At 42.4% G+C, this 72,089-nt stretch overlaps 1 protein-coding gene across 1 annotated transcript; it reads left to right on the top strand.

Moving 5' to 3' along the window:
• Positions 1-24,882: 24,882 nt before the first annotated feature.
• On the top strand, positions 24,883-49,731 carry KPNA7 (karyopherin subunit alpha 7). The gene is made up of 11 exons (XM_069210018.1): positions 24,883-24,953; positions 29,815-29,951; positions 33,248-33,391; positions 34,513-34,598; positions 34,949-35,217; positions 35,938-36,020; positions 38,765-39,028; positions 40,620-40,853; positions 42,777-42,959; positions 44,143-44,292; positions 49,480-49,731. The coding sequence occupies exons 2-11, from the start codon at positions 29,886-29,888 to the stop codon at positions 49,573-49,575; spliced, it is 1,575 nt and encodes a 524-aa protein (XP_069066119.1). The 5' UTR covers positions 24,883-24,953; positions 29,815-29,885; the 3' UTR covers positions 49,576-49,731.
• Positions 49,732-72,089: the final 22,358 nt, after the last annotated feature.

The following is a 72,089-nucleotide window of genomic DNA, read 5'->3' as shown; positions in this document are numbered from 1 at the left end:
AAACATAATCATTGGACCAGTCAGCCGATCTCAGAATGTCCTCGAGTCTGGAACCTATCCAAAATGCTTTGGAGGCCATGGCACCCCTGGAGGAGTGAGCGCCAAATACCGATGTGTCTATACCTGCTAAGGTCATGACCCAACGTACCCATCTGGCTAGAGTATCGGATGATACGGGATTGTGGGGTTTGCGGAAAGAAATGAGGAGTTGGGATGAGGACGTTCTGAGGTTGGCTGTGCGATCTTCGTAAACTCTGAGACACTGTCCTACACATAATTTGGGTTGACTGGGGAAATCAGGGTAGAACACTGAACGTATATTAGTTTTGGTACATTTGTTAATAGTAAATAAAACGCCTGTGGGGGAAAATTGTCTGGATGAAATATCTAGTGCTTTAACATCTGAAATACGTTTAATGGAGACTAAACAAAGTAACATTGTTAATTTGGCTGAAAGCATTTTCAGAGAAAGATCTGCATTGTCTTGCCAGGAAATAAATTATTTTAAGACAACATTGACATCCCATAACTTGGAATACTTGGGTAACGGAGGAAAAGAAAATTTTACTCCCTTAAGAAGGCGGCATACCAAAAGATGTTCTCCAATCGGTTTTCCATTAATGTGAGAGTGTTGAAGGGAAATAGCTGATCTATAAAGGTTAATTGTCATGTAAGATTTACCTGTGCCAGCTTGTGCAGCAAGGAAATTTATGATATAATTTACATCGGTTGAAAGGGGATTGATATTCCTTCCCAGACACCAGCTTGACCAAAGAGAACAAGCGGATTTGTATGCCTTTCTGGTGCCGGGAGCCCATGCGTTGTTAATGAAGTCTGCAGCTTCTGTCGAAATTGGAATGGGAGGTTGGGGATACCTGAAACCTTCCAGGCCGATAGGGAAAGGGTATTGTTGAGGATGAGAGGATGAGGGAAGCCGGTGGGATTCCGGAGGAGGGAAGGAAAAACTGGAAGGAGAACTGGGAAATCGATAGTTAGTTCGAGGAGAGGGGGAAACCACACTTGTGATTGCCAAAATGGAGCTATTAGGATGAGGGAGGCTTTTTGGCGCCTGACCTGGGCGAGCACTCTGGTAATCATTAGGAATGGGGGAAAGGCGTAATTGAGCGTGGATGACCAGTCCTGGAGGAAAGCATCGGAAGCGAGGGCTGAAGGATCCGGACGCCAACTGAAAAACAGAGGGAGTTGTGTATTTAGGCGGGACGCAAATAGGTCTATTTTGAAGGGACCCCATTTGTGAAGGAGAGATTGGAAGACTGAGGGATGGAGTTTCCAGTCGCTGGCATCTCTGAGATAACGAGAGTGCCAGTCTGCGACATCGTTGAGAGAACCGGGGAGGTATTCTGCTAACAGGGAAATTTTGTTGTGGAGACAATATTCCCAGAGACTTTTTGCCAGATCTGCTAGGGTTTTTGATCTGGTGCCCCCTAAGTGGTTTATGTAGCGGACAGCTGACACATTGTCCATACGGAGGAGGATGGTACACTGGACTCTGTTTTTTGCGAGGCTTTTGATTGCAAAGGAGCCCGCAAGCATCTCTAAATAATTGATATGCAATTTGGACTCCTCTGAAGACCAGAAACCTCCAGTCGAGATTGCGCCACATCGTGCGCCCCAGCCCATCAGACTTGCATCTGATTCTAGCACAAGATCTGGGGCTGATGGAAATATAGTCTTGCCGTTCCAGGCATCTAAATGGTCTATCCACCATTGAAGCTCTAGATGGGACTCATGGTCGAGATTGATGGACTCTGAGTAGGAGAGACCTCTTCTGAGGTGTCGGATTTTTAGTCTTTGGAGTGCCCGGTAATGAAGGGGTCTGGGAAAGATGGCTTGTATTGAGGAGGCGAGGAGGCCTACAACTCTTGCTAGGGATCTGAGGGAGACTTGGGAACTCCGGAGGAGTTTCAGAATTTCTGATTTTGTGGATTTTACCTTTTGTTGTGGAAGCTGGAGGACGGCTGCGGAGGAATCGATTATGAAACCCAGAAACTCTATCCTTTTTAAAGGAATAGATATGGATTTTTCTTTGTTGACTAGGAAGCCCAATTGGGATAAGAGGGAGCAAGTTATCTGTAGGTGACGTTGCAGGGAGAGACGATCCTGATGCATTAACAGGATGTCGTCTAGGTAAATGAGCAATCTGACTCCCAGAGACCTGAGGTGGGTTGTGATCGGTTTCATTATTTTTGTAAAGCACCAAGGTGCAGAAGAGAGGCCAAACGGGAGGGAGGAGAAATGGTAAGTTTGTCCCTGCCATTGGAATTGGAGAAATTTTCTGTGAGATATGTGTACAGGAACGGATAAATATGCGTCTTGGAGATCTAAACGGACCATGTAGTCTTGTGGGAGAAGAATATCTCTTAAATGAATGATGGTTTCCATTTTGAAATGTCTGTATACGACAAATCGATTGAAATTTCGTAAGTTGATGACTGGTTTCGGTTTTTTGTTTTTCTTCTGGACTAGGAAGAGGGTACTGAAGAAACCGGAAGGATCCGGGTGGGAAATCTGAATGGCTTGTTTGCGGAGAAGTGATTGGATTTCTGATGAGATTAGGGACGACATTTCTGAAGAGAAGAAGAGGGGGGGAGGAAGGGACCGTTGGTGTGGAACTGCATAGAGTTCTATGGTGTAACCTTGAACTGTGTTGAGTATCCATGGATCTGAGGTGATACCTTTCCATCTTTCTATGAAATGACGAAGGCGGCCGCCTACAGGAGGAAGGCCATAATTGGGGCTTACCTTGTTGGTAATTGAATCTGGCGCCGCGATGTCCACGACCTCGGTAGCCTCTGCCGCGTTGGGGATAGAATTGAGGTTTGTAGGATTGTGAATCATAAGTGGAATTGTAGGTGTTGTAGGCGTTGAAGGAGCCTCTAGACCCTTGTGATTGGGCGGAACGGCCGGTAAAGCGGCTCCGGCCTGTACCGGCCTTGCCAAAAACCCATTGCTGGAACACTTTTTTGATTGATTGTTGTGCCTTGTCTATAGAGGCGAAAGAGGAAACAAACTTTCCAAGGTCTTTTAAGAATGAATCCCCGAAGAGGAGACCATCCGCCTTGACACCTGGGTCGATGAAAGCTAGGTTGGCTAATTTAGGGTCTAATTTGAGTAGGAGACCTTTCCGTCTTTCATGGATAATGGCCGAATTGGCGTTGCCTAAGAGGCAGAAGGCTCTTTGGATCCAGAGGGATAATTCTGCCGGGTCAATGTCCGTATTTTCTGATTTGGCTGATTCTACCATGTCAAAGATTCTGGCCAAAGGACTGACCAGGTCCAAGAGTTTGTCTTGGCAGTTACACCAGGCCTTATCGACGCCTTTACGGGGGTCTTTGCCAAATTTAGAAAAGAAGGTAAGGAGGGATTGGTCAATAGACGGGGTAGAGGTAATGTTAGAAGAAAGTGAAGGTCTAGGGCATTCTGATCTTAGTTTGGACCTAGTGGATTTATCTAGGGGAAGTCTCAGTCTGGAGGAAATATATTCAGACACATGAGAGGAGGGTAACCATTCGGTAGAGTTGGGGTGGTGAAGGAAAGAAGGATTAAACATGGGATTACCGTCTGGGTCCAGAATTTGTTTGGCTGTGAAGGTATTTGTGTTTGAATCAAATTTTGTTCTCTTGGGGGGGGGGAGGATTGAGACTGGGAGCCCCAGATATCTGGGTCGTCATCTGGGTCGTCTAAATCACCCATGTCGTCATCAGTGTCTGAAATATGGGAAATGGTAATTTTTTGTGGCGTAGCAGAGATATGTTTAATCTTTTCAAAGCATTTTAGTTTAGGATTCCCCTCCTTGGAAGGAGGCCTTGGAGGAGACTTGTCCTCAATCTGGGGTGAAGAAGTTTCACCAGTCAAGCTAGCGCCATCTGTTTTTTGTGAAGACAAATCCTTAATTTTTCTCTTTCTGCATTCCCCCGCAGAATGGGCCAGTAAGGATTTGGAAACCATATCCTGTATAGAGGATTGAAGGTTTTTTGTTATTTTTCCCATTGAATTCTTAATGGCTTTAGCCACAGAATCACTAATAAAATTATCAAGGTCTTGGTTAAAAGACTCATCTTCATTAATAGAATTATCAGTCATATTGTGAAACTGGGAATGAAAGGGTTAATGAGAAAAAATCTGGAAGGCAGGCCTGGGAGAACACGCCCACAGGGGCGTTACCGGTGTAGAAGGAACAGACGGGAGCTTGAAGTTGAGCAGAGAGGCTGGATTCAGGTCATCTGGGAGAAACGAGGTATTTCAGCCTACGCCCGCGTCGCCTTAAGAGGCAGAAGCTCTTGTGAAGTAAAAAGACGGCCGTTGGAACGTTCGCGTTTCTTGAAAGGCCGGCGCGAGGTGGGGGGGGGAGGACAGATAAAAACACCACGGAGCGAGTCTTTTCAATAAAACAGTACAGTCGCGCTGCAGCGGAACAGAATTAAAGTAAAGGTTCATGCAAATAGGTACATTTCAGAAAAAGCGCGCAGATCAGAAAAGGTGAAGAAATTTTGGAACACTTATCTTGACTGCGAGCAGGAAGAAAGAGGGCTGGTCGCAGTCAAGTGTAATGCTTATACCTTGTTCAAGTGTTGCTATTGGTTCCAACGCCGATACGTTTTTCTTTCCCATTGGCTGCCTATTACTTCAGCCTCATGGGAAACGTAGTTTCTTGACTGCTGCTATTTAAAATAAAGCAAGATCGAGAAGCATAATAAGAGCCTCCGGTCTTGCCATAAAATTAACATGTCAAGATGCCTACAGTAATTAACTTCCTGCTAGGGAGAGAGCGGGACTTTTGTCTAGTAGCAGCTTTGACTTGCCATAAAGATGTGTAGAGGGTTAATAAGCCTGCTGCAAAGAACAGAACTAAGGGCCAGATGTATGAAAATGTTTTGCACTTGCAAACGGTGCCAATCGCAAAATTCGGTTGTTTGCGAGTGTAAAACAGTGGTCTACAATACATGAAAGGCATTCGCAGACCACAAAGCAGAAATCGCTAAAATAGCGATTTCTTGCATTGCGACCTGGGTGGCAATGTTGCTAAAAATCGCAAATTGCGATGTTTCGCAGAATGGCATTTTGCACATGCAAAATACCATGGACTGCAACCAGGTGGTAACCTGGTGCAAAATTTAAAAATGCATTTAAAATGCATTTTTAAATTGAATATGTAAAACACACATGCCCTTTTGGCATGTGTGCACCTAACATGTCCCCCAAAACATTTTTGGGGTGCAGCAGAGGGGGCCATAGGCCCCCAGCACGCTGGGGATTTGCATTTCCAAAATTGCAATTTCTGGATCAGAAATCGCAATTTTGGAAATGCAAAAAATTTGCAGCTATGGGCCAACAGGCCCATAGCTGCGAATGGGGCCGGTATCGCAATTTGCGATTCAGTAATAGCATTTGGGATTTTTAAGAAATCGCTATTACCGATTCGCAAATGTGATACATGGCACTTTGCGAGTCGGTAATAGCGATTTCTTAAAAATCGCTATTACTGAATCGCAAAGGGCCCTGATGATACATCTGGCCCTATATTTTATGTGGATAGCTAATGGGATTAGTAATGCCAGCCTTAACAAGTGCTTTAAAACAAACGAATGTATGTGATAGGGGGGCTATGGAGAGATGAGGGGCACATTTGCAGGGTGGTAGTGATAGAGTCCGAGGAGGTGGTTATGGGGTGGGGGCACCTAAAAAGACTGTTGCACAGTACACCACCAGCGGTAAAGCTAGCCCTGCCTCAAAGCTCTCAGGGGTAAATAAAAATGCTGATAAACATGCATTCAATTTACAGAACCACAGTTCACCTCAGTGCTTTTTATTGCTTGATATGAGTTGACCTCCAAGCCTTTATGCAAACACAATATTTTAAAGAACCTCGATTTCTGATCATCAAATGTGTTATGGTTGATGTCGGTCACCCATGCTCCAAAATCACTCGCTTTTAGTGGATTATTTAACTGAAAATCAAAGTGTACTATCTACAAAAACAACTTGAGTACGCCTTTTTTAAAGAAAAAGAACCACCTGTTGATGTCTTTGATTAGGGTCGAGAACAAAAACCATAGAGGGTCCCTGGTAAAATGACGTAGCTCATCCAGGGAAATATACTTGAGGCTACAAATTACTGGAATAGAGCTACTAGCTAATACACATAATAAGGATTTATATAACACCACCAATAAGATATACACATTGAACATTAATATAATGTATGTCAAAATCTCATGATACATTAGTCACATCTGACATGGAACAGGACTGGATCATAATAATATCCCTATCATCATATTGAACCAAACAAAATTGATACGATTCAAAAATATTTAATTAGAGAAATATAAGTAAACAAATACATACAGTAAGAGAAATACAAAAAAAAAAGAAAGTATAAAGAAAAAACAATCACAGAACAACACCCATCCTTCTTACAACAAGACAAAATTTACAATAAAAATATACACAAAAATTAATAAATCATATTATATTCAACAAATCTAATACAATAAAACAACAACATCCTATGTTGATCAAATTGGTAATACGAAGTTGTACATGGGGCTGTAGGAACCAATGCCTACGCGTGTTTCGGTACTCCTCTCATTAGGGGGCCACCTTCATCAGGGCGGTTCCACATCCAAAATTTTAAGCAGGAAGACCAGTTCCACCGATTAGACAGGCGCACGGAGCCTTACTCCATATTTTTTTGGGATACCATATCATCAAAATCAAGGATATCCTCGAATTAATAGTAGCCCAATTCTGAAGTGGAACGAGGAACTATTCCATCCAACTCAGGGAATCTAGTCTCCAAGACTACTCTGGGCACAGTCACGTATAAATGTGTCCATATGTCTTCCAATATATCGATATTGCTGTCAATAGGTTTCTTCAGGGGAATGACTCCAAAATGTGGCAGTGAACAATCATAATGGGGATACCTCTATCTGCTACTGCTTTTCTCCTCCATTCTGCATATAGGCATGATATCCAAACTTTGATTAGGGTCGAGCCTGCGAGTGCATGCACTAGTAATTCGTCAAGGCACTCTTGGCATCATTTCCGTTTCTCTGTGTGGAGCAGGGATCAAGCACTAATTGATGCAACTTAATTAGCGCCCGTCCACTGCCGCCCGACGTGATCGAGGTACTATTTGTTCTTTTTAACTTCCAGTCCCCCACAAACAGAAGGCTTGTGTCTGGTTAAAACATGCCCAGTAGGGCAAACACAATTGCAAAGTTGTTATTTTTAAAAGCTAACTTTCTTTTATTTTACCAAGTCATCTTTTATCAGTTTCCATGCATGTTTTCTTTTGTTTTTGCTCGTGGGCGCTGGTGTCATATGATGACAACTTGTTCTAAATATGCAATACCTATTGCATTGTAAATGCTTGTTTTTTTCTTGTCGGGTCTTCATCTTTCTTTTTAATGCATGCAACGCTGCAGTTACCATACTTACACTGTTCAGCAAATGTTTCTAAGACTGCTTTCATTTTGAAAGTAAATGCTGTTCCTTCTTTGCTTTCTATTGTTCACATATTTTAGCCATGTAAATAGATGTCCACAATCTGCACAAAAATATAACATCTGCAAGGTGTTACCTTTTGTGCAATGCACTGGTAATTCTCTCATACAAGAGCCCTCACTAGTGAGGTTCCAAGCGCTGCTGCACCTTATCAGGTGTAGAAAGCGCTATATAAGTAACTATAACATGCCATATATTATACCTTTGACACTGCCAAAAATATATTTCCGTATCCCATTACTTCACCTCATACAAGAGCTTTAACAGATGCTTTCTCTAGCGCCTAAGCATCTCGTCAGGTGTAGAAAGCGGTCTATAAATAATCATTCCAAACCATCCCATACATTATATCTTTGCAATCTACCAATATAATAATTTCTATTTTCTGGTATTTCACCCCATAGAAGAACTCTCACTTGGACTGTCTCTAATGCTTCCTTGCTTCGACAGCTGTACCCAGCGCTATATACATAACCATTTTATATCATACATCAGATCTCAGCTATCCACTAAAGAAATATTTTCTGTTTTCTGGTTTTCCACCTGATACAAGAGCTCTGACGAGCGTTGTCTCAAGTGGTGCGGTGCCTCGTCAGGCGTAGAAAGCACTACATAAACCAATATTACCCATGATACCATGCATTATATCTTTGTCACACACTAAATTACTTTTCTGCTAATTTTACTCCATACAAGAGCTACCGCTGGTGCTGTCTCTAGTGATTCAATGCCTTATCTGGTGTAGTAAGTGCTCTGTAGATAACTATTCCAGACCATAAATAGATCTGTACCTTTCAACAAATACATCTTTTATATTTTACAGTATTTAATCCGCTGACAAGAGCTGTCACTGACAAAGTTTTATATGTGGCTGTTATGTGCAATGGACACAAACTGTTACAAGAACATAGTTCAGAATATTTTTGGGCTTTTATTGATTTTACTAAAACATTATGCACTAAGAGTAACATCCATGCAGTTTCATAAGTATATGGAAGTTATTCCGCCAATTAAAGCATGTATATAAGGGATTACTCTCATGTCCTCCAGGCAACCACGATACAATTGGTTGACACTACCTGTTCCATCCTCCAAGAAATAAAACATATAAGCCCCTGTGGTGCACAGTAAGTAATTTAGTTAATTCCAGATCCTCCACTGTCTCTCTTGCAGGTGCTTCAGTCTAGTCATCTGCAATGTCCAGGTCTGGCCATGCAAGATAAGGTCTCAATGGATCCCAAGTGTCTCTTGACCTGAATGTAATAGGGTGATAGGTTGAAGCATTGTATTTAATTTTGATTGATCATTACAAGTATCCGATCTCTTACCCATTCATCTATCATCAGGGCTTTCAATCTACAACAGTGCATGACCACCCGCCACTTTGCCAGTAAGAGCTTCATATCTAGGTATCTATGGGTGTGAACTGGTAATAATTTAACTTAACTAAGAAGTGTCACTGCAGGAGGTTGCCGTGTTAGGCTACTTCCAGTTATTTCTGACGAGTGGAATAATTTGTGCCAATACTACCAGTACTGAAGGGTTGGTAGTCATGCCCAGGCCAGGTGGAAGAAATCTACCCACTCTGTCCCACACCTTGAGCAATTATGAGGCCTAGAGGGAACTATCCTGTGCTGTTTGGCAGGTGAAATTTAGGCTTGTGTAAGAACATAAGAACTTAAATTGTATGAGCTTGTGGCTCTGATAGACCGATACTAATTGGGTGTGTGTGCATCAGGATATCTATTTAGGTGCTGTTCCCAGATCTCTTTCTCAAGCTTGCTTTTCATGTAGTGAACCTCCCTATGGAGTCCCCGAACTATTGTATAACGTTTTGAAATTCATCTAGTGGCATCAGGGGACCTAATTATCTGTGTCAACGTTGTCATCTCTTGGTATTCTGATGGAAACCTAGGAAACTTCCTGGGCTGTTTGCCGAAGCCTCCTGTAGTGTGGGCGGTGAGAGGTGATTGGTCGCTACATTGTGCAAATTGATCGAGGTACAGAAATGTCCTATTAACCCATAAGCGGCTGGATTCTGTGATTCCTTCACTTGATAAAATATTCTGAGATGGAGTATAGCTGTGGGAAAGAAATAGTCTGTTGTATGTGTAAAATAAAGTTTGTGTAGTGTTGGCAACATGTAATGTTTTCCATATTTTTGACCAACTACGTCACCACATTGGAACAGACCAATCTTCTTCTAAGTCAGTTTCCCAGGCCAATTCAATGTCAGTTTAGGTCTGTCTAGAGAGGTTTGTTGTAAAAGTATGTATTTACTGGAGGCTCTTGGATTAGTGAGAAGAAGATTGATTAAGGTGGAGGAAGAGGAGGAAGTGAAGTAATTTGTACAGGATTGTATATGTGTGTATGCAGTAAGTATAATATTTTTTAGTAATAAAACTTTGTTGCAAGAAGAGGTTGGGAGATGAAAATGATTTTGAGCTTGATAAAAAGACAAAAATGAATTGTTAATAGAAAGTTGATTTACCCATATGAGTCCAAAAGTTCTCCACGATTCCTAATAAATATGTTTGTTTTTTTGTAATATGGATGTATTGTGCCATACAGTAGAGTTAAGAAAGGAAGTAGTATCAACTAGTTTATGTGGAAATGAAGGTTTTAACAATTTACTGAGAAGTTTAAAAATAACTGTAGACAGAGATTGAGGTTTTCTGGAGAAAGCTAAATATTCTCGGAAGGTAAAAGGAAAAAGAAAGCATATTTCCAAATCTGCCCATAGAGGAGGGAATTTAGAAGATTCAGAAAGCCAATGCGTAGATTGTTTTAAAAGAAAGGCTGAATGGTATTTGGAAAAGTCAGGGAAGTTAACTCCACTGTCCAATTTTTGTTGTTTTAATTTTAATAATGATATAGAGGATTGTTTCCCTTCACACAAAAAAGATAAGAGTAAAGAACTGATTTGTTTGGAACATTTTGATGAGATTGAAGAAGGGATATTGGAAATGGTGTATAAGACAATAGAAACCAACATCCTCTTTATAGCATCACGGCGACCCCACCAGGAGAGGTGTAAAGGCTGCCCTCTAGTAATTAAGGATTTTAATTTGTTTATGCAGTCTTCAGGACTGATTGAATTAGAAGTTTTGATTTAAGGAGAGAAACATAGCGCCTCATTACAAGGCTTCGCCGTGGCGGTCTTACCGCCGCAGACCCAGTGGTGAAGACCGCCACATCACAAGTTGTGGGGTTTGGCACACAATGCCGCCAGGATCGCCGGTGGTGAGCACCTCTTACCCGGCAGCAGGCCTCATCCTGAAGGCCGGATTACAAGGCTGTAGATCACCAGGCTTTCCGTGGTGGTCACTCCGCCATGAAAACCCTGGTGGAAATGCACCCGGCGACAGGATTCCACATTCCTGTCGCCGGCACACGCACCCCAATATGTCTACACACCTGCACACACACCCCTAACCATCCACACACTTACAAACACCCCCCATCCCTTCACGCATGCATGCATTCACATACACACCCCTCGGCATATGCATACATTCACACAGACACACCCACTCACTCCGCATACATGCAGATACACCCTCCCATTCACTTGCATACATGCAGACACATACCCCCATTCACTCGCACATACATGCACGCATTCACCACCCCCTCCCCTTTAGCATACACGCACCCACAAACACCCCCCAACCGTTCACATCCAGTTAAACACCCGCACTCACACAAACACACCCCCCTCATCATCACACTTGCACACAGACACCCCACTCACTCGCTCACATACACACACTCACACACCCCCATTCGCACACATACATGCACACATACACCCCCATTTGCACACATACATGCACACACCACACACATACACCCAACACTCCCCACCGGCACCTCCTTTGGACGATCACTTACCTTCTCCGTCGGGGAGATCGTCCGGGAAGGGATGGGTCCTGGCGGTCTTGCATTGCCAGCAAGACTCCGCCAAGCCGTATTACGGCTTGTGATACAGCGGGCAGAGTTGTGCTGCTGTGGTGGTGGTGGCGATGCAATCGCCTCTTCGGAGTCAGACTTCCGCGGCCCTCCAAAGACTCCTAAAATGACGGTCAGCAGACTGCCAGTACTGGCAATCTGTCTGCTGCAGCGGCTTTGGTGGTCTTTCAAAAAGACCGCCAAAGTCAAAATGAGGGCCATAGTCCTAGATATTTGATTTTAGTTTTATTTCAAGCAAATTTGGCAGTTAACTAATCTGATTTCAAAGTAAATTTGTTAAGTGGTAGAATTTCACATTTATCATTATTCAATTTGTAACCAGAGACAAGTGAACATGAATTCACCTAGTGTAAAAAGGATGGAAGTGATTGTTGAGGATGAGAAATAAATAAAAGAATATCATAAGAATAAGCTGCTATTTTGATATGTTGGTTGTTTTTTCAAAACCTTAAATATCTGCATTATTTATAATTCTTGAAATAAAGGGCTCTAATAATGGATTAAAAAGAAAAGGGAAAAGCCGACATCCTTGCCAAACACCTTAGCCTAAAGTAAAATAAGGTGCGGAATACCATTAGCAATAATGGCCACCTTTGGAGCAGTGTATAAAAGGGAAATGAGTTTAATTATTTTATGTCCAAAATTGAACCCGCGAAGAGTAGGTAAAATAAATGCCCCAGCCAATGCACTCAAAAGCTTTCTCTGCATCCAATGTGATTGCTGCTAATGATTCAGATAAATGTATGGATTTAGACAATACATTAAACATTAGCCAGGTATTATCAGATATGTATCATCCTTTGACAAAGCCAGATTGTTCTTTCCTAAGAATCATAAGTAGAAAGGATTCTAAACGAAGGGCTAGAAGTTTTGAAAAAATCTTATAATCAAATTAACTAGAGAAATTGGTCTGTAGTTTTTGCAGTGTTGTGGGTCTTTCCCTTCTTTGGGAATGAGACATATAAGTGACACTAATGAACCATTCAATCTACCTTCACTTGAAAAGAAGGTAAGAAGAGAAAAAAGTTTGGGTAAATGTAGCTTAGAGACGTGTACAAAGAATTCAGAGGTAAATCCATCTGGACCAGGTGCTTCAGATTTGAGACAGGATAGGGCATTTTGTAATTCTTGTAACGTAAAGTCTGTTTCTAAATCTTAAAAGTCCAATTGACTATTAAAGGATTTTCGTCTTAATGAAATATAGTGTAATATATCAGAATCAGAAGGGGCATTTTTAGGGGCTTATAGTGTTTGTAGAACTGAGCAAATTAATCTAACATGTTTTTATCCGTATGTAACAAGGTGGAATGAGTATCCATAATGCCATATATTTTATTTCTGTTTTTTCCTTAATTTTAGATAATTTGCTAGCAAAATTCCTGTTTTATTCTGACTACCATAATATTTGACACTGGATTTTAAAAAGAAAAGTGATGCACTATTAGTGAAAGATGGCGGCTCTCGCGTAGCTCTCCGGAAGACAACGGAACATCTCCTGTCAATGGAGCTGCCTTTCCGCAGGCTGCTCATTAAATTAACAAGGAAAGGAGGCATAAGGCCTCAGAGCTTCGTTTCTCTTCATTTCTGTGGTAAAGTGGACCCATGCTGAGCTCAATTTAATGAACTACGAATCTCCTCACAGCGACTGCCATCTTAATTACGGAGGTGCCAATGCTGTCAGGGGAAAAACTAAAGTTTAAAACTGCAGACTAACTCAGGAGTACATGTTAACTGCACTTCTTAGCAAATAGTGTAAGTCCTCAACTCATTATTTGCAAAGTATGTTAGAACCTAAATTAGCAGCTCAAATATTATAATTTGACTTTATTTTAAGTGACAGCTTTTTTTCTTACTTCCAAAGTGCTGTTAAATATAACTCTTTCCATACACACAATCTCCTCAATATCAATATATGTGGGTATAGTGAAAAATAATTTTAAAGCACATATCAAATATTTCTCTAGCACTTCATATAAAACTGTCTCAGGGACTTCTTGTTACTTAGTGCATTTAGAAATGGAGGAATCCAGTCCCTTAGGAACATGTAATTCACACTCCACCTCAGCTGTCGTCATTACACCTCCCATGGCTACCAAACAATCTACAGAGAGACTAAAAAAGAATCCTCCGTCACCCTATAAGACAACTCCTTGGGCTTCAATGGATCTTTTATGAGAGGAAATTAGAGCATTATGTCCATATGTGTAAGAGACAAATAACAAACGTCAATCTCTTGACCACAGATGGTCCAGAAAGGAGGAACGTCTTCTCACAGCAGAATAACATATCTCCTCCTTCAATACCACATCTCGTACAGTAAACCAACTTCAAACTCAAGTCTCACTGCTTCAAAAGCAGATAATAAATGTAGAAAATAGAAACAGAAGAAATCATTTACATATTTATGGACTATCAGAAGGTTCAGAAGGATCGGATTCTATTTCATTCTTCAGGGTATTTCTTCCTAAAGTACTTCACTTACCGAAATCACCTTCTCTAAACATACAACTAGTTCGTAGACTAGGTCACCCATCAAACTGTGCTTCTACATCTAAGAAACTCAGAGGCATCATCCTCTACTTTCTTGAATATACTGACTTGCTTAAGGTGTTATCAGTAAAGGCTTTGAAAAACATCTCTTGGTCTGGTAATAACATTTATTTCTCACAGGATTACGCGAAAGTCACTGCTGATAGACTCAAAGAATTCATATCCAGGAGACCAACTCTACGATCCATTGGTGCATTTTTGGGTCATTTCCATCCATGATCTTCAAAGTGACATACAATAATAAAATGACTTCTTATGAAGACCTGTCTCGATTGAAGGCATTTCTTCAAGACTGTAAGGTTGAGACTGCAGACACTTCAAAAGCTGTTAAATCTTGAACAATGCTTAATGTTTAAATTTGGTCTTAATGCCTTACTTACTTCGAATTGCATATGCTATTTGAACTATCTTTCAAATATTTCATGTGCCTAGCGGTTATCATATTTCTTTTTATATTAACACTGTTTTCTCCTTATACAGGTTTTCATTTTCCTGTTTGATTTGTGCCCTTCTTTGTTCATCCATGTTCAACATGTTTTCCTGTTGTCTTCTTTGTGGAGCCCGAGTTTATTGCCTCTTCCATGTGGTTTCACCACCCCGTTCTTTTTTTTACATAACCTTTAGGCATGTTTTCCTTTGTTTTCATACCTAATTTTCTGAAATACTTTATGTTACTACTCTCCTTTTTCATCCAATGTCATCTATCACTATACCCACTTTTTTATTTCCTTTTCCTCATATTTTCTCTTTTAATCTATTCATGCTTGGTCCATACTGTATGTTTTACCCATGTTTTCAAATACCTTTCCTAATATTTCATCTTGATGTCTATAAAAATCGTATCCTGGAATGTTAAGGGTTTGGGTTCACCAATTAAACGTCAATTCATTCTAACTTAGATTTCACAAGTTAATGCAGATATTGCTCTTATACACAAATCTCACTTTACAACACTCGCATGTATGAAATTGAAAAGAGGATGTGTTGGTTATGTTTTCTTTTCACCAGGTAATGGCAAGGAAAATGGTGCTGTAACTCAATGTCACAAGTCTCCTAAAGTTCAAATACCCTCTCAAGAAAGAGACAATGAAGGTCATTGGTTGCTTATTAATTAAATATTGACAGTGTGCCTATTGCGATACTCGAGTTATATGGCCCAACTAATTCTGATTGTCAATTTTAGTCTGATGTGATCCCAAAGGATCATTTATCCTTGCAGGAGATTGCAATCAAATTGTTGATCCCTTTATCAATAGAAATTCTACCTCAACTTATATACCCAATAAGTTTCAAATTTTTTTTTATTCATAACCTTAAACAACATCCATTGATTGAATTTCAAATCCCACTTTGTATGAATATACTTACTTCTCCCCGGTTCATCACACTCAATCACATATTGATTATATATGCAGTTCTCATATCTTAACTCAAACATTACATATTGTGGACATTGGTTCCATTTTAATATCTGACCACAGTCCTGTAATATTTCAATTGGACATTCTGCCAAACTCCACCAAACCTAACAGATGGAGTTTTAATAATTAACTTTTATTAAACCCATCCTTCACATCTGCTTTTACCTCTTTTTTTTCATGAATCCTTTCACCATAATAAAACTGAAGGACACCGCCTTTCATATAAAAAAGGATACCTTTAAAGTGTCAGCTTGTGATTTTATTATAAGGTTTGTGTCTAACAAAATGAAAGCTTCTAAAGATAAGTCCAAAGCAATCTTTCTAAATATTAAAAAATAGAACACACCTACTATACCTCATACTTCGAAATCTAAAGAATGTCTGCAGGAACTTCAATTTTAAAAATTGCTTTTAATCCCTTATTATTTTATATCAATCATACAACAAAAAGACCTTATTTTATTTGTTCATGTGCATAAACATTAGCACAACCATCATTATGCACACTAACACAACAATTTATGAAAGCAAACAAACCCTCAAACTTCCAAGCATACACTCAATCAGTCAATATTCATTGATGGACCTAGCCCTTTGTGCTGGGTCACTCCTAAACCTTTTGTGTTTTTCCCTCTGTTATTTGCTGAATTAGTTTTTGTTGGCATTAGGACTCTGTGCACTTTACCACTGATAACCAGTGCTAAAGTGCATATGCTCACGCCCCTAAACACATTTTAATTGGCTTAGACCCAATTGGCATATTTAATTTACTTATAAGTCCCTTGAGAGTGGCATACCATATATCCATGGCCTGTAAATTAAATGCTACTAGTAAGCCTGCAGCACCTATTGTGCCACTCACTTAAGTATCATCTTAAAACACGTCCCAGGCCTGCCACTGCAGCCTGAATGCAGTGTTAAACTGCCAGGCCCACTTGGCATTAACGTACCCTTGGAAAGCCTTAAACTCCCCTTTTATTACACAGAGGTCACCCCTAATGTAGGCCCTAGATAGCCCATAGGGCAGGAAGCTGTGTAATTAAAAGACTGTACATGTACTGTTAAGCTTTACATATACAGGTAGTGAAACACTCTCACATTCATTTTCACTACTGTGGGGCCTACCCTTTCCGTAGGATAACATTGGAGATTCCTTGTTACATTCAATAGGCTGTAATTTCCATTTGGAGCAGGTACCTATGTCATGTGAGGTGACTTAAATTGTAGTGATAAACCCTCTTTAATGGTAAAGTTGAGTTTTTATTACAATTTTGAAAATGCCACTTTTAGAAAGTTGGCATTGTCCTGCCCTTAGCCCTTTGTTCCTGCAGCCTGCCTTAGGTCACATGACTGGGTGTAGCTGACAGACTTTTTGAATTCCTCTCAGACAGTTACACAATAGAGGGATTAAGTGTGCCTCAATGGGCAATTTAGTGGAAGTATGTGGGCGGTGATTAGCTTATCCCCACTTCCAACTGAATAAGGTGTGCTTTGCCTTCACACAAAGACCCTAACACCCCCCAATCGTCACTGCCGCCAGCTTGGTGCCAGGTCAGGGGAGGCAGAAAATTCCATGCACTTCAAAGAACCTTTCTAGAAGCTTCTCCCACCTTTCAGAGGAAGGGTACCTGAGAATGCATATAGGACCCTCTTGAGACCCACTCTTCAGTTCACTACTGGACTTGCAAAAGGACTCTCAGAGGACTGGCTGCTGCTGTGACCTGCTGTGCTCTTTGTAAAAGTGTTGCTGTGATATGCTATGCTAGGGATCTGTAAAGTGCATGGCTAACCCAGCGCTGTCGCACAAGGATCAACCAGGCAATCATTGGAAAAGATAGGTTGTAAGTCATTTCTGAAATGTTGTTTCTTCCTCAGTCAACCTCAATGATAAATGCAGCGAGGTCCAACGTTTTGGTGCCAAATAGGAGAAAGACCACTCCTATATTTCTTTGTTTGGTATAATGAGGACTCTGATCTTTAGACCGTAGTGATGTTTTGGGGTTGTAAAGGGTTAGGCGCCGCTGAATTAGAGGAGATCTTTTGTTATAGATCACTCAGGGGCTAGGCAGAGAGATGTAAATGTGATTCTTCTGTGGACCGGCAGCCAATGTAAATCTACCAGAGATGACGAGCTAGGATTGTGTTTAGGAATCTTCAAGAGAATCCAGGCTGCATCATTCTGAACAATTTGGAGGCATTTGATCATGTACCAAGGACTTCCTAAATATACTGAATTGCAATAATCAAGGCATGAGAGCACCAGGCCTTGATCAATTGTTCTTTGAGTAGTCTGCGAGAGCCAGCTCAAGACCTTCCTTAGGGTTCTGAGTAGGCCAAAGCAACAAGCAGCTAGTTTCTTGGCTTGGATCTCCATAGTAAGATGGCAATTGATCCAGAAACCTAAACTTTTTTTCAGTTTTAGGGGAGGGTAAATCTCCTAAAAAGTTAGGCCATTGCTATTCATATTTTGATAAACATTTTTTCGGCCAGTTTGCTGATACTAGAAGCAGGAAAAATTGGTCTGTACCTTTCTGTGGATGATGGATCTAGAGAGGGGTTTTTAAAAGTGGTTTTAGCATAGCGTACTACATCGCTGCTTTCATAGCACTGATTAATTATGTTCGCCAGAATGAGACACATAACCTTTCTGCCTTTCAAGAGGATATTAGGAGGTGGGTAGTCCAGGGGGGATCCTGACTTAATTGATGGTAATACTTTTTCAATTACTTCTGTATTAATATTAAAGAAGGATAACAATTGCATCTTTGTCTTCTCCACCTGAGAGGATGAAGTGTTGTTGGGGTTTTGAACTACCACCTCTGCCAGAGTTGAACACATTTGTTTTACTTTCTCCAAAAAAGAAAGCAGCAACCGATTACACCTGGCTTCAGAAAGTGATGGACCTGCAGATGAGAGGGTGGCTTCATAAGTGAGTTTTCATTTTTTTAAACGTATTTTGCTGAATTGGCCAAATTTTTTATCTTAGTGCTAATAAACGCTATCCTCGCTTTCCTAATTGCATAATGGTATATTTTTACTGAGAGCGTATACATTTTTTTACTAGCTGTGTCACAGTACTCTCTCCAAATTCTCTCCTTTCTTTTTGATTCTTTCTTTAGAATTAATAACTCATTCGCATTCGTATACCAAGGGGCACAAGATTGACTCCGGTTATTTTTCTGAATTCTTTTCGGAATAATTTGGTCTAAAGATTTTTCTATCCAGTCTTCAAATGTAATGAATTTCATCCATATGTCCTGTAAGCGTGAGAACGCAACTAGAATCAAAATTACCCTCATCAAGTTTAGCCCAACTTCAACCCAACCTTAGTTGATGTATTAAGGTAGTTTGTTTCTGTATTTATTGATATGAAATGGGATCATGTGATGGTTGGACCAGCACAAAGGGAGTGGGGTGCTTGCCTTTAGCTCATTGATATTTGAGAACATAGGGTCGCGAGGATGCCCTTTTTTTAATGAATAGACTGCATAACTCTCTGCATAAGCTGGATAGGCTCAAAATCTAGAGTCAACTTGTTTATATTTGAATATTTAGTATTTCCAAAATAGAGATTGAGATCTACCAGTACTAAATATTTTGCCTTCTGCAAGCATTGCTGAGCTAAAATATCAGGTAGTGCTTGTATGAATTGTGCTGGAGTTCCAGGTGGACGGTATGTGAGAATTCCCGACAGTGTGAAGGTATGGGAGAGTTCAATTGAGAAGGCTACATTTTTCGCAGCTGGAAATTGATACGTTGGAAAATTTGCCTTTTAACTCTTTTTTAAAAGACAATGGCTACCCCGCCCCCGACTTTGTTTTGGCGATTGGCTTGTGCAATAGTGTACTCCTGAGATCTAGAATGGAGTCTCTTTTAATCAGGTTTCAGTGAGAAATAACAGATCTGGCTTAGTCTCTTCACGAAAGGTTTAAAGTTCTATCTTGTGTTTGGGGAGAGATCTACAGTTTACCAGATAAAAGCTCCATTTTTCACCATGGTCCTTCCATGATGCCTGCTTATTGGTATATATTGTATTATCTAAAAAGCCTAGATTTGTATTACAAACTTTACAAATAAAATTGTCTAATTCAGTACCTTATTAGGGTCTAGGCTGTTTAGGGAGTCTTTATCCGCTGGATATTGAAGATGAAGAAGTTAATCTCTCTGATAGACTGTTAAGGTTGGGCCTGAATGGGCGGTGGTTATGGCCCCTGGCCCCATCCATATGTTGACGGGCGCAGATGGGCTTGCCTTTTGCGTGCCTTCAGCGCACCAGTGGTGCATCTTCTGCGTGGGTCCACTGAGTTCCTCGTCTTCAGGCTCATTTATTAGGAGCCAGGTGACTAGAACAGTGCCCAAAATGGCCTCCTGATCTGTCTTACTGCGTACTCAAGCAATAAACATGCCCGGGTAAGACGCTATGTGCAAAGTAAGCAAAAGTGCCAGGTTGTTCTTTTTTTTTTTTAAACAGTAAAAACAGATAAGATCTTAGTTTCTATTAAAATATTCTAAAATAATCCAAAAGCCCATTTTTGAAGATCCCTTTTAAATAACACCACAGTTTACTTTACAGTACTTAAAACCTCTGCATCCCTGCATCTTTAAGTGAATCCAGTACTACCAGATTTACTGCAAGGTCTAGTTTGCTGGACTCCTGCTCAGAGCCACAGTGACACAAAAGGCTCACACATCTTGTACCTACACCTGGACCCAGCCCGAGTTAGTCATGTGTGGTGTCACACCAATCCTAGACTTTGGTTGTGGTGCTAAAGCTGCCCAGAAGGCCAAATCCCAAAACAGAGGGTTTAGAAGGTTTTTGGCCACAAACTGCTCTGAGAACCATGAGGAGACCAGGACCAACCTGCTCGCCTATCTGCCAGAGGTGCATCTCCAGTCAGGTTGACTTTGCAGCTTCTTTTGCTACATTCTTCTTTGCAGCAGCAAATCCTTTTCAGCGTTCCTTCGCCAAATGGGTATTCAGCTTCATGGAATTGTCGTCAGCTACAGTACTTTGCCTCATTCCGCTGGAGATTTTCAACTTCCATTTTAGAGACTAAGTCCAAACGTAAAAATGTTCTTTGTGCTTTGACCCAAGGCTGTCCGAAGACTACACTCTCTCCTCAGACACCTCCTGCAGCCTTGTCAGAAAATGTTTCTCAGAAATTCTTCCAAGTCCGATGGTAAGTGCTGACCGGGCCCAATCCAATTCTTGTATCGAACCATGCTCCATCTTTGTCAGCCATATTTTTTGACATTGGTCCCTTTTCGCATGACTAGATGTCCGCAGTTGGCACTTTGATTTTTTTTAAGCACTAATTTGTATTAAAACTTTTAAAAAAATATAACTCCTGTTCTACTGATTGGATTTTTGGTTGTTTAGCTGTCCTATGATTTATTAAAATGTACTCTATTTTCCTAAATTGGTGTGGGAATTTTCTTGTATTGTGTTTTCACTTTATGACTATTTGTGTGCTGCATAAATACTTTACACTTTTTGAGCCAAGCTACCCAGGTTATGCACAGGTCAATTTGGTGGTTTTCTGTGCCTTACCCTGTAAGGGATTTTGGCTGTCACTTGACCAGGGCTCACACCCCAGTCAACCAACGACCTAGTTTCTCACACTCATCACAATTTCACAGAATTGAGTCATTTGCTGTGTTCTTTCTTAACACAAATACTTACTCATTCTCACAAACACCTATTCATTAACTAAAGCACAAATACAGTTAAAAGACTGTTATACCTTCCCAAATAGCCTAATCTGTTACAATTTACCAATACTGAGTTTTTTCTTTCTTCTTCTTTTTCAAAGCTGAACAGCATTGGGAAAAATCATTGCCAAAGCTAATAGTTCTGCATTGGCACAGTCAAAAGACGAGACCTGCTGGTTTTGTTAAATACATATTTTTCTATTTTGCATGTTGAACTATAAAGAGAAAAATTAGCCAATGGTAAATATTTTTAATCACAAATGTAACTCAAAACATGCATTGACAAAGACAATGGGTTTGCCTTTTACATAGTGCATGTGCACACACAAGCAAACACAATACCCACTCACACATTACGATGGAAGAGACATAGATGCAAATATGCAAACTGAGCAACATACCTATAGATATCCATGCACAAACAGCCCAAAACACTGACAACCACCCTAATACATAGATCAGCAGACAAACAGGCACAGTCAGCTACACACAAAGACCACGGGACATGGAGATTACCTATACACACGAACCAGGAGCTGTTATATGTTATGTTGGTTTCATGAATGGTGACCTATGCTGCTTTAAGCCCTTCTCAAAGAGATTGATAGGACATGAAAGTCTAAAGGGGAGAGCTAGAGAGTGTATAAGGAAGGAGCCTTGCGGCTAGCACAGTCTTCCACAAAAACAGAGTGGTAACTGAATCCATCCTTCTGTCGGCTAGTTGTAGAAAATGGAAGCAGGAGAGGAACCTAGTCTGCAGGGCAAGAATAGAAGGAGCGGGGGAGAGGGTTAGAGGTATAAATTGAAGGGCAAACAGGTAAAGAATCGGGTCTGACTGAGGGCATTAGTAAATGGCTAGAAATGTGACAAGACAAGCAAGGGAGAGCCACATAACCATGCCCAGAAACTGATATGCTGAGGCTGACAAGCAAATACAACTATTTCACAGGCACAATCCCATCACACACAACACTGATAGGGCCAGAAGGACACACCAGAAGGAAAGATGGATGGATACATGGGTACAGGTTTCATCACTACATCAGTGGTTCCCAACCTGTGGTCCGGCGACCCATGGGGGCCCGCGAAGCCTCCTCAGGGGGTCTGTGACTACTGAGAAAATTAAATAGATTAATAAAGTGTATATAAATGAAAAAGCTGAATGTACAATTGAACATTTTAAAACGTACTGTAAATGTGAAGGAATTGGAAATTGGAGGCTAAAAATTAAATTAGCATCCTCAGATTGATTTGTGAGAGCAGTGCAGGTGCATCAAACAGAATATAGTATGGGCAGTGAGTCACCTCAATTAAATTTAGAAAATCTCCAACGTTAACGATAACAATGCAGATCTTCCTCCATCACACATTCATCCTTTAACTCTTTACTGAAATCATACCTGTGCACCACTACGGTTTATACCTTCATTTGTTCAAAAGCGACATAGCTACTTTCAGCTTCTCTGCACCCTCCATCTCCACCAAACACTGTGCATCCGGTGGATTCGATAATGAAAGCAAAGAAAGACTACAAGTACCAGAATGCACTGACTTGGTACATGAACGTGTACGACCAACATCCATGGTGTCCAAGGAACATTGAGAAAACTAGATGTTTGTTAGGTTTAATATTCTGCTTTCGAATAAACAATATGTGTCTCAACGTCACTAGAAGATGAAAAAATAAAAGAAGCGCAGCACACACTATTCAGACTTCTTTGGTGCTAGTGGCCCCTTATGATTGTGTCCTGACGTTCAAATAAATGAAATGTGTTGCTGTTCGGGATCAAGACTAGATAGCACAGAACCTGCTACACAAGATCTTTTGTACTCTTTTCCCAAGCGTATGTATCCGAGTTTATCTTTCGTGACAAATTACTTCTCTGCAATAAATCACTGTAATGCGAGGAGGGAGTCAGGCACAGATTCATTATTTAAAAACGGTGATGTTACCAATGCCATGCAGGCACGGATGTGAATAGTGTAGCTATTGTAACTAATGCCCAGCTCAAATCTTCTGCTGCAGACCTCAGGGTGCACCAGCGCCAGTGGCCACCAGTAAGAACAAAAAGACTGTATAGGCATCTTAGGAAACTAAACCACAATTCTGGACCACGAGTCTTGCACTCCTATGTCCACCATTTGCATAACAACCCGTATGCGAACCCCCACTTCCCTCTTGTATGTAATGTGCACCCATTTTCGTTGACTGGTGCAGTTCCTATTAGCTGAAGCCTAAAGGGGGAACGATTTGCGCGTAACTCTGCAAAGCAATCCACTTCCTAAATGGAAACATAACATCTGAAATAATATCTAAACAAGATAACTAATCTTGTAACAAGTCAGTTTAAATAAGTTCCACATCTTATTTTACACACCCTCCCTAAATATCATTGGATGGAGACACTTTCTGCTTAACAAATCACAGGCTACCACATGCCTTTATGTCACCAAGAGAGGATCATCCACGCTTGGGTTCAATTTAACAACCTCAGTCATTCTGGGAGTTGTAGTCTTCGTTACTGTATGTTGATCCAATTGAACAAGTTTCGAGGTCTCCCACAAATAACATTATTGCATTAAAACAATTAATCTACAATAATGGTTAAGGCAAACGGATGACTGCAGTGGGTAGTGTTGCTAGGTCAACTTTCGCTTACCCAATTACATGGGGACAACTTTTAGCCAGTTTAAACATACTGAGACTTGTAGTTTTACTTTCATTTTACTCTAATACAGCTGCAAATCCTACAATTGTGTGATCCTGTCTGAATGAAAGAGGGCTATTTGAATGTCACTCCTGAATATCGGAGTTGGCTGTGGTCTGTTTTCCTCTGGTACTTGTAGTCGTGGTTCACCCAGTTTAAAGTCAGGACTACAGGTGCCAGAATTCTAAGAAAAAAAACATGACTGTCCTAACTAGTCCCTTGCGGGCCTGAAAAAAACTGGTTAGCTAAGCTTTAACACACATACCCTGCACTTGCCATAGGCGTTCTCCTACATTCCTATACCAGAACTTTCCATACTTCCAAGAATACCAGGTAAGGCTACCACATGGCGCCATCTCACTTGTGACCCCGTCACCCAGTCCCAGCTTTGTAGCCAACAGCAATTTGCACACGGGGGCTCGTAGTTCGGTTTACGCAACCATAAAAGTGGGGTTTCTGCTTTTACTAGCATGCCAACCGATGTTGAATGAAAAATCCGCCACTGGCTAAAGGTGTCATGGATGACATGGGGTTACTTAGCAGTGAAAATGTTTAAATACCATGGTTACCTAGTACTTTTAGCTCGGCTAGTTCAAGTGAAGGAAAGCACAAGACAACGACTCCCAGAATACATTCTTAGGTAAATGATAGTCCAAACCTGGAAAAATGGCGTCACAGAGTCATGAAACCCAACCACTGGGTCATAAAAATGTTTTAAATAATTTACTAATAAAAACGGTTGTATTCTGAACATGTGTACCAAAGGAGATCACTATCTTTACTACCCAAATGTGATCAGAAGTTTGCATTTTACCTGGACACTAAATGGTGTGCAAGGATAAGCGACTTCTGACTGATAACTGACACTTTATTCATGTGCAAATAAGTATGAGAGGAAGCCATTGTTCCAGAGGCCACACCCTGTCCTCCCATTGGCCATCACAAGTCAGTGAAACGTGTAGCCCCGCCTCTGCACGACTTATAAACGTCAGGCAAGATGTTGGTGGGAAGGTTCGTTTAGAAGCACAGGTTCTACAGGACGGAGGAGCCTGATTGCGTGGGTTTGATTTTATTTTTTTCGAAAGGTGTTTCTGCGTCTGGCGTGCCCTGTTGTTCGGGGCTGTGCGGCTGACACCTGTTTAATTATTGAGCTATGATTGTGCATAAAAGGGCTTCGTGGGTGTCTGTTGCTGAAACTTGAAATGTGCTCAAAATGTGATTGAGATCCCTAGGTGCAAGTGTGTAGGAGGTAGGCCTGTGAGGTGGTGGCTTTCCTCTGGTTTGTTCCTGTACAGCCAGTACGTGGGCAGAGGGTCGGAAGGCCTATTATTATTTTTTTATTATTATTATTTTTTTTTGGGGTGGTGTGACGGATAATTTAGGGTCGGGGCGGGTGTTAATAGGATTAAGCAATGTTTTCCTGTCGATACACATGACTACATTATGTTAAGGCGCCCCCCTCTGAGTGTTATATGTACATGGTGTGATCTTGTTCCTTGGGTGGGTTGGTTTTCTGATATGCGTGTGGTAGTAAACCCTTTTCAGCGCTCTCGAGTTTCCCAGGTTCAGGCGTGAGAAGCCTATTCAGTCCGGGCTTTTGCTTTGCATGCTGGGACTTGCAGTTCTGATTTTACAATATGCCAAAGGGAACCACAAATCAAAAATGCCAATTAAAAACTGGTGTGAATGAGTTGTTCACGTAAGAACAGCTGTAGCTTCCGAGCTCGACCGTGCCAAAGGGGTGGGGGTTGAAAGTAGAACTCTCTAAAGTGATGGCCCATCTCCTAAAGGGGCTCGGAGATGTTGCTTTGTATGGAGCGAACTCTTCATATGGTACCCCATGAGGTCGGACATGTTAACTGGGTGGTCCCCTTGAACAGTTACTTGGTAGGCGGATGGTGGCTATTTTGTGGATACACAATACGGTTTTGATGGGAGCGATTGTAGTTTTAGTTCGGACGGATTGGTAATATTACTTGGAACCCCCCTAATGCATGTTGATTACATGTGTGGAGGGGTGATAGTTAGTGCCAGCATTGTATTGATGGGGGGCAAATGGTGTGTAGTTAACTGACCCATGTGTTTTGTTGGCAGTGGTGAATGGATTTGGTGTGGGATGTATAGGCTAACTAATGACTCCTTGTCGGTGGGACTGTTTTTTTTTCCATTCCTCAGCTTTGCTTTTGCAGATCATTGTGACTTGGACAATTGGTCCAACAGGCTCACTTGAAATGAACCAATGCTACAACTCCCACAAAACACTGTGATGCAACAAAACCTAAAAACTACAAAACTTTTCTCGGTAACATGTAATCATCTGGTCACCCCAGGGATGGACTTTCTGGATGGGCAATGGGGAATGAGTGTATGTGCACTGAGTTACTGTGAGGGTGGGCTTGCTGTGTGGAGTTTGCTGTCCTGTGAGTACATAAAGCGGTTTGGTTTGTTCTCTTTCATGGAATCCTGGAGAAGGGAGCTGGGGCTGTGACTGTACGTGGTTGGCTAGGGCTTCTTCTTGACCCATAACTATTGTTTATTAAAAACTGTGTAAAAGAGAACGTTTTGTGGTGAAGGCTATTGCGGTTTTGTTGTCGTCTTTTTGGGATCCCTGGTTGAAATCCTACAGTTTTAGTTCTCTCCCACTGTTTGGGAGTGGGTTGACTTGCATCCCACTGGGTGGTTCTTAGTCCCCTGGGTGTTCCTTTTTAGGAGAGGCCGGCCTCCTTGGAAGGAAAATCACTCTGTAATGAATGGAGTGCCTACGCTTCAGGCGGAGCCTCAGTTTGTGGGGTTTAAACCCTGAAAATGACTACTAGTCAGAGCTCTTGCCACAAGGATATCATCGGGTGGGGTTTTTGTTACCACTTGTGACCTCAGTTCTGGTTGGCTGGAAGTTCCTGTGCCAGAAGACGTGCATGTCTGTGTAGCAAGTGCCTAGAGAAGTATTAACCAGTTTTACATGCTGAATTGAGCCCCTGTGTTGGGGTCTGCTGGAGGTCCACTCTGCAAGCAAGAGACTGGTTTGTCAAAGAGTTACAATCACTCCATGATCACTCCAGGCTTGTTGTCTGCTAAAAACCTTGTGACGGGGAGTAGGCTACTCACTTACTACCCTTTAAAGGGCAGTGTTATTGCTCCGTATCAAACATACTTTAACATTAGACCCAACACTTCATATATCTATGGGTGAACTTACACTCTGGGCTGCTGTTCTGAAATTAGTCCACACTGCATCCATTCCTAAACTTCGTTTGTGAAGATGGAAGCCTTAAAGGGAGGTCAAATATGCAATGATCTGGATGGATTAGGCTTGCTTACTGTGATTGTTAAATATGAGTCTTTAGTGACCAATTTTTTGATTTACAGGTCAACTTGTACTGGGTCAAAATCATTGTTCAAAGTTTCGTCACCATGTAGGTATATTGGCAGAGTACATGGTAGTGAGATTTCACATATGCCCAAGCAGTGCATCTCCAATAAACTGGATATTTCCAAGTTACATTTGTGGGGTTGTCACCCAAGGTCAGGAGTCATTCTTCCATGACTGACACTGCACTTGGCTTCACCATTGTGAAATGTCTGCATGTTTTCCGAAATCCCCTCTGATACAAGGGGACTCTGGGTCCCTTTTTAGGAAAACGTGTTTTGGAAGATGCTGTGTGGGTTGCAGTTATCATGGCACACTTTTGCTGAAAGTTAAGAGGGCAGGTTCCTTCTGCTTGCTGTGTCGCTTGAAGACTCGCCCTTTCTTGGTGGATGTTAGTTGCAAAGTTGACTCTGGAAATAAGAAATTTGACTTGATTGTGGATCTGACAAAGTATGTCACCCTGTGTTTTGCAGGCGAGCACTAAAGTCTGAAACGGAACTACTAAATTCAGCATTCCATGATTGAACCATTGGAGGGCTGAGAAGTCATCTGTCTTGTCAATGAATTGACAAAGCGGGAATGACTGTAATTGGCTCAACTAGGAAGGTGCACATGAAAGTTTCTCCTCCTGTGGGTGTCTGGTTCTTGAGGCTGTTGCCACAAGGGTTCCTGTAGCTAGGCATGGATCTGCTTCAGTTTATTGATAACCCTGAGATCTTGGCTTCTTGCACTGATCATAGTCTTGTTTGATGTTGCGATACATCTACTAGTTCTTTCTTAAACTCAGCACAGTTAGCCACTCACAGACCAAACCTGACCTCTGATTCGTCAAAGCCAGGCGTGGTAATATGGACATTAGGTTAAAATTGATTTGTGGTGCCTATGTTACCACAAACTAAGACATAAGTGCTAGCTGCAAATAACATTCCCCTCGGCTTCGATGTTGACATGGTGTAGACTGAAGTCACACTAAACTATGTCTAGGACAATGACAGCAGTAGAGCTGGAAACACTGACTAACTCCTTGAATCTATAGCAGTGAAGATTGCTTTGCAGAATGTATATTTCAAACCTTTTGTCTCGTGTTCTGCCTTGTGCTGCTTAATTGCTGTCTCAAAATTGATTAGTTGCTACCTGCTCTGCATGCAATTAAATAGGCTGTCTCTGGCTGGAAACAGGCGTTCTCATTAGTAGGCTTCATGATGCTCAGCTAGGCTTGTTCGGTGTTTCACAATATGGTCGCTAAATGAAATGGTTGACGGGGCAGTTAAGCTAACACAGGTACGCTCCGCTGTGGAAAGTGAGCACATTTAATGTGGTGCTGATGTCAATCACATGTGATCTTCGTTACTCAGTCCTACTCTTCACCCTAGTTTCTTTTCCTCCCTCCTATCTGTATTCTACTCTGCGTCTTTTTCTACCATGAATAGGGAGTTTCTTGCTGGCTACTTTAGCCACTCTCAGGATGGGGGACCCCTTCCAGAGCTTTGAAATTATCAAAGTTCAAGTGCTGATCTCATACAGATCAGGTTTTTCTCTGTATGCTTTAACTAGTAGACCTGGGTTTACAGTGGATAACCGTACCACAAGTCCCAAAATGTAAGGCCTGGATGAGTTGCACATGGCCTGGGGAAACTTGAGGCCTACATTTTGCAAGGGCACCCTAAGGTATTGCATCTATTTGTTCACTGGGAGTAAAGTTTCTCTTGTTGCATGTGTGTGAATGGAGAGATCTCTTCAGTTTTCTTTGAGCGTCCGCGTGTGGTGCAGCAGGCTGTCCTTTTGGTGGACTGAGTCCTTGACAGTTGGGCGTTGGTTTTTTTGTGGGTACACATTTTCTTTTTTCTTGGCTGCGGGGCCCACTGCAGCTTTTCTTGTACTCGGATGGGTGATTTTTAGAAACTCGACGTGCATTTTGGTTACATATTTGGAAAGGGGGCAATGGTTTCTGAAAGTGTATTTTATGGGATAAAAAGGGGGGGGAAGTGCCCAGGTAAATGGGGCATGTTGACGGCCGGGAATAGTGAATGGATTTTGTTGGAAATGTATATAGGGTGACCAAATGACTTCGTCACCAGCATACATTTTCCATTTCTGAACTTTGCTTTTAAATAGCATTATTATCAAAGGCGTTGGCCCAATTAGAGATAACTACAACGCCAGTCCTGTTGAAGTAAAGGAGTTTGTAAAAGGAAAGGAAGATCTTGCTACATAGAAAGTGACTGGGTTTACTTAAGTAAACTGACTTTTGAGCCACCCGTGTTGCTGCAAATTCTGTACTTGAGGGAGACAGAAGTCTCATTCTCAAGGACTTGAATGAGCGACTAGCAAGGAGGCAGTAGGCTTTCTAGACAACCCCCAGTTTAGATCTTGGTGGCTACATCTGTAATGAATGTTGAAATAAATATTTAGTACTTTAATTCACTACAGAAGAAATGCTTTGAGTTGGCTATTTAACATCTCCTGATACTCTTGTAATGGTCTAGTCTTTGTTGCACAAATACACTTGCTTTATTTGTAATTGGACTTTAAATCTCTTGTTTCACTTCAGTAAGTTTGCCATATTGCTCTCAGCTCCCTGCTGAAATAAAAACAGGAATTCTGCTTAGCTAAATCTTGAAGATGCCGACTACAAACGAAACAGAGGAGCGTCTGAAGAAGTACAAGAACAAAGGCAAGGATACAAGTGTAAGTACACCAGTGATACATGCATAGTTAATCACTCTCTATACTAAAGAGTGTAGCATTTTCGAGTGAAGCTATAAGTAGGAGTGGTAAACTTTTTTGTGGTCTCCTGATTGCTATTTTTGAGTCTGGATCTCTAGCTTTACATTAGTCCAGCATTGTTACATTGAGGTCTAGATTCAGTTGTCTGCATCGATTCAGATAACTACATCTTTCATATCCCCCACCATCCAATGGTGACTTGGTGGCTTTGAAGTTAACACTGTCTATTTTCAGAACCTGACAATAACCCCGAGAATACGAAAGGAGAAAGACATAGCATGAAGTCATGCTGTTTGCACAATCTCCTGAGAATCCTTTGTGATCATTTTGTGTTCTATTAAGTGGCCTGTCAAGTGCAAGAACTTGTCTGAGCTGTTAGTGAGACACAAACCAATTATAATTTTTGGTGTCTGAAGTCTGAGTCCACATTTGATTGGGCACGAATGCTAGCAACAAGGGTTTGCTTATTTTCTACCCATCTGTAGAAATGATGTGCTATTGCAATACAGTTAACATTCGTGCCCGTGTCTGGTAGTGTATACATAGTTGGGATGAGTGGAACACTTGAATTGTGCTTTAGCACTTCAGGAATTTACATATGCTCTGTGTTAAAGCGCTACAATTTTGTTCTGCAAACTTCCAGGGTTCCTACATCCTGTCTTACATTGCTATCAAACTATCCTGTTCGTTGAGTCTTATGCGTGCATTGCGTGTCTTGTATTCAAATTGGAAACTTTATATCCGCATGAAAGATGATTTCGAAACACATTGCTTTGTTTCAAGCCTTTCTAGATATCAGTTTGGTCATAGACCTCTTGGTCTTCACTGCTGGAGGGTTTAATCAGACTTCTGGTCCACCATCTTCCTGTCCCAGTTCTACAATAAAGTGGATAACGTGTACACCAAATCCACAGAATATGGGAGAAGGTCCCTTTTTGTAATTGTTGTAGCCTCGTTGCGGAGATCTAAACTGAGATTTGTCTGGCCTGATTAGGGGAGTAGTTTTCTTTTCAATAAATGAAGTCTTAAAAGGTTACTAATTTGTTCTTAACTTGCACTTCTGGTGTTTAGCAGGCTTTTTTTAAAATTTTCACCATCTAGTAACAAAGCTTCAGCTGAATGTCTGATTATTCAATGTTCAGTGATGCATGTCTACTTCGTATGTTCATGTTTCCATAAAAATACGTTTATGGACAAAGAAGGTTGTGAATAGCTTTCTTTTTTTTGGGGGGGGGGGGGGGGGGGCGTTTTTCCTGTTAGTGGAGCACAAACTCGAGGAACATTCAATGGGCACAAAGTAGGAAGCATCCATTCGTGTACAGTTAGTATATAAATTGTTTGCAATCTAATTTTGGATTAAAAAAAAAAAAAAGTATTCTAGAATTTGAAGAGCTTCTGATGAGTTTCCCCAACCTATTCTGGCAATAATTTGGCACCGGAAATGTGGTTTTGTGTGTGTTTTTTTTTTTTTTTTTTTTTTTTTTAAATGTTTTGATTTTATTTTTTTTAAGCTTAAATGCCTCCAAAAACATGAAGTGGCATGGGTAGGTCGGCAAAGGGTCTCTACATGGGAGAAACTGTACTAGTATCCTAGTATTCAGTGGACCACTCCTAGGAGTACTCTTCTTCTCCCCCCTCTCCCCCCCCCCCCCCCCCCCCTTCTTCTCCCCCCTCTCCCCCCCCCCCCCCCCCCCCCCCCCCCCTTGAAGTTCGTTGGCTCGGTCTGTTCTTCAGGAAAGTCTGCAGTCCCAAATTGGGCTTCAGCATGCTTAGAAGTAAGGGATAAGTGAGCAGACCTATTGAAGGGGAGCATCCCTGATAGGTGAATGATGACAGCCACTTCACTGGCAACTACTGGGACAGAAGTCTATGGTGCTCTGGATTTTTAGTTAAACAACCTGAAGGCCTTTCTCGTTGAGCACTTAGTTACAGGTGTCAAATCAAATTAGATGTCAGATGGTGATCTCTTTATTACCCTGTAATATAGCCCTTTAGATCAAACTGACATGTGCAAAAGAAAATGACACCAACAGGCTTTGTAGTGGTTACACTAAGCTGGTGGATATTGAAAGTAGGCTGACATGTTGTCCAAATGGATTTGGCTGAGAGATTACAGCAGTATCTCCGACTAAGTTGCATCTGAAATTAGCTTGGACGTCAGGTCTACAATGAACATGGAAAACATCTTGTGGGTATGAATGGAGAGGAGTGTTGCATCCCCTCAAATTCTTGGTCACTTGCTGGTCATGGAGGACATGCACATTTGCCCCCCTCCCCCCCCCCCCCCCTTCTTGGCCTGTGGCCACATCTTTTTGAAGGTGACATCAAAGCCTGAAAACAAATCCAGCATTAAGATAATATGATGCATCAGTGCCAAACTGATGAAGCAGTAGATCAGTCTTGGCATACTGATCTGGAATTTCAGCATTTGGAGCCCAAAGCTGTTGCAGGTCGCCTAATCAAACCTGCACTTTTGCTTCTGGACAAGCAATCTCCATCTTAACACCTCTCCAGCCCCTTTGATCTAATGTGGAGACAATAAAATAATTCCTATAGCTTGTAGAGAACTAGTAAATGCAGCTTGGGGCAAACTTCATCTTCTGAAGGGCCATACCATAGGATGGCAGCTCCAAGGATATAGGGCATTACAGTAGAGTAATTCCACAGGATGGCATATCCTGCATATGAGTGACAACATGAAAATGGAGAAATGTGTGTTGGCATAACCGTGCTAACAAGCATGATTAATGTAGGCTAGAATTGTCTGGTAATGATCAAAAACATTTTCCTGGAAATTATAGACACTGGCTAGCATTAACTCTTATCTTGGGCTAACTATTCAAACGAATCATTACAAATATCAATTGCTTGCATTTATGGCAACAGGAGGTTGAGAATTTGATTTCCGGGAAGGGGAAATCCACCTTGCATCCTACCAAGGTGGGTAAATGCAGTATTATAAATCTGCTACTAGAACATCTGATATTTCCAGTGCATAAATGGGGTGTGGTTTAAGCTTGTAAATAAACAGGTTATTCAACACAAAGTATTACAACTCTAATAAACGTATCAGTGGTGGCTTGGAGCATACAGTCCAGCAAATGCCTTGCGCCTAATAAAAAGGTATACTTAAGAAATAAACTTGGGTATTAGCTGGAAATTTTGTAGGTGGATCCATGACAACTTCCTGGACTTATTAGTCAAGTTTCTGAATTCTGTCTAAGTTAATGCTTTTTCTCATGGTTTTTTCATGGCAGGAGCTTAGGAGGCGCAGAGTCGAGGTGTCCGTTGAGATCAGGAAAGCAAAGAAAGATGAGCAGATATTGAAACGAAGAAATGTTACTAGTTTTGATGAAGATGAGTGTCTTTCTCCGGAGCAACAGAAAGGAGGGAATGCAGCGGTAAGGGCCAGAGCAAAGTCTATGCTGGGAGTAAGGTTGGGGTGGGTCTTTCCACTAAATTAGGAGTAGCTGGTCCCTTAATGCTGCAGCACCTAAATCATATTTATTTAACTATACTGTGGTATTACCTGGAGGCCAAGGTCTCTTGCTTGGCATCTTCAAGGCCCTTATTCTGGAGTGATATGTTTGCTTGTCTTCCTAACCAGTGTCAAGCTCAGTCCTCCCCCACCCACAGTCTCCAAGCAGGGCAATGCTTGTCAGGTCAGTGCTTGCCTTTTAATAAAAGGAAGAACTTTGTCACATAACTGAGATAATAAATATTATACTATGTAGCTTTCACCACACGTTGGTGTGGTGACATTGTAACCAGAGTTCAAGGTCCCCCACTGTCCTCAAACTAGTCATGAGAGCTGGCATGGTGTGTTCTGGTGCAGTGCTAGCCCGCCTTATAGTCAGTTTCTGCAATTTTTTTAAACCGGCCTAGTACCAGCCTGTAAGTCTTAGTAGACAAAACACTGCCTTTCAAATAGTGTCACACCCTTTAAAACTTCCATGAAAGAGGTGGTGAAAATTACTGTAACACATATAAAATGTGCTTCATTAGTGGATGAAAATATACAGACAATATATAATTCTTCAGTTACAAGCATCTGATTGCTGGACAGGAGATGTCCCCTGCATGGTGGCAATTGTATTCCACCTTCCATGTGCCCAACTACAAGTATCTGAAATCCTGGCTTCAGATTTTGACCCGGATATTGACTAATCTAGTGTGGGCACAAAGGCCTAGGCCCATCCCTTAGCATCCGAGAAACCTCATGTCTCCCCTTTGGAAGGGTACCCAAAACAGGTCCTCATTTCTTGGGCAATGGACTCCTGTCCTAATAGGCTCAGCATGCATAGTGGAAAGACCGGTTTGGAAATTAGTATTTGTGACCATACATTCTGTTTGCATTGATGTATGTGGTGCATTCACAGTATGAGTGAACCAAAGTGATGGTAGGTGGGTCCATTTTAGAAGCCCGCACCCTCTCGGAGGGTGAGGTGTAGTGAAACGCTGGTCCTGTGATCTTCTAACTCTGGTTTTCTACCACTTTCCTCTTGTAAAATCTTTTCTGCAGATCCCCCCGATGACCTTGGAGGAGATTGTCCAGGGAATGAACACTAGCGACCCAGACCTTGAGTTGAAGGCAACCCAGGCAGCAAGGTATTTATCTTTTAATACGCGCGTTTTAGTTTGGAGTTGTCATCCTTACAAAAGGCTGCACTAACAAGCTTCTGACGCAAGTGCTGTTTGAAATCCACAACGCTTGTATCGTCATAAATTACTGTGTATTGCACTTTGTCTGTTACGAAAATGACTTGGTCAACATGTTGCTGTGCACGGCTGTTTAATGTGTGCATCGGTTCTACTCGCCGAGCAGTCACAAGAACCAAAAGTAATTGCCTCGCATTATGATGGCACAGTTGATCTAATTTTCCTGCCCTCGATGCTTGATACCTTCTTAATCTCGACTGCCATCTTTGCTAATCTGTGACATGATGCTCTTTCCCTAGAAAGATGCTGTCCCGGGAGAGGAATCCGCCCCTTAATGAGATCATCGAGGCTGGGATGATCCCCAGGATGGTGGAGTTCTTGGGTCGCAATGAGAATAGCACTCTCCAGTTTGAGGCTGCCTGGGCCCTGACTAACATTGCCTCTGGGACCTCTGAGCAGACCAAGGCTGTGGTGGAAGGTGGTGCTATCCCTGCTTTCATAGCACTGCTCTCGTCGCAACACCCGCACATTAGCGAGCAAGCGGTCTGGGCGCTAGGCAACATAGCAGGTAAGGGGGAATTTCTGGCATAATGGCAGCACGTGCTCTGGGCTATAGTACTCTGTACTTAATTTGTAAATAAAAACGTGTCCGTGCCCGAAGCCATCCTTCCTCTTAAACACCCGGCCCGCTGCAATAAAATGTGTACATGGAATACTGAGGCAGGGTAATCCTGAAGCCATCTCGGGCCACTTTAATCCATTTACAGCCACTCCCTGCCCCTTCAGCTCACTCTTGCAGCTTTCTGCTTTCTCCCTTTATTATGCTTTTTCGTTTTTCTCGTCAGTCTTTCCCATACGTCTTGCTCGCAGTAAATGCTTGAGGCAGAAAAATAAGTGCCGGTGCTCCGCACCAGAAACAACTCGCACTGATTAGTATTTGACCTCGTAGTGGTAGAGGCTTAGTTATTTGTGTTATAACTAAACCTTGGAAGGACTAATATTTTAGTAGTCCAAATGGATTTAGTGTGCATTTGTTGAAATAATTGGTAGTTTGTGATTAAATGCATGATCTGCTTCTTGTACAGTTTTTTTATTTTATTATTTTATAACAAAATGGTTAATGTATTACAAAATGAGGTTCTAATTCAAAATCAGCTTGGACGATCTAACCCACTTTATCCTCTCCATTAAAACAACGGTGCGTGTGTGACCTCTAATACAAGAACACTTAGTGGGATAAGCAATGACTCAAGTAGTGCAGGTTCTCAGCGGTTATTTCTCGTTGCAGGTGATGGCCCACTCTACAGAGATGCTTTGATCAAGTGTAATGTAATTCCTCCACTTCTCGCCTTGGTGACTCCCCAGACGCCAGTAAGTGATGTGAAAATGGAATGTTGAGCGACTTTCTTTGTGAATACAGTTAAGGGGTCTCTTAATTAGAAGTAGGTGGTGTAAACGCCATGCAGTGCCTGGAGTTAACCAGAATGGCGCAACTATCCAATGTTTGTACCCGGTCAGTGTTTATTTTATGTTTTGCATGAACACTGCTATGTAAAATGGTTCAGTGCTAACCGAGGGCACTGTCTACAAGTGTGCCTGTGCAAAAGTCCAAGATCAGACCCAAGACTAATTCCTGTTTAAGGGTTTGATGCAAAACTCAGCAGAATTTGCATATCACGTATTCAACGTTGTTGCTGCAGCCTATTGTAACTAGCCACATGTAGGCATTTTCCAAGGTTATGATAGATTTCCATGTCCAAACACGTGAAACCATGTTGTAGTCATTGGTCATCCCAATCACACTTGAACCTCCCATCTTTGAACTTTCTTGTGCATGCAATCTCCATGAGTTGTTGCATAGCCAAATGTAGTACATTCCAGTGATGGATTACTTTCTGTAGCTTCTGTATTTACAAAATAATCCTAAACTGACTACTTAAGTAGCTTCTGTATCACAGTTGAGTTTAAATTGCTTGATGTAATTTAATGAAGCTGGTTTATTTGCGCAGACTGTAACCAGGTGGATTATAACAAAACTTTGAGGTCAGTATCTAGTTTTCCAAAATCGCTGCAGGGATCAAACCATGGAATATTTTAAATAATTGCCCTTGAAGAAATCAGCCAGTGAGATCATGTAGTCTGTTACCATAATCTCACTCTTTAAATCTCTGTACATACCCATCTTTGTCTATTGGATGGCTTTTTATTGACCATCTTCTAGATGTACATTGAGGCTAGCTGCTGTTGGTTTGGTTCCACATCTGATGTTTGCCTGTTTCTATACCTAATTATTTTGGGTTGGTTACTTTGAATCCCAGTCTTTGAGGAAGTTACTTGCTCTAAGGTTCAGGCTGTAGGCGCTGCACCTTTACACTTGAGGGCCGCCATGGTTGGCTCATAACTAGCAACAATTTTCCCCACGGTGTGGTAGTTGGGTGTGGTGTCTATTAGCCAGTCATTTCGATAGATTGGTCGAAGCTCTAGGATAAATCTATTGTTTGGGAAGTGGGAGAATGGTCTGTAAAAGTATGTCCTAAAGGGTACAATGCACTGTCGCAGTCTGGGGCTGCCTCAGTGGCTCTGAAAACAAGTTTTGTAAAGGACTTCACAAAGACTTAATGAGGTGTTTGTAGCATTAATAGTTGTGATAATGTAGACTTCTGAAAACTAGTTCCAAGCCCAAACTTACTTGGAAAATATAGGCCTGCACCTTTGCTGCTCAAGCGTTTTGACTCACAGGATCTTCATTGTCTCTTACTCCATTTAATGTGAGTAAGAAGCACAGCAGGCCCATAAACCTTGGCTAATTTAAAAAATGCCCTATAAGGCATCATGAAACCTTTAATTTTACCTTTGCTCAAATTGTAGGCTTAGTGGTTTAGTTGTACTTTATCTATTTTACATTGCAAATGCTTCCCAAACCTCTCTATTAAGACTTGTCTTCTCAGTATATTGCCTACTACGTCACTTGGTCTTGGAACCTTCCGCCGCACCCCCCACCTCCAAAAACAGTCCCTAGAGGGCCTTTGCACACAGTTTTAGCTGGATTGGTGATAGGTGCACCTGCCCTTACTGCGCTCAATACAGATAAAAAATAATAATAAAGTTATGTGATAGGCTCATTCAGGTTAGATTAAACCATGTCATATACTGCAATCGAATAAGGTACAGCCTGAGGTAGTATTAATTGTGTGAAAGTGATCAAGTAGGTAGCAAAAATATCACTGGAGATTGTAGCAGATGGATTAAAGGGTTAATTATTATTTTTTTTATCTTCACACCCCCCCACAAGAATCACTTGCTGGATTGATGGTGAACTACCATAAAGCTGAACTGCTTTAAAACACGGCCTGTGATGCAGGACACACTTGCAGAGTAGTAAAGACTTATGAACAACTGTAGCTGTTGCTTCCTCAATACTGCATTCAGGCTCATTGAAAGAGCCCCACAACTCTGCGGAGGAATTATGATCTATCTTGCTATTCTAGTACTGGGCCTAATTACTGAAAAGGTGGTACTGAAAGATTGGATTTAAGAATACTGGCACTGCAGGTGCCTAGTGTAGTAGTGGATTGAGCAGAGCTGCCAGTGTCTAGTTTCTTGGTGGTCAGTGATGGCAGGTCATGCATCGAACACTTAGTACAGAGAATAACTGAAAATGAGATGTACCATACGGACTACAACGCTGATCTAAGCAGGTTGGGAAGCCAGGTGCACCTAATGTGTGCCATCTCGAACAGAAAGAGGTCCCCATTGCAGCTGGAATTTGATGCTTGTGTGTACCAGATAATGAATCTATAACCTCAGTGTCTTAGAATCCTGGTCCTTCATGCATGGAATCGTATCAACCTCTCTTGGGAACAGCTTGCAGTTTGTGGCCTGCAGTGGTCGCACTCTGTTTAGCCCACAGGCATCCTAGAGACCCACTGGTGCTTCAAACCTCCCAAACCCTGGTCTAGAGCATTAACTTCAAATATTATCTATAATGGACTTTTTGTCGTGGGAAAGTAGGTAGGTGGGGGAAATGTAGTGTTACTGTTCAATGTTCCGGCACTAATGACTCTGCCCAAGTTGATTTATTTATTTATTTATTTTTTTTTTTTTTTCCTCTCCAGGTTGGCTTCCTGCGCAACATCACCTGGACACTGAGTAATCTTTGTAGGAATAAGAACCCACATCCACCAATGGAAGCAGTTCTGCAAATCCTGCCAGCGCTAATACAGCTGCTTCATCACGATGACAAGGATATTCTGTCAGACACTTGTTGGGCAATGTCTTATCTCACAGATGGCTCAAATGACCGCATTGATGTTGTGGTGAATACGGGTATCGTGGAGAGACTTGTCCAGCTGATGGCCAGTGAAGAGTTGACAATCTTGGTGTGTGTATTTTCTAATTTAATACTCAAATTAGGTTATCTGGTAATATTCCTGGGACTGTTCTGATAAAAAAAAAAAAAAAAATTGGGGTTTGTCAGCCCGCGTTTACCTTTATGGTAGGGGGGGGGACTGACTGACTACACAAACGGAAAGCTTGGGTAAAAAGTCAACAGGAAGATGGCTATTTTCAGTTTAACGTTCATAATATTTGAGCTGTGGCTGGTTGTGTGGGTTGACATGGTTCACAAGGGGTGCAATGTGTGGGGTTTATTTTTTAGGGGGTTAGCAGATCTGAACCTCTCTCCTGCATGGGCTTAACAAATGGCACCTTAATATTCTGCACCCCGACTGCTCTAAACCTATTTGAGCAGGAGCTCTTGAGTTTGCCACACCATAGAGCATGACCACCTGTTTCATGGTAGTATTGCTAGAACCCCAACAAAACTCATCAGCGGTTAACCACCGTTGACGTTTTAAGTTTCTGTATTGACTAACACTTAACATGCCTCCTTATTTTGTTGCTATAAGGTGGAGATCTCTTCATTGGGAGCAATTGAGTATGCCCTTCATAGGGGAAAGATGCATTAAACACGCAGAAAGAACTGCAAATAAACTACTAAATTATTATTTATTATTTTTTTTTTTTCTGACTACTTGAAGATATTTTGTGATGCTTGGCTGACAGTTTCCAAATAAAGTACCCTTTCCTTTACTAAAGGGCATCCCAAGTAGTAATTTGCTTGACTATTACCATTACAATACGTGTTAAGGTGTACATGCGGCGTTTGCATAGGTTGTAGGTTGCTTGACCGATTCACCTTCAAATGCGGATGCTAAACTAGTTGCGCATGTCGTTTAATTTGTCTTGGAGCTTCATGAATGCCTCCATGCAGACATGGATGGATCTTTAATCCTAATGTAGGTAGAGATCCTTGAGCAGCTGTCATGTCTAAGGCCGTTCCTATTGTCCTGCTTTTGTTTCGCAGATTTACCCAAGAGTGAACAATTGCTTTTCTGGGAGCACAAAGCATCCACTCTGCTCGGCCAGTGTCCATTTATAAAAACTCTACCAGTCAGTGATGCTTTTGGCTCGAGCCTACCGTGTAGTTTTGTTTCGCTAGCCTGATAAATCAACTATTCTAAATTTTGAAAGGTAGTGAAAACATGTCTAAGCTAACTTATTATAATTATGGTCTTTATACTGGAGTCTTTCCCTCCTGCCTCCACTCCCGTGTCAGATACCTACCCTGTGGTACTGGATAATCAGTTAATGTTTTGGCTACACTTGGTACCTGTCAAAAGATGGAATGCACCCAAAATTGCACACAATATATTTGCTTTGGTTTCTTTAGCTTTGATTTAACGTGGAGAGCAATAATTGTGAGCATCCCCAGTCCATGTCTATCACAGCATCCTTTAAGACTGAGTGAGGTGCGGCTTCATAGAAAAGTTTATTACGGATCCATTTTTTTTCCAGGTATTTCACTGTCCAGAGCAAGAATCTCCTGTAGCTCGTTCCTTTTATATACAACTTTGTTTTGCACATACAAAGGAACAAATATTTTAACAGGTGCACTTGTTCTATTTCCAGACTCCAGCTCTGCGAACAATTGGGAATATTGTCACTGGAACAGATATCCAAACACAAGTGGCCATCAACTGTGGTGTATTGTCGGTCTTGCCACAACTGCTGCGGCACCGCAAGCAGAGTATCCAGAAGGAAGCAGCATGGGCCTTGAGTAATATTGCTGCTGGGCCTTCGCAGCAGATACAGCAGCTAATCACCTGTGGCCTTCTCCCACCACTAGTGGAGGTTTTGTGCAAGGTAATGTTGGCTGTGTCCTATTGGTAGTTTGTGATTAGCACTGGCAAACAGAAAATGAAGTTTGCGTTCCTGAATAGACTAACGTCGTAGGCTAGCTATCTCTTTTTCTTTAAAGTATTTGCTTTCTTTTTGTAGCTTATCTGCCTTTTTTGCGGATGTTTGAGAGTAGCATGGACTGTGTGGGTAGGTTTTTCTGTACTCACCCCCCCCCCCCCCCCCCCCCCGCAGTAGACTTAATATTAATCTTGTGAGTAAATCTGTTTTGAAGCAGGCAATGCGTGTAACACCCATAGAATGGCCTTTAAGTTGCTGCTTAGAAGACTGTAGTATGCAGTTCACGTAACATTTGGTGGTTACCAAACCATTAACAGATGCGATTAGTCTTTAATGGTGCTGCATGAAATACTCCTTTAGGATGGTCTACCCACCTAAACTTAATCTTTGTACTGATAGTTGCTATCAAAGTGGTATTTATGCTATTAGCCCATCATAATCTATATATTGTGGCTTGTGGAGTAACTAGTATAAGTAGAGTGTAGCTTTTTTTTTTTTTTTTTTTTTTTTTTTTTTTGAAATCCTGTCCACAATTCCTTTGCCATTCAATCCTAAGTGAGTGGAATCTACTGAAGTAGTACAGAGTAATTCTGCCTAAACATCTCGCCACTCAAATGATTTGAATCAGCCCAAAATACGTTTAGTTGAATTTTAGGTAGATAAAACATTCATAATGTTACCTTTTCCTTAAGGTTGTGTGACTTTATTTGTAATTTTTTTTTTTTTTTTTTTTTTGTGCAGTTTCTTTAGTTGCACTGTAGGGGGACATCTGTATCTGTCAATGCAGTTCCTGAGCTTCCCAAAAAATTAGCATTCTTGATTACTCAAGTGCTGGATCGCAATTTCCAGCATCATATTTAAGTGGACAAAATGTGACCACGTATACTTTTGATTCAACCACTGTCATGCTCTCCTCCCATCCTGCCAGAGTGTTTCTGAGTAATCTTTGATAATGTGGACAAGCTGCCATCCCTTGCCCATTTTAAAATGTGTGAGCTGTGGAGTACTTTCAACAATTTTTCTAGAGGTCATTGCTATATATTCTGTTTTACCCTTGGACTAGGACTACAACCTAAATTAATATTGATACCTGGTTGATAAAATAGACAACACACACATGGGTAATCATGTTTAGCAATACACTTGTGCATGCCATGTGTAGACCTCCTGATGCTTACAAGGAATGGGCAACATGTGGCGAAAAGGCTCTCTGAACTTTTTAAAGCCTAAGTTAAGGCGAGGTATCATGTAAAAGAATGATGAAGCACTGAATAGTCCTATGCTTTGAACAGGAAGCATATGAATCCTGCTCTGGCAACCATCTGTGGCTGGGTCAACTGTGGAAGGTGTTTGTCTGTGGGATCACTGACCCCTGGCCATCTTTTAAGGAATTCAGAAGGACTAGGGTTTTTTTTTTAGGTTTATGGCTGAAGTGAGAGGATTTCAGTGGAATAGGAATTGCTGTACAGAGCAAGAACTGAACCCAGATTATCTTAACTAGATTCCGATACTACATCGCAAAGTTATACACGGAGTTGTAATGGATCATCTGTGGCTCTTGCTTAGAGCTCAGTGTACCAAATTTCATGGTTTTCCTAATTGGCCTGTTTAGATTAGTACACCATTAAAAAAAAATTAATGGTTATACTGACTTACAACACTATGGTGCTAGAAGTTTGGAATGTTTAACCGCAACATGAGCAGCACAACTGGGTTCTTCTTGGTTAGAGCTGCTAATGCATAATTTGTTAGATTCTTTAATGAGCACCAATTGGTAAAGGATGTTTAGGGGGTTGAAGCACATGTCTTGCATCATTCCGTGGAACGTTCACACTAAGCTGTTTTGTGGTTGCCCTCTCTTATTTGCAGGGTGACTTCAAAGCTCAGAAGGAGGCAGTGTGGGCTGTCACAAACTACACCAGTGGTGGGACCGTGGAACAAGTGGTTCAGCTGGTCCAGTGTGGCGTGATGGCTCCTTTACTAAACCTGCTCAATTCTAAGGACAGCAAAGTCATTTTGGTCATTCTTGATGCAATATCGAACATCTTCATGGTGAGTAATGTACAATGCAAAGTTGTTGTAGTCACCAAGGACCTGGTAGCTCTATATTCTCCTGTGCTCCAATATCTGGTAGGGCAGCACTATAATAACTTGACAGTGCACATCCTATCCTTGCAAGTAACTGCACATTTTAGACTTGCAAAGTTTGAGAACATGAGACTACTGAGAAGGGTTTGGAGGTGAAGATGAGAACAAAAGCACTCTGCAGTGAATCAGAAGCTATTGTGGATCTTGAGGAGTTGACCAGCCTTGGTTCACCAGGAAGTGGTGTAAAAGGTTTAGGGCTTCCTAAATCAACAATGGTTTGTAAGGTTAAGTTCCTGGTCATGGCTGCTTGATCTACCTTGATTAAGAGTTTGGGCATGGATGCCTTAAACTGTAGGATATTTAAGTTTTAGACCTTAGTACTGAGCATGATCAATAAACTTGTGTCCATGAAGGGTGGAATCAGTGCTGAGATGTAAATTGTTATAAGTTTAGCAACTTTGGATGTGGGTGCTGCTATTATTCAATATTGTGTTAAAATGTTTTAAAACTGGACTACATTTGTACATTAAAGTGATTCTCTTTGGTATACTTTTTAAACCACTGCTCTTGGTATTATGCAACCAGTGTAGCTGAATTGGGGTTTGGATTATCCTGCATAGATTGGACTTGTCGAATTCCTCTACCACCTTGTCAAGAGGAACTGTTTGTCTAGTAATTGGCCAATATTGTTTCTCCATTACCCCCACCTTAACGTAGGTTATTTCAGTTTTGGAGACTACAGATTTGTTTCCCAAAACAGAATGGAGATCAATGACCCTTCAGTGGGTTGTAGAATGTGTACATGTGTAGCAAAATTGCACTGTATATACCACCCCCTACATGTATAATTCATCACAGAAGCTGAATTCCCCCCCCCCCCCCCACACCCCCTTCTAATACGTACACTGTTCATTTTGTTTTGCTTTTGTATTGCCTTAACGTTGAATCCCTTTTCGAGGGTGGTTGATATTGGTGAAAAGCAAATGGCAGAATAGCTTTAACTGCTGCTGTAGAAGGCATGTAACTTTCTACACAGAATAAATGGGTAGTTGTGGTGACAATTCCTCTCCACTAGGTTCTGTTAAGTATCTTGGCCTTATTTCCAAAAGTGAATATGTCTTTAAAGATCTGTTTTGTTGACCAACAGGCAGCGGAGAAGCTGGGCGAAGTGGAGAAGCTTTGTATCCTGGTGGAAGAACTTGGTGGCTTGGAAAGCATTGAAGCACTACAAACCCACGACAACCACATGGTGTATCGTGCTGCTTTGGCTCTGATTGAAAAATACTTTTCTTCAGAGGTAAGACTCTATTTCCCTTCTGCCCCCCCCCCCCCCCCCCCCCCCACCACCTTAATGCAACTTGTCTAGTATGTGTAGAAGTCCATTGAATGTCCGTGTTTGACCTACTTGGTGAAGCAGTTTACAAGAGTCCACGTGTGCCCACTTTCTCCGACTCGTATAGTGAAGAGGAGCATAGATCACTTGCCTGTAAATGTATTTTTTCCACGTCAATGCTTTGCCTTTATGCAGTTGAGGCACAGACCAAATTTAAGTATTCTGTACTGTGCATGCAGATGTAATTTGTTTTTTTGTCCATGTATCTCTTAGCATTTCAGTTTGCACCGGAACATTCGCTTCTTGGTGGATTTCACCCCCTCCACTCCTTAAATGTGGAATTATGCTCCCCAGGGTTTCGTTATCTGAAGGATAGTGGGGGGACTCCAATGTTCTCCCAGCTATGTTCAACCCGAATGCACTGCCCCAGATAGCATCACTTTATACTGGTCATCACTGGTTGTGGTGTTGTAGTAATAGCCAGTTAATGTGGATTTCTAACCCTCCTCCACCAAACAGATATTTGTAAAAGTCCAGACACACCCACTCTGGCGAGATCAAACAAATTAAATTTTATAGTGAAAGTGATTACCTGGGGAAGATGGCAAACAAGATTTTGTGAAACCCACTTTATCTCCTGGTAGATGACATCAGTTTCTTCCACCCCTGCTGAGCAAATACTTTGGGCAGTGTCCTAGAGGAACTGGAATCTGGTTATTTCTTACATTAACTTTCTACCTTCAACCTGCTTACCTTAAGGGGGTATGTGTAGCTTCTGGACAGGGCTGACATGGAGTAGCCACTGGAAGTGGCATCCAACTAATTGCCCCGATTCCTGTTGGGAGCGGCACAAGACTGCTCAGCCCAGCAACACCCATAATTGAAATCAGTATAACACTTCAAATAAATCTCTTGGGAGGGGGGGGGGTGGTCTTTAATCTTCGACCAGATCCAATCGTTCCTGCCCCGTACTACAAAGCTTAAACTTACCTGCAGCTCCAAAAGAAATTGGAACCTGGATAATTGGAGTGCCACACTGCCTCGACTGAAGACTGAGTAACAGTCTACTTTCTGAAGTTCTTCATTGAGTTAATATTGTGGGCTTTAGCAGTACAGTTCTGCATCATACAGGTCCCTCTAAATGCCCCTTCCTGCCATGGACTGAGGCACTAACCAAGAAGGCAAGTGAGCCGGCTCTGTGGTGGCTTTACCTTGTACCTGCTCTCCTTGCATTAGTGTCGTCCCCTGTGTTAATGTTCAGAAACCGACTTTTGACCACGTCTGTAGTTTGGCTAAATAGTGGAAAAGGCAAAGCACAAACTAAATCTGGTTATTGGCATTGGACGCAGTTGTTGACTTAGTGACCTGATCTTTCATGACAGTTGTGGGGAGACTTGGTCCGAACCCTAAGTTAGTGTGGTGGTGAAGACTAGGAATCAGTGCTTGTTAACATTAGTGCATTAATATTTAGGGTGGTTCCTGTACTATATGGCCTTGCATTTTCTCCCTGGGTAGGAGAACTCGTTCAGTTAAGCCATCCAGGCAATTGTCTTAAGATACCGAACATAAAATATTTATTTGCTGAAGTTATTCTGAAACCACTCCTTCTGCCCTTGAAGAGTTTGGATCTGCGCAGAAATAGTGATAAATCTGACCTTTTACCAATCCATCTCCCAAAAAGGAGTTGCCTGAGGGAGCTCTCTGACTTAATTTTTGGCACAAAGGTTGTAGCTGTAAGGTTGTTCTCCTTAACTGGGCTTCCTGCTGCAAATGTACCTGCTTTACTGTCTTGACGTGGGAAGGCTTGTTTGTCTATATTGGGCTGCATAGCGGCAAATAAAATGGCTGCATCTTTACAAGCTTCGCTAATAAGCCTGGAAAATGGGACACTTGATAACCTCAGATTATTGCGTTTGGTCTGCTGTAGGAAAAGACCAAAGTGTGTGGTATACTACTAAAGGCCTTGTAGTAAGGGGTGGCCTGAGTATCCAAAATATACAGCCTTACTAGCCAGCTACAATTAGTTGGCCCTCAGGCAGTGAATATGGCATTGGGCCCACATGGACCAAGCCATAATTGAGTGAATCCTACATTTGATACTGTGGCTGAAATATGCACAGCGTCCATCTTCTTGGCAAAACTACTTGCGCTCATCTGATAATTTCTGATTGCGCTTGCTCATAAAAATTGCAGCCTTAGTCTCCTTTAGTGCTTTCATCACTCTAAATTCTGTGTTGGTCAACAAGACCTTTCTTTCAGAAGTGAAAGCTATTGCAGAGTGAGATCATACATGTTCTAAAGTAATGTATTAAATGCTTTGAGAAGTGCAAGCCAACTAAGTTTGAAAAAGTCAAAATTATTACCATTGGGTGATGCTGCCAGCGATTACGAGGTCTAGCACTGTATCTCATCCACCTCACGCAATGGGTCTCCTTACGAACTGTTGTAGGGAAGCAGTCAAATCTGAAGTTTATGAAATGTCATGACAAATGAAGTGTTGGGAGTTAATATCTAGATTGGAAGGTGTCACGGAATGAATTGGAAACTATTTTGACAGATTTGAGATGTTTGGGAGCAGCGGTCCCAGCCTTGTGATGGGGGGGGGGGGCCCCTCTAGATTTGCTTTCACTTGACGCAGATCTGCACTACCGCTTCACGTTTTCCAGCAATAAAACGTAGTTCTGTGCTTCAAAAAAAAGGAATGACCTACAGCGAGCTAGAGGTCAATTTAATATATCACGTTAGGCACCTTCCTCTATCTAACCTGGGCAGGGATACCCCTGCAGCCATTTAAACTTTCAACTAGGCCATCCAAAACATGCCCACTTTAAACATTCAACTACGCTATCCAAAACATCTGATTTCTGATCTAGACTTTCATGTAATAACTGGAAAGTGAGAGGAAGACTTATGCTGGTTGCACCTAAACTGGGCAGATGCTGATAAACTTATTGTGATCAAGGGATTTGGCAGGTAAGCAAAATACCCACTTCACATGAACCTGCTATAATAGTGCTTGATGTACCCTCTTAAAGTTTGTAGTTAAATGGTCTTACTTCAAGCCACAGCACCATTACAGAACAAATCCAATCCTTCACGTAGTCGAATAGGATCCCTGCAATATTTATTGAGAAGGGGCTGGTCATACATATTCTTTATTGCCACTATGAGACCGACACGTAAAGTGGTGTACTTTAGTGGTGGGCTGGATACCTTACTTTCAAGCATATCAAGCTATATATTGTAAGTAGGCTAGCTATGGCCTTAGCCTTTGATCTTGAATACATTGCATGCAGCCAGAACGACTTAATTATTTTTAATGTGCCCAATACAATTCCCATTTGTATTGCGCCTTCAGGGAGTGACACTACTGGCTGATTCTTACTGTGTACATTAAAATTGATTATTGGAATTTGATTTACGAAAGGACCTTTAACAACTTCAATAGTTTTAATAACTGGGTGCAAACCTGACCAGAATTTAACTTCGGTTTCATGTGCTGTCATAACCATTTTGTGTAGGTAGGTCAATATTTCAAGCTTTCATTCTAACCAAGACTTTCTCCATGCATGTTGACCTGTGTGGAGTTACTGGGACAACTTGTTCTGTCTAATTTGGAGGCAATGGTATAATGGACTGCAAAGGAGTTTATAGGAGTTGGATTAGCTACCCAAGATGGGAATCTGAATCTCCCAATTACCAGCACTAAACTCTAAAACTTCGAGATTGCTGTAGTCAGCCTTCTGAGATGTGCAGTGCTCACATGTACTTCGCTGTTGCCTTGAGTGACAATCATCAATGTCTTTTTTTGCAAATTAAGTTTAGACCTAATATTTCCAGCAAAGACACGTACAGAAGTAATCTCCGTGGATCCCTGGACTTCAGAGCGAAGTGAGGTTTTGAGGTGGAGTTGTAACATTCCCTGCCCTTGGCTTGGGAGCAGGCTTCGGTCTTTCACTTGACTCCCGGCACACGGGACCTATTAGTCGGTACAGCTCCTCATTTAAAGCATTCCTGGGAGAAAAGGCTGATTAACTGGACTAGGTGGCTTAAACTCACTCAGTACTTCTATCTTTTTCGATAGATAATGGGCCCCTTGCACACTGATTCTGTACTTGAGGTTTTTTTTTTTTAAGTGGTGGATGATAACAAAGGTGCCCTGGCCCATCCCTCACTAATTCAAAATGTATTCTAATTGAAAGGGTCTCATGGGAGACCTCTTTGCCAGAAGTTTCTCTTTCGGCAGTGTGATGCCAACTCACGAAGCTGACTCAAGCCAAGAAACGTTTTAATGTTTTACAGCTGGAGGTTTGAGATGCAGACTTTGTGTTGCTGTGAATGCCTTTACTTGGCATTTTGGGATCGTTCAAATGGTGCCTGGCTGTAATTTTGTTGCATTTGGTCCTACTCCTAAAGTGCAACCTGCGGTCCTACCTTCAATTCAAACCTGCAACGAAACATTTGACTTGGTAAATCTTGTGCAAAGAGTTGGTGGTTAACCAATAGTTCACAGAAAAGCCGACTGTCTGTGGAGAACTGATAGCTTAATGTGGCACAAACTGCTAGAAAGCTCAATTACTGGACCATTGTTGGTATGAATGGCTTGAGGTGTTACACCATTCGTTGGAGTAAATCCCATTTTTAAAAAAAATAAACTTTAACAATAAAAATCTTGCCAACGTTTTTTTAGGGTGCATTTGGCATGCGTAACCTTGCACTGCTGGATCTGGTAAATTGAGTACACAAAATGGAGTAATGTGCTGTACATTATTTACCACCCTTAAATGATGATGATTATTGTATGAGGTTTTAAAGGCATGAATAAAGGTGCTAGTTTACATACTGTAGTATGCATATTTCTACTGTACTTCAAAGTAAGCATTTGGCCTAAGATGCATCCAGTATTTCCCTGGAGGAAAATGAAGGGGTATCCATTGTGTTCTCTGGTATCGGATTACAGATTTTAAAAACCAATTCATTGAGTGTAATGCCTCGAAATTGTGAATCTTTGTGCAATTTATATTGTTGGCATTTGTACGTAAATGCCATTTCTTGACAAGCTATCATGTTGTCTTTTTTTCTTATGTAAAAGATGCAAGAATCCTAAAACTGATTTAAGCTATTTAGTCATATGTAATTTTTCCCATGCAGGAGGATGAGGACGGTGTTGCACTTGAGCCAGAGGCTGGGGAGGAAGGCTACACTTTCAAACTTTCTGCTGAAGCAAAAGGTTCCTTTAATTTCTAAACTGGAGAAAATTTGCAACTTTGAACTGTCGTGGAAGTGAGTGGATTGTAACTGGAAGGTGAACCTGCTTGCGGTGCACTCAGCACTTTGGAATACTTGTCATAGCACTTGGAGATGAGGTTTTTCTTCTCTCGTAAATTTAATAAAGGTGTTTTTGCATAATTCTGTATTGGTTATTTCTTAATCTAGTAGGATGGTATATATATATTTTTTTTTTTTGGGGGGGGGGGGGGGGGGGGTCTTGGGTCCCCCCTTTCCTAACCCCCCCTCCCCTCAGAAGGAAAACAAGATTCTGTGGTGGGCCCAGGCAGCTAACTAGCCAAGACTTTGGTGGAATGAACATTAGTCCTTTGATACTCAAAGGTATCCCTCTCCTAGGCTGCTGTGTTATCACTCGTCCCGTTGATAACATCACTCTTGCAATCTTATTACATTTCCCACTCTGCGCGTGTTGATAAAGGCAGCTGTTTAACTTTGCTGTATTGTCAACTACTTCATTATTTAAAAAGCCATACACGAACAGTGCTCAGTTCTGTAACCGAGGAATCACTTTCCAAGAAAATCTTGATGTACAAAGTACTGCCAATGCATAGCATAATTTCGGATGCAAATTCAATGGTTTTTATCCATAGTCTCCTGCCTCGTGTATCTCATCCACACTGTCTCAAACTTTGACAGTTTGATCCTAGCATCGTTTGGCTCTATTTTAAGCATAATTCAATACAAATTCACAACCTCACAGTGCGTGCTGGTGAAGAAATTATGGCAAATGTGCTCTCTGCCTAGCAGCATCTGAAGACCCTCTGTTGTAGACAGCTTAAATCGTTCACCCTCAAGTCTTCCAAAAGGTGACTGCTAAACATAAAAGCCAGTACCCATTCAGTTAAAGATGAGGGACCATCTTTAAAGCGCTAAGTATCTGCTGCTGGCTCAACTTTTCGAGTTGAAGGGGGGGGGGGGGGGGAAGAGAGAGGTCAATTCAAGCAGATGTGGTGTAGTAACTGTTGCTACCTGCCAAATAATTTTGGCATGAGGCCTATGAGATGCTAGTGGTTCAGTCACATTCTCTTAACCACATAAGTCGTGCACTTTAACTGCAGAGGCATACCTAAACTGTGTTCCCTTCTGCTTGGAGTGAACCAGAGTATTTGTAATTTTTATGTCCAACTAGGGATTGTGCCTGATCTTGCCCCATTTTACATGAAATGGTACAACACTCACTTTAATTTGGGGCTCTACTGTTCATTTCATGATATTCTAACTTCTTGAAGTAGGACTATGAACATTGATCCACAATGGAGGTGTGAATCAGAGTTTGCTGGAGGGTCTAGTTGTGTTGGTAATTTGGTGGCCTCCAAGATCAACTTTGCCTCCATGATCTGCCCCAATTGTACATAACTAAAATCAGTACACATGCAGATTAGCCATCTGAGGAATCCTTTTCCAAACAAATATTGATGTGCAAGGTTTGTGTGCATATTCAATCTCCACAAACCATATGTAGTTACATAAACCTTTACTCCTCACTCCTTCTGCAGCTGCTTGATACTTTTGAGTCTTCCTCCTTTTGTTCACTCTACTTGCTTCATCTGCACGTAAGGGCATCTTCAGCCTTTGATATCTTGTAAGATTCAGCAAAGACTACCTCATTCTTGCTGATCACACCTGCATTTCCTTTCCAGACATCAACCACCACCTTGTGACACAAAACCTAGACCAAATGTCCCGGCCACTTTAGGTGCCCTAGGAGTTGCATGTCTCCAATCCTAGACTTGTCCCTTGCAATATTCCTCCAAAACATTCACCCCCACCTTGCTGAGAAGGGCTAACCTTAGTCCACATCTACTTCATCTCCCTTTCTACAACCATCTCCCCGTTCCTTAACTTTAATGCATAATTTACCTCTTTTTATGACTTCAACAAACAGCCATTATAACTGGAGATTTGCTGATCTCTGCATGAGAGAAGCAATCGCATAGAATCCCCTGTCATATTTTTAACTATAGCATCACGTGGCAGTTGTTTCACCGTGGTAATCCTTCCTTTGCATGCATATTATATATGAATGAACTCTAGAATGAAAAGGCAGCACTGGCAACTGAGGTGTTGCAAAGCAGTTGTCGGGAGATTACCCATTAAATCAAACTTCCACTGGAGCAGATTACTTTACCCAACTCCCTCCAACAGATGTGCTCAGACTTGACTGATTATCTGAACCCTGCATCCACTAAGGGGAATGGGAATAGAGACTGCCTCAAGATCCAGCCTGTGCTTTCCACTTGAAGATAGGATATTCAGTGTGCTTCTGTAACCTGCACCTGTCTTCTTATTGGGATTCCTTTAAAGGAAGGACTTGCAGGTGTGTGATAAGAGCATAGATCAGTACATTCCTACTTTGCGTTCAACTGTTCAGCCATTCACATTCACCCACTTATATTCTCCTAACCTGGATATTTTGAGAGACTAGCCTCACTAAGAACAATGTTAACTTAATATCCTCTTTTCTCCAGGGGTTGGAGGAATCCAAGGATCTCTGGAGAACAGTTCAAAGGTTCACAAATATACAATCTACTAATGTCTTTCACAGGAAACAAACTCCTTCTCAAGGTTCAGTTTTCTCAATCCGTCTCTAGGAATTACCCTGAGCACTGAGATTTGTCTCTAAGACTGGCAAGTTTTTAAAGCGTAGAGTTTGATAGCTCTGTCTGGAAATCATACAAAAGGATTCTTTACTGCAGTTTCTTGAAGTTCTGTTAAGCCAAAATGAATTCTACTCAAAGCCGATAGCCAGTTGTTGGAAGAAGGAAGAAATTCAGCTTCTCCAGAAGGGGGGAAAAGTAGCTGGTTTGCACACCGTAACAAACCATTTACTCAAAACTGGAAGAATTCTCTATGAAACAAAGTGCCTCAGGGACACTGTTCAGTCTCCTCAGGATGACAGTTGAAGTGCACAGCTCCCAGAGAGACACAGCTGGAGGGAAGCTTCAGCATGAGACTAGGGTAGAAACACTAGAGTGCTGACATCACAAAGATTTGCGGCCAACATCTTGAGTGGCAGTTAAACCTGAAGAAGCTAGTTCTAAGAACAGCTTCCGCGAGGGCGCTGCTGCAACCAATGTGGGTACAAGGGAAAGGGGATTCTTTTTTGCTGAGGGAAGAACTTGACAACATTGGCAATAGTTTTCCTGAGCTAGCTATGATCTTGGTGCCAAGTTGCTTGTTCTCATAGTATACATGTTAAAATGACTGCTGCATCTGTGTTTTTAATGATCTAAACCCCCAAACTTGTTAGTGATCTGGAAACAAGACTTTTGCATTCCTCCTGGACAAGTTATGCTCAGTAGTATCTCATACTTGCCAAACCTTAGTAGCAGACTAATAAATCCATTAAACCTTCCATCACTTGGTAACACAACATAGCTTTTTTTGTTGTTTTCTAATTCCTTGAATACACCCACTATTACACCATACAGTTAATGAACTTCAAGCCAATCTGGAATTCTAGGGTTCAATGGGCAGGAGTTTCTGCAATGTGTACCATTGGGCCAAGAAACTACTGGGGCCTGGACTTTATGCTTTAGTGACATACACTGGACGGAAGACCACATAGGCCAGGATGATAAACCTAGTAACCTTTGGGAAGAGAGCTGGACTCTAAGCTTCGCCATCACTGATAATCAAGTGAGGGTGAAGATGTGTATGGCAAATTGGGACAATGTCTTATAGACCAATGTTTAAAGATCCTACAGTGAGGAAATTCTTTGGCTAAATTGTTGTGTAGCCATTTTAGTTATAGCTCCATGCACATTATTTTAACACACTAGGCTGCTGTGCTCTTTAACCTAGATATTTTATTCAGCTTAGTCTTAATATTGTTACAATAACCATTTTTACGGTATTGTTATATTCTGTTTATCGAACTGGCCAGCACTCTGTTCTCATACAATACATTCTTGATCACTGTGTGCTTCTTCCAAGGCTACAGCATATTGCCAGAGAACGTGGTAGAAGTTTAGTCTCCCAACATTCATAGAAAACACACATCCTTGTGTAAGGACATTTTCTCAGAACATCAGCTGTTATTATAAAAACACTTCCTTGTCCCTTACACGTTGGAGGGAGATTCCAGCCAGGGAACCACGACTATGCGGATTGCTTTGCTATAGATGCTAACTCAGACCGCAGGCCTTTGCTCAGATATGGGGGCTGAGGTCTTCCCTGGGGAACCTGAAGGGCAGAATTAGAGCTTAACGTGCTGTGCTCTAGCCTAGCCTAGGTAGAAGCTAGTCCATTGATTATAGTGACGATGATAGCGTTGTTTTTATGCTTCACTCTTCTTGTCAATTTTAATACTGTCATGTTGTGTCATCCTGGTTAATGTAGCTCACGCTTTGCTATCTAAGATGCAGTCGTTTTATTAAACATTATTGAAAACATATACTGCCTCTGTCATTCATATGAGACTGAATTGTAAATGAGAGAAACGGATGAGACCGCAGTGACCACGACTTCCCTGAGAAGCCAAGTAAGTCATGTGCTCGGATGCCCAATCATTCCTATCCTTGGGTAGAGATGAGGCACTGCTCGTTAGCTGCTCAAAATCCAGAAGTCTCAGACTGAGAGCCTACGCGACAACATGAACTGAGAGTATCTTCGCTTCATTGAACTTTTTTTTTTTGGGAGGGAGGTGGAGAAGATATAATAAAATGCTTTGCTAATTAGCATGCTCTGAAATGTAATGTTTTTGGTTATTGAAAAGCCAAAGAAAGGACTACAGTGTTAGTCAAAGCTTTCTGACATGACTAGTTCATCGGATACTTTAGCAGTGTCCTTTTTGGTGGCAGTAGGAATAAACTTGTTGTGCTCGTCATGCATAGCTGCTAATTTGTACTCTGCACAATCCAGTTAACACAATTAAGCTGTTAATTGTTCTGCCTTTTGTAAATTGAGTGCGAGCTTGGCTGTCATGCATATACCAAATGCAAAATAGCCTTTTTGTTTTAAGTAGTGTGCCACAGTGGCTAATCTATCAAAGGTTTCATCATTTAATTTAAAAGCTAATTAAAATACAAGGAGCTGTGGGAAGGGCAATCTCCCCTATGGAGGAGAAAGAGCAAATTGCATCACGGTATAGGTATGTTGGGTTCGTTCATTGGGCTAGCAAAGTGATGGCCTGCTGTTTTGTGCTGCTGTTCAATATTATCTAGCCTCATGCAGGCTTTAATTATTAGAAAATTGGTTGTACAGTAGGACACCCAGGTGTGGAACCAAAGCTCTAGAATTACATGTGTGCAAACATTTCAGCTCCTATGATGAGACTGGGAAGCCAAAAGGGTATATATAATTGGAGGGTGGATTTTGGAGGGGGGGGGATGCTGAGTAAGAATCCTTCTATTCTCTCGGAGTTTAGGTCTACCTATCTCATCCAGATTGTATGTGCTAAGGCAGTTACTCACGATTTCAACAAGGAGTTGTTCAAATGTTGCCAATCACTGGTGCTTTTAAATTCCAATTCTCAGCAGAAGACCATAGTGGGTACCAACATGTAGAATTCACTGCCTTAATGCGGGAGTAAAAAAACTAAAGGGCAAGTATCAAAATTCCAGGAGAGGCCAAGAGAACATAGTTTGAATCCTATGAACTTGCTCCAATGTAACTTCTGAGTGGCAAGGAAGCTGAGGGGAAACGAGTTGGGATCATGCCACCAACTCAACTCTCTTCATGCTAAACCTGTACAACTGGCTTGAGGCACTTTAATGGCTTTAATGGGATTTGCATGGTTGAAATTGGTCACAATGTCTGACATAAACTAACCATAAAAGGTCCCCACATTAACAGCCAGACTGCAAGTTCTATTTGTACTGTAGTGATAATAAGGGAAGCTTCCCCAAATAGATTTTGCTTCTAAGATTAACCCTGCTGTATACCAAGTAGCCACTTTTCGTTGCAAGACTGTACAGTGGATCCACAAGGGTAGTCTCTTGTTTCATGTTGGCACCGACTGCCCATGTTTGTGTTGTGGGCTACTCTGAACAGGAGTGGGCTAGAGCCTGGCTTTGTAGTGTTGGGCAATATGTGGGTGTATAGATATGGATGTATCAGCTGAAATCTAATTATTTAACCATTATAATGTTCTAGCGCAATTTATAGAAATACTAGTGCCTTAATTTAAGTCTTCAAGTCGAGGTACCTTGAGTTGATTAGTAAATAAAGAATCCTAATTCTAACCATGTAATATACTAGTTTATTTGACAAGATTATTGGTCTCTGGGGGTCACACAGTGGCTCATCTTGAATCAAACCAGATTGGAGACCGAAACTACTCAATTTTTGTAGCATGCAATCCTAAATGTACTTGTGTCCATTAAAGTCTGTGAACAATGTTTACCACATCCTGGGCTTCTATGCATGCTGGGGTGGGCACTTGTGTTCTGAAAAGAAAATGTAATCTGTATTTGCCGGAGAGACCGAGATGTGGGTGAATGCGATTTCTCAATAGTGGCCATGCATGAGGCTAATGATAGCAAACATGATGCTCCACTATCTATGCTAGATGTAGCCACCAGCAACTTGGAGTAAAATGCTGCACCCTAGCAGTCTGGATTGTAGAGATTGTCTACCTTTTTGTAGGCACTCTAAACTGGGCATTTAAACGAGAGGCTCATGATTTTTCTTTTGGAAGAACCTCTTCCTCTATAGGTAAGAGCCATAGAACCCAACAGTGACAACAATCTATAACTTAAGCTATACCGTTTTACATGTTTATTCACTGTATACACTGCGACTGGTAATGTAGTACACGTAACATAAGTGTGACTTACAAGGATGTGATTGCAAATAACTTCCTCTTATGAGTAACAAAGTGTACAAACAAAGTCCTAGTGGTCAAGCAGGATCTGAAAACCGCCATCCTTCTGTATAGTTCACTGACAGTACAGGTTATTCTTTGAAAGTCATGGTCCTTCCTTCTTCAGTTCCTTGTAGTCTACAGCCTCTGAACCCAACTTGTGTGGGTAGCGGGGGTTATTTCTGTTCCAAGGTTCAGGGCTCTTCTCCACAGCGACCTCTGAATGCTTCATCACATGCAGCACGTACATCAATGAACCGAAGGCTCCGAGCCCAATTAAAGCAGCTACAGGCATAAAGTTTGGGTTCTTTGTGATATTGCTCAGCACACAGCAGAACATGATTGTGGTTCTCTTGTTTGTTCCTCGTCTTCCAGTGTAGCCTTTACTCGTCGCAATGTCCAGTCGCTGAAGCAGAATAACTTTTTACATCCAAGAATGATCAGTTGAAGGTGAATAGTATCTGATCTAAATAGGGCTACAACCTTTTTTTAATTTTCCATCAAGAAAAAGGAGCCAGAAATTCTGAGACTGCAGGCTTGTGAGGTATCAGGACCACAGCTAAACCAATACCCTTATTCAGTTGGTCTCTGAACGGTTTCCATGGTTATATGACCACGTTATTGTACTCACAATGGGAGCAGCCAATCCGATTGCTAGCTAGTTTCCTTAGAATGTTCAACTATTTTAATTCTAAAGCTTGCCCACTTCAAACACCAAAAATGTCTGCATTTTCTGTCCATAATCGCCTGATTCTGCAAACCGTTAGCGTTATTACTTGGTGGTAGTTGGGGCGCCGGGGGAATGAACTTCTATAAAGTGCACAGCGTTCCTGGGAAGAACTGGTTGTATTCAGTAACTATCAGGAAGTGGATGGACTGGGTAAATATTGCATACAGCGACTTGGGGAACCCATTTCACATCCGATTTCCACTCGGCCTTTGATCCTGAAATCAAAGGCTGAGACGTGGAACAGTGAGTAAATTTTACATCCTTGCGTATGTCGCTACTAAACAAATTTGAAATATTAAACCTGCCATCCCAGACAATACTGCGTGTGCGCCTGCAATAAAATATCGACATATCTAACGCACAAAGCGAAAGATGATGAAATGCTATAATTGGAGTGTTTAAATCAACTCTTCCAGCTACAATGAAATTAAGGGTACAGATTGGTAATATGGATTAAGGTTTATACATTTGCTTCAGCCTTGCAGTCCGTCTAATTCGGCGAATACTTGCCATAAAAGTATTCAGAGTTCCATAAGACTTTCGTGAATAAGAAATGCATACTCTAAGCATGATAAAAAGTTTTAAAATACTAAGGCACAACAATACTTTTATAAGTAACCTGCTATTTTAATAAGCTAGAGAACATCTATTTAACTGCTCTGAAGTAGGACATGTAAATATTAACGAATACTCAATGGTTCTTCTCTGTCCTTGTAACACAGTAACGATATTAACCTTATGTGACTCGGGAAAACATTTCAAACTCTATCAGTTTGTAATAAATAATTACAACAACATTTCCAGTATAAAGTGAGCAGCTGCACCAAACAATGTAAAGTGAACCGTGCTTTGTGCAAGAACATAATTACCTCTCCGGAAAACAGGGGACAAATACATATAGACATAAATGTGTTAAAGTAACCAAAACAGCAGCAGTACTTAAAAACAAACACAGCTAATATCCTACACTTGTTCCACATTTCCTCCATATTATTGCACAACTTATAAAGCTTAGGGCAGCATTCCACATTTGGGTCTGTCTAACTGCTGTAGCTAGCTAAACATGTCTCTATAGTGTCTAATGTTGGTTTCATGAAAGGGGAACTAAAAGGTTTCCCAATCTGATGTGTACAAAGAGCAAAATGTACTGTAGTTGCTTATCTGAGTCCAGTCCTGGGATTTCATAGACTATTACCTGTATAATGCACTGTGACTCCATGGTGTTCTAAGGTTGTTTATATAGGAACTGGAGAGTTGCTGTTGGTATCTGGCTTTGGAATGTCACAGGATTTTGCTTCTCAATGAACCAGTCACGGTTCCTCTATTAGGGTGGAGGAGTGCCCCCGCCACCACACCACCAGCAAATCCTTTAACTGATTATGCGTTTGTTAGAGGGGTGGGGCATTGGGGATCATGAGATGAGGGGAGTACACTGTGTGCTCCCCTCAGTGTGCATGTTTGTTAGGCCGGCTGTGTCGGGCTGCTCAAACATACATGTGCAGTAGGGAGCATGCACAGGCTCCCAGTCTGCCTGGGATTGGCCGCAGGGCAAGCTGGCAGCCTGTGCCTGCCTGCAGGGACGGTAAAGGAATGGCGCAGCGACGGAGAAGCAGGTAATTTTTTATCACTTGCCCTGCGAGCTGCTCCCGGAATAAACTGTGTTGTTTGACACCTATGGTCTCCTACAGCATGTTCACTACACAAAATAAAGTGGACAATGCTTTGCGCTGAATCTTGTTTGCATGGCCACCGAGGGCGTGTAATAAACCATGATCCTTGGATTGGTGATGCAAGTAAGAAGTGAATAGTAGTAATTCTAAGACTGTATCTGTAATAATTATTATTAAACTCAACCAGGTAAAACAAAAGGGCTGCTGGCACGTGTGACAGCCTGCAGAGACCTCATGTCTGCAAGATATGAAGTGCATTTATATGAATTGTGTGGTGGAAAGAAGGGTACGGGTTTGGAGGGTGCACGTGGTGTTACTAGTGGAGTGCAGATGTTTAAATCCGAACTCTTGATGTTGTAATTGTTTTTTTAATATATGCTAGCCAAGGAATTGCAGAGACACTGTCTAGTGCCAGGCGGACGGAAATAATTCCTCTAGTTCAGTGGGTCCCAACCTTTTGATTTCTGTGGACCCCCACTTTAACATTAATGGAACCCAGGGACCCCCTACTGAATCATCATTGGAATCCGGGGGCCCCCGCCTGAGTCATTACTGGAAGCTAGGGACCTAATTTGTTAATATTTTTTTTATTTTCTAGGCTCTTGCGGACACCCTGACAAGGCTTCGTGGACCCCAGGGGTCCCCAGACCACAGGTCGGGATCCACAGCTCTAGTTAGTACAGCCTCAATTTTACTTCACACACAACAGCTGACTTAATTTAATACAGTCTTCGATTAAACCTAGACCTACCTCCGAATGACACATAATGGTAGAAGTAGATTGCAGTACTGACCGCAGCCGTCAGAGGAAATCATTTTCCACTCTTTGTAGCTGCATCATGCCCACGTGTCCTGCTTATTGCTAGGTACTTACTATTAAAGATTTGCAGTAACTTCCCTCACAGGTTTATGCCCCAATCTAGAGATAAACTATGGCCCTTTAGTTGAGCAGTCCACGGCCAATGGAATACCCAAGTAGGTGAAATGTTGGACTTTAGCCAGCTCTGTCCTTTTAATGAAAAAAAATCTTTGTTTTTGGCGTTCTTGGGTCCACATGTCCGAATAAAGGATTTGGATGAGTTTGTCTGCAGCCCCAAGCCTGATATAAAGGAACTAAAAGGGTCCAGAAGCATTTGAAGGTTCTGGCTAAAAGAACGGCATCATCCGTATCTCAAAGTACCAGTTATGGTCACTTATACAGTTGAGGTTTCCATGCCTTATTTAAATAAATAAAGAAATGAACAACTTATTCATATATAGAAGAAATAAAAAAGGAGCCTTAACACAACCTTGGTGAACCCTTCAGGTAGAATTAATTCTTGGTGTAGTTCGCCATTTATCCCAAACTGCTCTTTTGCTGAAGTGTGCAAGTGGTGAAGCAGGTAAATCAGGGCTTTTTGAAAGCCCATTCTTTCCAAGATGTTCCACAACTTGAAGTGATGAACTGTCAAGAGGGCAGGAAAGGTCCATGAAGGCCAGGTGGATGGCCCCTATCCTGGCCTTGGCATATTTCCTGATAACCAAGTGCAAGTTCAGACTTCGCTCCTCTGTACCCAACCCTAGGCAGAGTCTGAACTGAACTTCAGAAAGGATCTTATTCTGGTCAGCCCACTCCTCCATCCTTTGCAGTATCACATGCCTTTAGAAGTTTGGCAGTGCTGTCCATTAACAAAATAGGGAGGTAGCAGCTCAGAAGGTCTCTACTCCTCTTTTTAAAGATGGGCAAGATAACAGGCTCCTTCCCTGATTGGGGCAGGGGACCTTTCATTGCTGCTATAATGTCATTAGTGACTGGGGGGCCCAGGCTGATGTAATTTCTTTAACAAGGTCGGTTGGAGCTCCAGCTGGTCCATGTGCTTTGTCCACTGGATATTTATTAATTGCCAGGGTTACATCTTTGATAGTAATAGGTTCACTTAGAACAACAGCAGCTGATTTATCAAAAGGCACCACTCCTCTGGGGCGCTACAAGAAGAATCAAATATACTAGTGAAGTGCTCATCCCACGTCTGGGGCTGGTAACAATTTAGCCTGCGGTCTAGCAACATTAATAAAAAAGGGGAGGCTGACAATTTTCCAGAAGGCTGGTCAGACTTTACACTGCCCTGCTTTTTCGATATCTGGTCAAGTTTTAACTCTGGTCCCAGCTTTCTTTTGGTCTAAAACCTCCTTATAAACCCTGCATGCATTGACAATATCAGATTTAGAGCTACAGCAGCTACTTCAATCGAGTTTCAAGTGTTTGTGAGCAGTAATGCATGCATGGTTAAACCATCAGTGCAATGGGCTGGGTTTGGTGTGGGTTTTCCAAAGGACAACATAAGGTAAACTGACTTGCATACTGAGTTATATGCTTCAGTAATAGTCCTGGGGACTTGTTCTGGGGACGAGGACACCACAGTGGCATCCCTATCCCTACCAAATTCAGAATTCGGGAAATCTGCTTTGTTGACTTTTCCCCACCTGATTCTAATATCTTTTATTGATAGAATAATCAGTTGCTTCATTTTGTTTCAAAGTGGTTCTCAATGCAAATGTAGATTTTGCTAGTATTTATGAAGGAAATTCTTAATTTTATTAAAGACACGGAGGCGAGTATTATGCTTTTCTCTTTTCATTTATTTCAAATAGCAGTGCAGTCAAACTACAACACCCATAAGGCTAAAGAACAATAGCCAATGGGAGAAGAAAGGTAGTTCGTTAAGTGACCAATGAACAACAAGTATGTCCCCTAAGTAGTTATCTTGTCCGCGAACAGCCCTCTTTTCTTGTGCGAGGGATCAGAAAGTAAAGAACATGGGAACAATAGACAATGCAATAGAAATTGCCATTAAAACAGAAAAAAGTCCTTGAAGAAAGTTCATAACTTGATGTATGCCTTGTAAGGAGACCCCGGAATCTGGAGCAGTCCTGGAGAAGATGTTTGGAGGGAAGGTAACCTTGTTCTTTGGAAACTGAAGATTGTGGAGAACCTTAGGACGCGGACTGCGTAGTGGTAGATGGTGCTAATGGGGGGAAGAAACAAAGTTAAGCATCTGTGGTGGGATAATAGTCGCCTCCGTGTCTTTAATAAAATTAATAATTTCCTTCATAAATACTAGGAAAAATCTAATTTTTTGGCAAGAGACGGGGGCTCATTTTATGCTTGTTCAAAGTGAATTAATTACTGAAAACGAAACATGTTGAACAGGTTTGCAATAAAAGATGCTAAAAACATTATCGTTAGACCAGTCAGCCGATCTGAGAATGTCCTCCAAACGAGAACCAGCCCAAAAGGCCTTGGAAGCCATAGCTCTTCTGGATGAATGGGCACCAAAAGCGGAGGTATCAATGTCAGGCAATGACATAACCCACTTAACCCAACGGACTAGAGTAGGGGAGGAAACAGGTTTAAACGTTTTTTGAAAGGAAATAAGCAATTGGGTAGCAGAGGATGATCTCAGATCGGCTGTCTTAAGTTCGTAAGATTTTAAACATTGTCCTACACATACTTTAGGTTGGTTTGGGAAATGTTGGTAGAAAACAGTAGACAAATTGGTTTTTGTACGTCTATGAACTGAAAAAAGGACACCTCTGGGGGTAAATTCACGAGCAGAAATATCAAGAGCTTTAACATCAGAAAGGCGTTTTATAGAAATAAGACATAGTAACATAGTAAGCTTAGCAGATAACATTTTTTGTGAGAGAAGCGAGTTATCAGGCCATGAAACAAACATATTTAAGACCACATTTACATCCCATACGGAACTGTATCTAGGCAAAGGAGGATTACAAAATTTTACTCCCTTTAATAGTCGGCAGATCAATGGATGTTCTCCTACAGGTTTTCCATTGACGAAAGGATGACTGGAAGAAATAGCTGAACGATACAAGTTAATAATGCAATAGGATTTACCTTTACTAGCTTCAGTCGCAAGGAAATTGACTATTGAGGAGGCATCTGTTGAAAAGGAATTGATGTTCCTTCCCACGCACCAGCTATCCCATAAAGACCAGGTGGATTTGTATGCTTTCTTAGTTCCCTGGGACCAGGATTGGCTAATGAAGTTTGTAGCTTCCTCCGAAATGCCCAGGACAGGGAAAGACTTCCTGAAATTTTCCAGGCAGAGAGAGTTCGAAGATTGTCGGTAATGAGGTAGTGAAGAAGACCCTGGGTATTGGATAGGAGATGAGGAAAGGAAGGGAGAAGGAATGGGAGATCTATTGAGAGTTCCAATAGGGTGGGAAAACAAACCTGAGACTGGGGGGCTATGAGGACTAAGGTTGCTTCTTGGCGCCTGACTTGGGCTAACAGTCTGCTGATCATTATGAAAGGAGGGAAGGCGTAGTTGAGGGAAGATGACCAGTCTTGTGAAAAAGCATCTAAAGCTAAGGCTAATGGATCTGGGCGCCAACCGAAGAAGCGAGAAAGTTAGGCATTGAGACGGGAAGCAAATAAGTCTATTGCGAAAGGGCCCCACTTGCGATGAATGGAGTTGAATGTGTCGGGGTGAAGTTTCTAGTCGCTTGAGTCGTGGAGATGACAAGAGTACCAATCTGCTATGGTGTTTAGATTGCCTGGTAAATATTCTGCACATACTGAGATTTTGTTTTGGAGGCAGAAATCCCCAAAACTCCTCGCGAGATCCGCCAGGGGTTTGGACTTGGTGCCCCCCAAGTGGTTGATGTAACAGACAGCAGAAATGTTGTCCATCCTGAGGAGAATAGAACAGGAAACTTTGTCTTTTACCAGGCTTCTGATTGCAAAGGAGCCAGCAAGCATCTCTAAACAATTGATATGCAACCTGGACTCCTCTAACGACCATGTACCTCCAGTCGAAATCTGGCCACAACGGGCACCCCAACCCAAAAGACTTGCGTCCGATTCTAGTACAAGATCTGTGGCTGAGGCAAAAATGGTTCTTCCATTCCAGTCGTCTAAGTGGTCTAACCACCATTGAAGCTCTATTTGGGAGTCGTGATCGAGGGAGATGACATCTGAATAAGCGAGACCTTTTTGAAGATGTCTGATCTTTAATCGTTGAAGGGCTCGATAATGGAGAGGTCCTGGGAAAATAGCCTGGATGGAAGAAGAGAGAAGACCGACTATTCTGGCTAAGGTTCATAGAGAAATAAAATTTGAGCAAAGAACCTGTAAAATTTATGATTTGATAGACTTTACCTTTGCCGAAGGTAAGCGAAGAGTTGCCGTAACGGAATCTATGGAGAAACCCAGGAACTCTATATTTTGCTGTGGACTCAAAATTGATTTTTCGATGTTCAGGACGAAACCGAGATCGGATAGAAGAGAACAAACTAGATGGATTTGGGACTGAAGAGAAGGAAGACTTTGATTCATGATAAGAATATCATCTAAATAAATTATGAGCCTGATCCTTGAGTCCTGAGATGGGCAACCGCTGGTTTCATTAGTTTGGTAAAGCACCAAGGGGCCGAAGAGAGACCGAAAGGGAGAGAAGAGAAGTGGAAAGTTCGGTTGAGACATTTATACTGAAGAAACTTCCTGGAGTGGGGATGAATGGGGACCGTGAGGTACGCATCCTGAAGGTCTAAACGGACCATCCAATTTCCTTGCAGGATAGAGTCTCGAAGGTGCAGAATAGTCTCCATTTTGAAATGTCTGTAAATTACAAAGTGATTGAACTGCTTTAAATTGATAACTGGTCGCATTTTTTTGTTCTTTTTCTGAACAAGAAAAACGGAACTGAGAAATCCTGAAGGGTCTGAGGTACAAGGGGCTTTTGAAGGAGGGATTGGATTTCTAACTAAATCAAATTTGACATTTCTGTGGAAAAACGAGGAGAACAAGAAAGGGTTAACTGAAAAGGTTCTGAGTAAAGTTCTATAACATAACCCCGAACGGTATTTAGGACCCAGGGATCTGTAGTTATAGTGTGCCATTTTGAAAGGAAAAACTTCAGGCGACCTACTACAGTAGGAAGGCCAGAAGTGAGACTTACCTGATTGTGCATTGTACTTGGATGCTCTGGTGCCTCTGCCACGGTATCCCCTGCTCCTCTGGCGCTAGAACTGTGGTCTGTACTCTTGATACGAAGATTGGAAGGAGGCACGGGAACCTTGAGTGTAGGATGAACGGCCGGCAAAGCGGTTCCTGCCTCTGCCAGCCCTTGCAAAAACCCGACCAGCAAACATCTTACGTAGAGATTGTTGGGCCTTGTCCAAAGATGCGAATGTGGCCACATACTTGCTAAGCTCCTTAATAAAGGAGTTGCCAAAAAGCATGCCCTCAGCTTTAATGCCAGGGTCGGAAACGGCAAGGTTTACCAATTTCGGATTCCAGCTTTAAAAGAAGTCCTTTTCTACGTTCATGTGTCATTGCTGCGTTGGCATTACCTAATAAACATACTGCATGTTGAACCCATAAGGAAAGTTCTTTGGGATTCACAGGGGTATGATCAATTCTGGCCGATTCCGCCAAGACAAATATACGAGTCAGTGGACCAATGACATCCAGGAGTTTATCCTGACAAGTAGACCATGCCTTGTCTCCTCCCTTCCGTGGGTCTTTACCAAATTTGGTAAAGAAGGTAAGAAGGGAAGGATCAATTGCTGGGGTTGAAGAAATTTTGGAATGGAGGGAGGGACGAGGGCATTCAGATCGGAGCTTGGCCCTGGTTTGTTTGTCTAAGGCCGTGCAAAGACGTGAGGTGACCGATTCGCCCACATGTTCGGCCGGAAACCATTCAGTGAAATCAGGGTGGTGAATTTCGGCAGGATCAAACATAGGAACTCCCTGCAAATCCGAGATGAGGGAAACTTTTGGAGTGAGATGGCGTAGCCAATTTGGACTTTTTGGGAGGAGGAGCTCCAAAAGGATCTTCTGTATCCTCATCAGATTTATCAGCCTCCGAGGCTGCATCGTCAATATCGTCATCTGTGTCCATTATTTATGATATTATTATGGGAGAGGAGATGTGCTTTGTCTTTTTATGGCATTTAGAAGACGATTTAAGAGTAATATTCCCCTCCTTTATTGGAGGCCTGTGATGAGCCACGTCCTCTGTCACGTGTGAGGAAGACTCACCAGTCAAGACAGCAGTATTAGATGATTACGGGCGCTTTCTGCTTTCCCCCGCAGATTGGGCCAGAATCCACTTGGACACAAGACTAAAGACATATTTTTCTACATTTTTTGAAATTTTGTCCATGGAGGCAGAAACTGCTTGTTCCACGAGACTTGAATAAAGTCATTCAAACTGTCTTTGATGAAATCCTCGCCAACATTCTCCATATTAGCCACAGGGGAACTGTCAAAATCCATGTAAAACTGATGAAACACAGAGAGAAGGCAGAAAGAGTGAGGAATGGGTTAAACAAAAAAGGAAGGGGTCACCCAAAGTGAAACTCCGCCTATGGGCGGGGAAAAATGCAGAACTGAAGCCTGAATGAACTGGGAGGCTTTGTTTCAGACGAATGCGAAAAAGAAAGGTGAGCTGGGGGCTCACGGTGCAGAAAAAAACGTGCTGGTAATGCCAGGAGGCCGGCCGTAGTGACAAAGACGTTTTCCTCAAGCGCTGCCAATGAAAAATGGCGACACGTGAGGAAAATGGCAACAATAGAACCCAGAGCGCGAGGGGAGCGTGAGCGCAGTGAGCAATACTACGCGGCTACAGAAAGACGCGCGAACGCATAGCCCGCTATAACAGTATACAACATGCGAGTGTAAGCAATAAACTAAACAATGTAAAATATTAGTGAGCGTGTAAAAGTACTTATCTTGACCGTGAGCAGCAAGATAAGAGGGCTGTTCGCAGACAGGATAACTACTTAGGGGACATACTTGTTGTTCATTGGTCACTTAAGGAACTACCTTTCTTCTCCCATTGGCTATTGTTCTTTAGCCTTATGGGTGTTGTAGTTTGACCGCGCTGCTATTTGAAATAAATGAAAAGAGAAAAGCATAATATGAGCCTCCGTCTCTTGCCATAAAATTGAAATTTCAATGATAAAGCGAAGGGACTGTGATCACTGACACAACTGGCCCTCACTTTAAAATTGCTCAGCAACGGGACAAGGTCCTGGGATAGCACTATAAAAACAATGTTAGTGCAAGCTTCTTATCCCTAATAGGTAGAAGGCATGATAATACCTGGGGTTCCGAAGTCTTAGGCAAAGACCAAATTGTTTGATATCACTACTCTATTCAAGGCCTCACTGCAGGTGACATGCTTGAAATGGGTCAACCCACACCTTTTCAAATCTTGATAGCCACAGATCCTGGGTTTGGCAGTGTTACACTCCAGTAAGTTAAAATCCTCTGCCCAGAGGATTAACACCTCCTCCTTATGTTTAACCATAAAATCTATCCAGCGGGCCTCAAACTCATATACCTCTCGTGAGGTAGAAACGTCAAACAGATTATAATAGTAATTTATTCAAAACTGAGTCAAAAGTATTTGGACATTTAACCAATTAAATTTGGTAATATGCAGAATAGGCAAATTCCTTCCTAATCAGGGTTGAGTTTCAGACGTCCCCTGGCCCTGCTTCAGCGGGAAGGTACAGCTGGAACACTAAACCGTTAAATGATAAAACTGATAAAAAAAGTTCAGATGGCATTGGCCCAGGTCTCCTACAACACATTGAATTGAAACTGGAGACAAAGTCAATCCTGTCCGGAATGGAAAGTTTGGAGTGGTAACCTGCAATATTCCATGAAACGAGTTTAACAACAGGTGCATCCAAAACATTTCTCTAGCAATTTAGGGGGGTTTTCATATTAATTTGTGCTCAATCCCATGAACACCTTCACTCTTACCTTTACTTGAACTTGCTTCATTTAGAACAACAACAACATCATCTCCTCTGGTACTTCATGGAAAGCATACTCTCTTCCACACAACCCACTCAAATACCTGTTTTCAGATATGTTGCCCCATAATTCACCCCTCACTTCTCTGTTTGCAAATGCATCTTCTAAAGCGATTGTTATCAATGTTGGACTTGCCAATCATCACGCTAAAAACCCAGTCAAACATCTGCCCCCTACAGCTTGCGATACCTACACTGCCCGCAGTTAATCTGTACTTCCAGATAGCACCATGCCTAACTGCAATGCCGTTAAGATGTTAAACCTTACCACTGTTTAATTGCACAGAATTACGCTTAACTTTCACAACTTCTGTGGGTTCAAAGAACTGGCTCTCCCCCTTAGGCACCTTTCCCTGGATTCTTCACTCTAAGGTGCTAGTCTAAATAAAGCTCAACTGATATAGGTCAATTTTCACAATCATCATACTTCTTGTACTTTTAATGTGTATGCATATAAAATCAGACAATGCTCTCACAAGTATCACCTTCTATTTTTAGGTCGAGGTCATTGACATTTCCTATGGGCCAACTGGAGAAGTTTGGCTGCTTCTTAGTTCAAGCCGGAGCAGCAACTGAAAGTCTTGGAGCTGATGCAGAACAGAGAAGGGGACAACGTGAAAACACACTGCATAGATGGACTTCAAGGTGAGTCTGGTGGATCCTTTGGAATGTAGAGGTCACAAGGGATTCCATTGCAGGGGCCAGGGAGGCCGGTGCAGTGCAAATATGTCAGCCAAGGATTGTGTGTCAGGGAGTCCTAGGAGCCAGGGCAGGTCACTTTGAATGTCCTGAAGTCCCTCATCGGATGCATGCTTCTGGTTCTCGGAGAGCCCGGAGTGGACTTTACTTCTGGGTGTCCTGTACCCCCAGGTATTGGGATGACTCTTGTCCTGAAAGCCGCAGTGCCACCAATCTTGGCATACTAGTAGGTTTTGTCCCTCACGTTTGTTGGGTGCATTTTTGTCAGGCTGCTGTGTCCGGTTGTTGCTCATTGGCCGGTCAGTGAACTGTACTTCTCTGCTTTCTTGCCTGCAGTGCAGGGAGTGATGCCATCTCTCAGAGGGAGGTTCTTGGTGATTTTCAGAAAGCTGGAGGTCCTCTGGGGGTTCTTAGAGTCCGTCTGTTGTCCATTCAACCACTCAGTGGCAACTGTCGAATCCTGGGTGCAGCAGGCAGGGCTTGGCACCTTTTTCTTCTTGCAGCAGGACGTCTGCTCTTGTGCCGCAGGTCTTCTTCGTCACTCGTCTTCTTGTGACTGTCCAATCTGATCTACATGTCACAACTTCCTGTAGGAAGGGGTCACATCACTAACCCTGACTGGCTAGTTTTCTACCATCCAAGATGGAGGAAAATTAAATGGAGTGGTCATCTCAACTGCCACACTTGAGGGGGTGGTTCAGGCTGGGGGTGGCCACTCCTCCTACCTTGCCTAAGTTTCCTGTCAGTTTTCCCTCTCAAAGTAGGGGGAAAAACTGTTGGAGGGCCATCTCATGCTAGCAGCAGAGTCAGAGGTCAGATTTTAAAGGCAGTAAAGCCTTTGAATCTGACCTCTGGTGCGGGGTGCCTGCCTGAAGGAGGAGGTGTAACACCTCCAGTCAGGAAAGGCTTGGTGTTCTGGCTCCTGAGAGCAGACGCTCTTACCCAAGGAGTCCAGACTTCTGTCTGGTGGTGGTAGGCTGGTAAAAAACAGTCAGCAACAATGCCAGGGCTGTTAGGTTTTGCAGAGGGCACCTAAACGGTGCCCTCTGGGCACATTTTGTAATAAATCCTATGCTGGCATCAGTGTGGGTTTATTATGCTGAGTTGTTTGATCCCAAACAGCCCAGCATTCAGAGAGGCCATCATGTACATGGGGAACTCAGCACATGCATTTGTTATGGCTTACTTGTATGCTTACCATGTCTTAAGGTTTTGCAAAGACCAAGTGGGGCATATTTGCTAAAGAACACATATGCCTTCACATGCATTCTAATGCACCCTACCTTAGGGCTGCAAGGCCTGCCAGAGCAGTGACGTACCTATAGTGCATGCAGTGTTAGTGGACATGGCATTCTTGGTGTGTACCATGTGGAGTTTGGAACTCTTGACTACACCTTGTCATGCACTTCCAAAGGCAGTGTTCGTGAGGCTGGTGTGGGGCCTCTCTGAGTGGCACGATTGGTGCTGCAACTCTTTGGGTCCCTCTTCAGTACTCATGCCCAAGGTACCAGAGGTACCATTTACTAGGGGCTTACAAAGGTGGCTGAAGTGCCAATACATAGTACAGTTTTGGGGAAAGAGATTTGCCCCTGGGAACCTGTTTAGCAGGTGCCCAGGGCACTTACACTTTGAGAAAGTAGCCTCTTTCTAGCCTTGTTACCCCCACTTTTGGCCTGTTTGTGAGTATATGTCAGGGTGTTTTCACTGTCTCACTGGGATCCTGCTAGCCAGGGCCCAGTGCTCATAGTGAAAACCCTATGTTGTCAGTATGTTTGTTATGTGTCACTGGGACCCTGCTAGCCAGGACCCCAGTACTCATAAGTTTGTGGCCTATATGTGTTCCCTGTGTGGATGCCTAACTGTCTCACTGAGGCTCTGCTAACCAGAACCTCAGTGGTTATGCTCTCTCTGATTTCCAAATTTGTCACTAACAGGCTAGTGACTAAATTTACCAATTCACATTGGCATACTGGTACACCCATATAATTCCCTAGTATATGGTACTGAGGTACCCAGGGTATTGGGGTTCCAGGAGATCCCTATGGGCTGCAGCATTTCTTTTGCCACCCATAGGGAGCTCTGACAATTCTTACACAGGCCTGCCAGTGCAGCCTGCGTGAAATAACGTCCACGTTATTTCACAGCCATTTACCACTGCACTTATGACCTGGTGAAGGTTGGGTGCAAAGTTACTTAGTGTGTGGGCACCCTGGCACTAACCAAGGTGCCCCCACATTGTTCAGGGCAAATTCCACGGACTTTGTGAGTGCGGGACACCATTACACGCGTGCACTGTACTTAGGTCACTACCTATGTACAGCGTCACAATGGTAACTCCGAACATGGCCATGTAACATGTCTAAGATCATGGAATTGTCCCCCCAATGCCATTCTGGCATTGGGGGGACAATTCCATGATCCCCCGGGTCTCTAGCACAGACCCTGGGTACTGCCAAACTGCCTTTCCGGGGTCTCCACTGCAACTGCTGCTGCTGACAACCCCTCAGACAGGTTTCTGCCTTCCTGGGGTCCAGGCAGCCCTGGCCCAGGAAGGCAGAACAAAGGACTTCCTCTGAGAGAGGGTGTAACACCCTCTCCCTTTGGAAATAGGTGTGAGGGCTGGGGAGGAGTAGCCTCCCCCAGCCTCTGGAAATGCTTTGATGGGCACAGATGGTGCCCATCTCTGCATAAGCCAGTCTACATCGGTTCAGGGATCCCCCAGCCCTGCTCTGGCGCGAAACTGGACAAAGGAAAGGGGAGTGACCACTCCCCTGACCTGCACCTCCCAGGGGAGGTGCCCAGAGCTCCTCCAGTGTGTCCCAGACCTCTGCTATCTTGGAAACAGAGGTGTTTGTGGCCAGCAGGTGACGTCAGAGGCTTCTTCTGATAGGCTCTTACCTCTCTTGGTAGCCAATCCTCCTTCCTTGGTAGCCAAACCTCATTTTCTGGCTATTTAGGGTCTCTGCTTTGGGGAATTCCTCAGATAACGAATACAAGAGCTCATCAGAGTTCCTCTGCATCTCCCTCTTCACCTTCTGCCAAAGGATCGACCGCTGACTGCTCAGGACGCCTGCAAAACCGCAACAAAGCAGCAAGACGACTACTAGCAACCTTGTATCGCTTCATCCTGCCGGCTTTCTCGACTGTTTCCAGGTGGTGCATGCTCTGGGGGTAGCCTACCTCCTCTCTGCACCAGGAGCTCTAAAGAAATCTCCCGTGGGTTGACGGAATTTTCCCCCTGCAACCGCAGGCACCAAAAGACTGCATCACTGGTCCTCTGGGTCCCATCTCAGCACGACGAGCGAGGTCCCTGGAACTCAGCAACTCTGTCCAAGTGACACCCACAGTCCAGTGACTCTTCAGTCCAAGTTTGGTGGAGGTAAGTCCTTGCCTCCCCACGCTAGACTGCATTGCTGGGTACCACGTGATTTGCAGCTGCTCCGGCTCCTGTGCACTCTTCCAGGATTTCCTTCGTGCACAGCCAAGCCTGGGTCCCCGACACTCTAACCTGCAGTGCACAACCTTCTGAGTTGTCCTCCGGCGTTGTAGGACTCCCTTTTGTGACTTCGCGTGGACTCCGGTTCACTCTTCTTCCAAGTGTCTGTTCAAGTACTTCTGCCTGCTTCTGTGAGAGCTTCGTGCTGGGCGCCCCCTCTTTCTCCTCCTCCAAGTGGCGAAATCCTGGTCCCTCCTGGGCCACAGCAGCACCCAAAAACCTCTACTGCAACCCTTGCAA

Source organism: Pleurodeles waltl, chromosome 10, assembly GCF_031143425.1.
Source record: "Pleurodeles waltl isolate 20211129_DDA chromosome 10, aPleWal1.hap1.20221129, whole genome shotgun sequence".
Lineage (NCBI taxonomy): Eukaryota > Metazoa > Chordata > Amphibia > Caudata > Salamandridae > Pleurodeles > Pleurodeles waltl.
This window is presented reverse-complemented; position numbering and strand designations above follow the sequence as displayed.

Coding starts and splice junctions, on each gene's coding strand:
- KPNA7 (XM_069210018.1), top strand. CDS start 29,886: ATGCCGACTACAAACGAAACAGAGGAGCGTCTGAAGAAGTACAAGAAC. Junction 29,952..33,247: donor ACAAAGGCAAGGATACAAGT/GTAAGTACACCA, acceptor TTTTCATGGCAG/GAGCTTAGGAGGCGCAGAGT. Junction 39,029..40,619: donor GTGAAGAGTTGACAATCTTG/GTGTGTGTATTT, acceptor TTCTATTTCCAG/ACTCCAGCTCTGCGAACAAT.